The 67,264-nt window shown below is 38.4% G+C and overlaps 2 protein-coding genes across 3 annotated transcripts; both read left to right on the top strand.

The window, feature by feature from the left end:
- Positions 1–6,629: 6,629 nt before the first annotated feature.
- Positions 6,630–34,699, top strand: chp1 (calcineurin-like EF-hand protein 1). The gene is made up of 7 exons (XM_065296131.2): positions 6,630–6,958; positions 10,523–10,595; positions 15,813–15,893; positions 17,463–17,590; positions 19,496–19,557; positions 20,214–20,336; positions 33,036–34,699. Exons 1-7 carry the CDS (start codon positions 6,892–6,894, stop codon positions 33,087–33,089), a joined length of 588 nt encoding a protein of 195 aa, XP_065152203.1. The 5' UTR covers positions 6,630–6,891; the 3' UTR covers positions 33,090–34,699.
- A 3,769-nt stretch (positions 34,700–38,468) lies between these two features.
- On the top strand, positions 38,469–48,461 carry khdrbs1a (KH domain containing, RNA binding, signal transduction associated 1a). 2 transcript variants are annotated; one of them, XR_010546965.1, is made up of 11 exons: positions 38,469–38,719; positions 40,004–40,125; positions 40,306–40,422; positions 40,526–40,672; positions 40,898–41,037; positions 41,208–41,454; positions 41,619–41,692; positions 43,558–43,616; positions 43,880–44,060; positions 47,066–47,120; positions 48,322–48,461. XR_010546965.1 is itself a non-coding variant. In XM_065296130.1 (9 exons), the coding sequence occupies exons 1-9, from the start codon at positions 38,611–38,613 to the stop codon at positions 43,987–43,989; spliced, it is 1,125 nt and encodes a 374-aa protein (XP_065152202.1). In that variant the 5' UTR covers positions 38,469–38,610; the 3' UTR covers positions 43,990–44,816. The 2 variants fall into 2 exon arrangements, 1 of the variants encoding a protein (XP_065152202.1); XM_065296130.1 differs by lacking the exons at positions 47,066–47,120; positions 48,322–48,461 and having other exon boundaries at positions 43,880–44,816.
- Positions 48,462–67,264: the final 18,803 nt, after the last annotated feature.

Genomic DNA, 67,264 nt, shown 5'->3' with positions numbered 1-67,264 from the left:
AGACAGACTGTGTCCAAAATCACGGTTCCCACACAGAGACCGAGAAACTGAGGCCACAGGGACCAAAAACAATGATCATTCTCACATTCCCACTTACTGAGAGATGGAGATAAAGACTGAGAACAGGACAACTATATAAAGACATTTAGTTTTATTTATTTATACTTACTGTATATAAAAATATATTAAGGCTTGTCGATTAAAAACATTATTCAAATGAATTGGGAGAAAATAGGAGATAAAATATTTTATTAAACATATAGCTATAAGTCTCCCGAAGAGTAAACTCTAATAGTATGATTTTCCTCAGGTAGGAACCTGACAAAAATATTTGCTAAAAGATCTTTCATTAAGCTACATTTGGCTAATTATGAAAAGATAACTATTAAACCATTAACGTCCACCTATAAGGCTAGAAGTAAGCCGCCCAGTACCCATAATGCATCATGAGAACTAATGCAACGACTGACTTTTCTCACATAATAAATGACATGTGATCAAATATCATCTAGAATAGATATTGTTTCCTACAAAACCCGGGAAATCAGGAGGAGGTGCACAGAGGCCTTGAGCCAGTATTAGTAAGAGATCTTGGCCCATTAGTTGATTTAGGGACAACAGATATAGGGGGGGCTGAACCCTTTTAGACCCCCCACCCACATGTCCCAGTAGACACAATCCACGGGAACAAACCTCATGAACAGAAAAGCTTGGAAATGGCCTCCTTATGACATTTTCATTTGTTTTCTTCCAAAAGCTGCAAAGTTAGATGAACTTCTGGAGAGATGAATGGATGGATGGATACTTTGGAAAGTCTCCATTTGCTCTCCATTTAATCTCATATTTAAGACGAAGCAATTTAGATGTTTAAAAAGATCCCCATCTTGATTTATCTTACAGGAGTGCACATTCAATTTATAAACAACCAGACGTGGGTGTGTGTGTTTAATGTTCTCCGAAATCCAACACCTTCACATCTTCTCTACTGAATTCAGCCCGAGGCTGGAACATAGAGACATTTCAAAAGCTCCCTGCGTCTGGCAAGATTCACATTTAGACATAATTACAGAGATAAAACACTAGGAATGAGAGGAGAAACAAAGCACACACTCTTAAGGCCTGGCAAGAAAGAGTGATGAAGATGAGGGGGTTTCCTCAAAGATGACAAAATAGAGGTGGATCAGAGGAACTATTTCAAATGTGTTAATACTCCAGATTACCTCATCAAACCCAACATGTTTGTGTATGTGTGTGTGTGTTTGTTTGTGTTTGTGTGTGTCTTCTTTGAATGTCTCTGCTCAAGATCCTCTCCAGACATTTTCTTTTCAGTGCTTTTAGACTCAGTTTGTGCTACAGGAAATCTAGATTCAGTCTGCCTGGCATCTTTTATCATTTGTAAGGATTAGCGTGCCTGTGTGTGAGTTTGTGTGTGTGTGTGTGTGTGTTATTGATAGTTAAAGCAGTCTGTTATGCTGCTTAATGCCACTGACTTGAGATAATGGAGCTATTAGACTTAAACCCCACAGAGAGAGAGAGAGATATGCAGAAATGAATTAGACAAATTGATTCAACTAGTATTGTAGTAGTAGTAGTATACCATTTAATTGATTTATGTTACATTGTGACATTATTTAAATGACGTTTTTATGATAGATGATGTTTCACTTATGACTTTGTCTCATAATTCCTGGCATTCTCAAAGGTGACTGTCATTACTGAGGAAAAATACCATGAATATTACTATAATGTATAAACAATATTTTTTAACTGTTTCCCATTCTTACAGTAACATGAACCAGTGTTGTGATACTCCAAGCCAAATATCAAAATTACCCCATGAATTATTCACCCTCAAGCAATCCAAGATAAATACGTCCATCATCATTCATACGAACACATTTAGAGTTATTTTAATAAATGTCCTTGCTTTTCCAAGCTTATAATGCTAGAAAACAGGGATTGGGGAACAACTTTTGACTCCACATAGCTCCAAGGAGGTAATAAAGGTCTTTTGCGGGTAATCGATGCCATATTGTAAGAAAAATATCCATATTTCAAACTTTATAAACTATAATAACTAGCTTCTAGTAACAACGTCATGGTTATTACTGGAAGCTAGTTATTATAGTTTATCAAGTTTAAAATATGGATATTTTTCTTACAAAATTGCATCGATTAAGACCTTTAATAACCCCTTGGAGCCGTGTGGATTACTTCTGTGAAGGATGAATGCATTTTTTTGATGATCCCTGTTTTTTACCATTATAAGCTTGAAAAGCAAGGACATTTACTAAAATAACTCCAAATGTGTTCGTCTGAAAGATGATTGACATATCTCGGATCGCTTGAGGGTGATTAAATCATGGGTAAATATTGATATTTTGCTGGAGTATCCCTTTAAGTTTCACAAATCAAATGTCACATTATCTGATGTTTGATTCTGGAGTGTGATGCGTCATGTTGTTTTAGTGATGTATAGATTTAATTTGTGACCATTAAATCTATTTTGGATGAGCACTGTTTGTGATAGGACATAACATCACATATTGACATAATTATGATGAGTTGTAAATACGTGTGCGTGTGTTTCGAAGGATTTCAAAGAGAAACTATAAAAAGCATTTTACCACATCAAACAACTATTCTCTTCAAACAATGCCATCAAAGAACCTGCTAGTCCACTCACACACATACAGAGAGAGAGAGAGAGAGAGAGAGAGAGAGAGAGAGAGAGAGAGAGAGAGAGATTCCCACTAAACATAGTAATAATAGTACTTAGTTGTAGTAATGCTACTGTTATGTAGCGCCCTCTAGTGGCCAGCGCGCGCAATTTACAGAGATTAAATATTTTATTACAGAAAGTTTGTATTTATTTGTGTTTTAATGATAATCTGTATTCATAAATAAGCAAGTTTTTACACAGTTTACTGAGAGTTAGTTTAATAGTTTAATATAATAAACAGTTTCATTATTCAGGGATATTATTTTTTTCTTGTAGACTTGTGTTAAATTAAGCCTGAGTCAAGCTTTAAGTCAGTTATTCTAGACTTGGGATGGAGTCTCTGACTCAGATTTCCATCTCCGCTCAATGCGTCTTTAAAGTTGAACAGACAGCATCATTCTTATCCACAATGACTATTTCTTCTCCATCTTCTTTATTGGTGCACCTGCACTTTTTAGACAAGAGTACTTTTCAGAATCCCTAAAAGCGTGTTTTCACTCGTTTGTGATGGGGAGGTATCATTTTGCAAATCTCTCTTCGTCCACAGCAGAAGTCTTGTTCTGTAAAAGTGCCATAAACTGGGATATATTCATAAACTCATACATACTGTAACAGGATCGGGTTATCTGATCCCCAGAGCCTCACGTCACTCCGCACACTTATGGCTGGAATGGAAGATCTCGCACAGATAAAGTCACTGGAACTCATTAGGTGATCTGGGAATTTACATGACTGGAGAAAAGTTCCTGCCCGCACCGCACGTCTTCCAAGAACAACAACCGTGCGGCCTGGCCGCAGCCGTTTACCTGTCCCACATGTAAGTGTCTGCTGGGTGGATGTGGGCCCCAGACGAGGGTGGAAAACGTTGAGCTTTGTATTACAAGTCATAAAACTACTCAGCTCAGAATATTTGTTGGCATGAGCGACGTTTACTCTTAAGTCTGAGATGTGTGCCGTAAACACTTTTATTTATTTTCAAGAGCAGAAACCACTTTACCTGGAATGATTGGATTTAGTGGTCTCCAAACCTTCTGGGGCCTTAATTCGAAAGCAATATGAAACTGGGACCCTATGTTACATGTTAAATAAAACTGTGTGTTTATGTTTTTTTTTTATGTTTTCATATTAATGTGCAATAAGTAGCATATTATTGTCTTTACTCTTAGTTCTGATGCATACTTTACAAAGCAATTAAAATTACATTTTATTGTAAAGAGATGTATATTTAAATTTATTTTAAATTTATTTTATTCACAATGCTGTCTTACAAAATCTGTTGTAATCTGCTCTGTTTCTTAAAGATTTTAGCTCAAAATACCATACAGATCATTTATGTCTGTATGTGTGTGTCCTTCAAAATGCAAATGAGCTGATCTCTTCACTAAATGCCAGTGTCATGGTTGGATGGTGCAGATTAAGGGGCGGTATTATCCCCTTCTGACATCACAAGGGGAGCCAAATTACAATGAGCTTTTTTGTTTTCACATGCTTGCAAAGAAAGGTTTACCAAAACTAATTTACTGGGTTGATCTTTTTCACAATTCCAAGGTTGATACAAGCAATGGGGACCCAATTATAGCACTTAAACATGGAAAAAGTCAGATTTTCATGATATGTCCCCTTTAAGTAAAACCATTTCTCAGCCAATATAGATTTTTCTCATTCATTTCCTCCATAAGAAATTTTAAAATGATTCAAAGCCATGAAATTAACCAGGCAGCTGGTTTTTGCTTATTGCCTTCTTAAAGGGACAGTTCACCCAAAATAGAAAATTCTGTCATCATTTCCTCACTCTCATGTTGTTACAAACCTGTATACATTTCTTTGTTATAATGAACACAAAGGAAGATATTTTAATGTTTGAAACTAAACCGATCATGAGCCCCATTTACTTCCATTATATTATTTTATTCTACTATGGAAATAAATGGGGCACATGATCGGTTTTGTTTCCAAAATGAAAATACATAATTTATTTACCTTCATGTTGTTCCAAATCTGGATATTTTTGTTTAGTTTTGTTAAACACATACGAAGGTATTTGTTATCAGTCATGAAACAGGCGCACCATTGACTTCTATAGTAGGAAAGAAAAATACTATGGAAGTCAATGGTGCTCAAAAACCCGATGGTTACAAAAATACTCAGAATATCTCCCATTTTGTTTAGCATAACGAAGAAATGTATACAGGTTTTTAGCAATTTGAGCAAATATCTTGCTTTGTGTAAATAATGACAGATTTTTTTTTTTTTTTGGGGGGGGGGGGTGAACTATCCCTTTAAGATGAATTGCTTACTGTAACTGTAAGTTGCTTTAGATAAAAGTACACTGTCAGAAATAAAGGTACAAAACTGTACATTTTCTGTCACTGGGGCTGTACCCTAAGTTTCCGTTTGGTTCCTTTACAGGAATACAAAACAGAATACAATTTTGGGTAGATTACCGTACCTTTAGGACCAACATTGTAAGAAAAAAGTCAAAATATGTACCCTAGCTGTCAGTGGGGCATCTCATTTTTTGAGAAAGTCAAATTAAACGTGTTTTTAGAGCTGTGAGTGAGAAATAAAGTTTAAGAGTTAAAGTTATGATGGTGTGCTGGTGTTTGGTACCACACAGATGCTGGACAGACTCCAGGGGTCCCTCAGGTGTATTTGGAAGGGCGTGTGGAGAGCCCCTGTATAAGCAAGAAACCAGCGTCAATATTTACCCAGCTGCATAAAACCATGTAATGAGTGTTTGGGCTACAACTCCATCCTTAGACATATCATCACCCTCCCCAAACCCCTCTCATTTATACGCAAGTGTTTTAGAATAGTAACCTGCAAATTGTAAATGTACTTTCTGTGTCTTTAAATAATATAATATCACATAAATCATAAAATTGTATCTAACTTAGATATTATTTATGATTATATAAATTGTATCTAAATTACATGTGTGCCTAGATATTATTTATATTTAAAAAAAACTCAATAGTTAATAAAATTGATAATATTTATTAAAATGTATTATTACTAAGTATTGATTTGTCATGTTTTAGTCAAAGAACTGTTGTTTACTACTGATGTGTGGCCAAGGTTAAATTGTTATACAACAACGTAAAGTTTCTGCTTTCTTTATCCAACAGATGGCGCTGTTGCGAAACCATTGCATAAAGTTTTTAAACTTTTGATATTTCAAACATTTCACATCGTCGATCCAAAAATGTATTTGGTAGAAAGATTAAAATATTAAAAGTATGATTGACATTGACAAACATTTGAAAAGCTTTGATATAGTTAAAAAAAAAAATCATTCCCTTTAAGCTTATATCTTTGTATTTTAAAAGATTTTCTATAGTCTAATAATATTGATATTGTAAAATGTATTAATGCTAAGTATTAATTTGCTATGTTTAAGTCAAAATAACTTTTCTAGTAATGATTGGCCAAAGTTTGAATTGCTAGACAATAATGTAATGAAAAGCTTCATCTTTCTTTATCCAGTGGATGGCGCTATTGCAAAACTATTGGATATGTCAAACCCGAGAAATCCTGAGTTTATTTTGGTAGAAAGATTTAAAGTATAATTATAGCATTGGCAGACATTTAAAACGAATTTATATCATTGTTTTAAGAAATTTATAATAGTATTTAAGTTAAAGTAGTTTTAAAGTATCTTTGTATTTTGAATTATTTTTATAGACTTCTGAACTTTTGTCCGGTTCTCGTTTAAAAGTTGTATTTTCTGATTTGCACCCTCATTTTTACGGTCTTTTATCAGCTTCTTGTGTTATTGCTTCACAGCCTCACCTGAATCTGTCCACGCATCTGTCCCTTTAAATCCCGCCCGCTTTACGGGCCGCCACACCAGCCAATTACAACGCTTGATTTTTCCAGCAGGCGTGTCCACGGCGCTCGCGAGTACAGACCTGACGTGTGCTGACGTCACATGGACACTCTTCGACCTGCCTTTAGCTTAGCTTGTCTTAACTTTTCCTTTATTCATCCGGATTTGATTTGGATCGCATTTGATCCGGTTGTGATTAGGAGACAGAGTGATAATAAAGCGGGACAGACGCGTGCGAACGCTGACTGTTCACGTGAAAGATTTACTGAGCGGGATTTTTAACGGTTCGCGGTGAATTTCATGCGTTAGCTCGAGCTGATCTTCAGTCAGAAGTGCAATCATGGGATCCAGAGCTTCGTCTTTACTCAGAGAAGAGGACATTGAAGAAATCAAGAAAGAAACGGGATGTAAGTATGGGTTTGCGGTGTATTGATTCTGTGATGAATATGTGGTTGAATGACACATAATGACAGCATTTACTGCCTGGAAGTTAGTAAGTTCTCATCCACATTCATATTTATTTACATACATTTAAATTGGAACTACAATGTATAAAGTTTGCTCACATGTTATGTGTTTTTCAACCTCTTGACTGATGCATGTAAAATGAGCATTACTAGGACAGTGTGCTGCGTTTTTGTGATATGAGTTTTCTGAGGGTAACAGATGCATATCTGGGATTTTCACAAGCTGATGCTGTGTTAGGGTGTGTCAAAGTTTACGTTTTTTTTGTGTCATTTTAAAGGGTTTAAAACGAGCAGAACATATAAAACATATTTACAAGACAAACATTTGACATTGCATTAAACATTAAATGCACTGTCATATGTACGTCACTTTGCAATACAGCTTCTGCTTAAATGTGTTATGTAAATGTCAAAATGCACATTTTTGTGTAAACAACTGGGGATAAGTTTACTTATAGCAAGATGTGCATTTACAGTTTATGCATTTGATAGTTCAGGCAAAAATGAAAGTGACCCCATGATTTACTAACCCTCATGTCATGCTCAATATGTATGATGATCATCATCTTTCTGGTCAGATGCTTTTGCCTCAGCGCTTTGGTCTTCTGTACAGATGAACCACAGGGAGAAACATCCGCCCCCGCTCGATCTAGAAATAGTCTGTGAACATATTTACTCAGTTAGTGAATGACTTGAAGTAATTTATTTTCAGATGAACACCATAAAAGCATTACATTTGTGTTTAATGCATTGTGTTGACTGTTGAGATAAGTTGTTGCGCATCAGTCATATAACACTACTGCTGCATCACAGCGCTTTCATCTTTATTAGATGTGGTTGTGTTTTATCTCTGGATTGAACAGTGCTGTCTGTTCTGTATCTTATGTCCAGTGATGTGATTTATCATGTGAAATAGCTGTGTATTTACACAGACTGTGCTCCTGTGTCATTCAGTGGTAGAGAATTGCATTAGCAGGTCAAAAGGTCATGGGTTTAAAGTAGGGGTGGGTGATAAATTTCCTGCGATTCTCATGCGTATCTCTTTAGTAAAGCCAGTTCTGTGATTAGTAGTAAGTCGCCATCACCTGCTTTCAGATGGAGCGACATTTACTACACAGAGATGCATTTCTGTTTTTTTATTTTTATCATGAAAATACCTGCAAATGTTTGAAGAACAGCGATATAAATATGCTTACACATTTCCTGGAGCTGCATGTGTAAATGGCACTATTTCTGCAGCGCATATTGAGTTTCTGCACAAGAGCATCATCTGGCTTTTGTATGTAGTGGCATTTCACCATAATTCATTGAGAAGCATAGCAAACAGAATCGCACGATGTACTGTTACACCCCTAGGCGATACCGATAGTTTGGTGATTATATTAACTTGCATTAACTAAATTCTGGATGTTTTTCATTCATAAAATGACCAATAATATTGAACTTTACTCTAGTGATGTTTTTGTACATTTTCTATACACAGAACTCAAATTCATTGCATTTTCCTCTCCTCTTTTGATACCTATTATTGGCTTATATATCCGTGCATCTCTAGTTTGAACCCTGAAAAACACAAAGTGATAAAAATGTATACCTTTATAATGGTTTATTACACGGCTCTCTAAAATTCTACATTCTGATTGGCCAGTCTCGACATTCCAAGGTTTGTTCTTTTTTCAGTTAACTACCGCTCAAAACTAATAACACACGGTAACCCAGATGCTGCTAATCATTTTGACAGGTACAGTTTATTATTACACAAAAATGTAATATAAGTATGTATTTTAATAACATATATGACATTATATTAACAAATGATTAAACCAAATAGTGTGTTCGTGATATTTGAAGGTCTTGTCTTATCTTAAAGGGCACCTATTTCATTGCTAAAAAAAACATTATTTTTTGTACTTGTAATACAATGTGTTCGTATGGTTAATGGTTAAAAAAAAATGATTGTTTCCCACATACCGTACATTTTTGTAGCTCCAGATATACTGCTTTCCTCAAACGCATTGATTTTGTACAAAACTCATCGATCTGAAAAGGTCTGTGTCCCTGATTGGCCAGCTAATCTGTACGTTTTGATTGGTCTGAATACCTAAACTGTTGCCTACAATCCGTGTATTTGTTGTAGTCCAAGAAAAGAGATTTACGTTGGAAATGATAATCCGTGCCATCGTTTACCTTGGGGTTTGTACCTTTTGCATATTGTTAACGTACTAATACACACTTACACACCAAAGGAAATGTAAAATCGTGAATCGGACCAAAGGTGCTCTTTAAAACCGAAAGTTAATGTGTTTTCCTTGTTGAAGGTCTGTATTTGTTAAAAATAAATTAAAGCGCAAATAAAATTTTTCAAATCAATATTTAATGTTCCTTAGCTTACTTATGAAGTAAATAGTCATGTAATAAGTGGGATATTGTACAGGTTGGGTTTGTAAAATAAGCCCCTTCAGAGTGATACAAAATCAATTTCCTTAGCTTCACGTCTAGTCCTGATGACACTGTCTGGGCTTATTTTTTTAGTTAAAGACCTGTTACCCATACATATCCTGTTACCTGTTACATGTAAAAGTGTTTGCCACATGCATAAATGATGGCTACTTGAAGCCATGTTGGTCAAAGTCTGGATTGTAGTATTACATTGCTTTTACTATGGTAAATGTGAAATATCCAAAACAGCAGACTTATTTTTTATTCTCAATATAATTCAGTTTATTAAGTAGCACTTTTAACAAAATTGTATTGGTCAAATCCACTCTAAAGTCTCATTACCTAATTTTAAGATGAAGAGTTTGATTTCAATCTTTGACGTGACCTTACTCTGTCATTATTAAAGAAGAAACAGCGGGGAAAATAAGTATTTGACGCATCAATGATCTGGCTTTCTATGCCATTTTTCATCTTGTTCTCTTCATGTGTTCAATACTTATTCCCTGTGTCATTTAACTTTATTTATTATGACTCAACTTGTATACTTAAATGTTCTGATTTCTTTTAAATGAATTCAATTGGCTTGATGGCTACATCTGGTGGAAATTTTGTGTCAATAGCCCACTTAGAAATCCCCTTACTGATAAAAATGCTGATATGTCAAAAAAAGTTGTCACCTTTTTTCCCTTGCATTCACATAAGAAAAACTTAACTCTAATGTGTACCTACGTCAGAATAAATGACCAAAATACTCTTTGCAATCTCATCTGGACTTTCTAAAATGAATGTTTGATATTAGCACATCATTGGGCGTGTATAATTGATCTCGGTCAAGGTTTAAAAAAATTGAGGATTACAGATTCAGGTATCCAGTAATCCAAGTATCAGCTGACGAGAAATAAAAAAGGTTCCTGAAACATAATAATACTCATTATGTGTTGTCCTAGTTATTTGTGTACTTTGTGTGAGGTAATTCAGATAAGATTCAAATCACTGCTTTCTGGTGACATAAACCTCTTTGTCTGGCTTATAATGATTATTTACTCATTGTTTTGTGCATTACAGTTTCTCACAGTCAAATCACTCGACTCTACAGTCGCTTTCACAGTCTGGATAAAGGAGAGAATGGAGCGCTCAGGTACCACAAGCACATTACATGAGCACAGAGGAAACAGATATTACACAAGTAAAGCACTTTGGCTGTGTATGCGTGCTCTCATTTACATAAAATCTTTCCGATTGTTTAAGTTTAAACAGATTAAAGCATGCTGGTTAACCTATTACATGCGCCTCGGGCTTTAAACACGTTAACTAACTGTTTTGCTGTTTGAACTTTGATCACTTATGCTGCTTAAAATTTTCATTGTGATCAAACCCTTGACCTTTGCTTTGTTAACACAACTGTCTCCCTATTAAGCTACAGAAATGCTATAGAGAAATATAACTTTATTTTGAGTAAACCTTTTAAGAGAAACATCACACTTATACATTTCATTTAGTGACATTGCCAAAGTGCGTTCATGTCGAGAGTGCTTGCGTAAGTGTGTGTCTTCATAACCACCGGGGTGACCTCTGTACACATCCATTGTATCTTTCTGTCTCTTTGTTATCAAATGGGTTCTGTGATGTGTGTTATTACTTCTGTTTACCACATACACCGATACCACTGTTATAATTGCCTGTTTTTAATGACAACATCATCTGTGGTGTAAAACACGGTAAGGTGACGGTCAGCTAAACAAACATTACAAGTAAGCTTGAACTCGACAGGTTGTGTTTGTTGTCATTCATAACATCTTTCAGACTGATCACTGATCTCTGCTGTGTTTAAATAATAAATAGATTTAAAAATCAGGGCAGTGAGGTGTGTGTCCTCCGGCTGAGCGTGAAGGTTATACATTAAATCGGATACTCTTAGTTTTTTAAAGAGTTACAGCCTCTTATTTAATAATCTGTTACGTCGTTGCTTTTTCCGAGTTGTTATGGGATTTACTCAGAACAATTCAGACACATTTATCTGAACATGAATCACATTTCTCAGTAAAGGATTGGCTGTGGTGTAAATCAAAGTTGTATTAAAGGACAAGTTCGGTATTTTAGACTTAAAGCCCTGTTTTCAGATTGTTTATGGTCAAATAGAATGGTTTTGACTGAAATTTCGACATTTTCGGCTGCCCTGAGAATTTTCGCTTGTTTGTGTTTCAGCTCAGACCTCTACAATGGCTTTATAGGTGCACTGGAACAATCCTTCCTAAAATGCATTAAACTTTCGTTTACAAAGACGAGAAACTCACCGAGTGGTCAGGGGTGTTCACTGATATGCTCACACAAAAATCGCGTTAAAAGATGCTTTCCAACAGCTGTTTTAGCATTCGTTGTTAACTTGTGGACCTATTTCCCCAAACGCCTCACACCCGTACATTCTTCCGCTTAGAGCTTGAATAATAAACACTCCAGCCCAGGAGGTGGCGCTAATCCGCCTTTGCCAATTGCAAGAATAGAAACAAAGTTCCCGGCGCGGAGTAATACCGTACCTCACAGGACGTCTAATACAGTCAATGGAGTTGGTAAAAACTACGATAAAACCTGTTGGAATGCGTCTTTTGGAGCGATTTTTGTGTGAGCATACCAGTGAACACCCCTGACCACTCGGTGAGTTTCACGTCTTTGTAAACGAAAGTTTAATGCATTTTAGGAAGGATTGTTCCAGTGCACCTATAAAGCCATTGTAGAGGTCTGAGCTGAAACACAAACAAGCGAAAATTCTCAGGGCAGCCGAAAATGTCGAAATTTCAGTCAAAACCATTCTATTTCACCATAAACAATCTGAAAACAGGGCTTTAAGTCTAAAATACCGAACTTGTCCTTTAAGCATGGCATGACCCAATGTCAACTCAAGAACAGACGAAGTAACTCATAAAACAAATCAAACATGTCAAATGCTTCTGCAAATTGTTTGATCTGGTCACTGACATTTACTTTTCTTATTATTGTTCAAGGTTGCCAGATATGCGCAACAAGTCCTGCCCAATGGCTGATTTGAACTAGCTCAGTGACCTGATCCCAAATACCAAAAATCATATTAAATATAAAATAAAATGGGCAGTTGTGGTCCTTCATTCTGATTTGTGGAAACGGGTTCTAAGCTGTGATAAAATACCCCGGTACCCCATGGTTCAGACCACATTACATAGCTCAAGTATCACTGCGCAACTGTAGCTGCGTACTGATTTATGAAAAAAACACCAGTCTTTAATCATATTTTTTTTACAATTGCACAATTAATGGCGATATCCAGATAAATGTCAATAACCATTGATGAGTTATCTCGTGGCTGCGTTCAGACCAGCCACGGTAGAGGCATCAAGCGTGAGTGATTTCAATGTTAAGTCTATGCGTCTTGAGGTCTCGCGGCGCGAATGAGGCGTTTAGCGTTGCGTGGTAGACACGATTTCCCCCCTCATTCGCGCGTCTAGTTTGCACGAATTGTGCAAATTGAGTGTTGTCACGGGAAACGTGTGAGTTGAAAAGTGTGAACTTTGGTGAAAAACGTGACGCGTTAACCAATCAGGAGCTTGCACTAGTAGTGACGTGATTACAGGAAGCGAGGGGAGCAGCAGAAGCCCCTCCCATGATGCAAATTTCCACGTGAATGTCTCGATGACTAGAATTTCACGCGCGGCAAACTAGACTGAGTAGACGCTAATGTGAGCCTCAAACGTGGCTGGTGTGAACCCACGGTTATTAAGAGAAAATTCTTTTCCCCCAATTCATATTTCCGCTATTATGCACTAGGTGGCGATCTTACGCAACTTAAACACTGAGGCATTTAAACACCACTCAAAACTCTGTGTAATTTCTGAATGTGATCTCTTAAAATAAGTCCTTCACAAAAATTGAATTATCTCAGCTTTTGCTAAAAATTTTGAGGTGATAAGAGAACAAATGTGAAGATGGGATGAAACGTTTTTTTTTTTTTTTTGAGCGCAGGATCTGTTCTTTCATTTGACGTATTGTATGTTTATTTAACATTAGGCATTAAACTAAAACTGGGTGGGAAAGAGTTAAGCATGCTTCCAAGCATATTTGATCCACATTTCAACAGCTGCAAGATATAAATGTTAATATATAAATAAGATGAATGTTGATTTATGAAAATGTATACTCCTATTTTCATTGTGTCTTTGCTGCGTCTGTGTTGGTTGTGAACTGCGCTCTGTTGCAAACACACTTGATCCTGAGGAACTACTTTGTTTGGCGGAAGAGTAATATTTGTACTAATATAATTCAATTTATTTGCTGTGTTTTATTTGAAGAAATCCTGCTATGCATATGAAGTAACCGTTTTATAAAATAATGGTTACGCTTCATGTCGTGCCTAACAACGCCCCTTAGCTGTTATAAAATGCACTGTTAACCCACTTGCTTCTTGGGGCTATTGCTTTAATATGCCACTTCCATTCCACTGAAATACATATTTAAAGGACAAGTTCGGTATTTTACACTTAAAGCCCTGTTTTCAGATTGTTTATGGTGAAATAGAATGGTTTTGACTGAAATTTCGACATTTTCGGCTGCCCTGAGAATTTTCGCGTGTTTGTGTTCCAGCTCAGACCTCTACAATGGGTTTAATGGTGCACTGGAACAATCCTTCCTAAAATCCATTAAACTTTCGTTTACAAAGACGTGAAACTCACCAAGTGGTCAGGGGTGTTCACTGGTATGCTCACACAAAAATCGCTCCAAAAGACGCATTCCAACAGGTTTTATCGTAGTTTTTACCAACTCCATTGACTTGTATTAGATGTGCTGTGAGGTACGGTATTACTCCGCGCCGGGAACTTTGTTTCTATTCTTGCAATTGGCAAAGGCAGATTAGCGCCACCACCTGGGCTGGAGTGTCTATTATTCAAGCTCTAAGCGGAAGAATGTACGAGTGTGAGGCGTTTGGGGAAATAGGTCCACAAGTTAACAACGAATGCTAAAACAGCTGTTGGAAAGCATCTTTTGCAGCGATTTTTGTGTGAGCATACCAGTGAACACCCCTGACCACTCGGTGAGTTTCACGTCTTTGTAAACGAAAGTTTAATGCATTTTAGGAAGGATTGTTCCAGTGCACCTATACACCCATTGTAGAGGTCTGAGCTGAAACACAAACACGCGAAAATTCTCAGGACAGCCGCAAATGTCGAAATTTCAGTCAAAACCATTCTATTTGACCATAAACAATCTGAAAACAGGGCTTTAAGTCTAAAATACCGAACTTGTCCTTTAACATTTTAGGGATTCACCAAATGTTCTGCAACCAAAGCTATTCAGACGGAAAAAAACATCTTTCTTGGACACCTTAAAATGCGTCCACTCTTGCGCAGACTTGTTTTCTGCATTTTTAAAAGCATGCGTGCCTTTCACTCTACGCTGGTTGCTATTAGATTGCATTTAATTTGCCAAACCCCGAAAATGCCTTTTTGTTATTTTCAGCCAAATAGTTTCAGTTTCTGAACATCCTGTGCATTCCTGTTTACCATCACTGTAACACATTACACACAGTTACTTGAAAAATCACTGTATAGTAGTTATCATAAACAAAGAGTCTGTTTTCAAAAATCATGCCTTAAAAAGGGATAGTTCAGCCAAAAATGAAAATGACCCTATGATTTACTCATCCTCAAGCCATCCTAAATATATATATATATATATATATATATATATATATATATATATATATATATATATATATATATATATATATATATATATATATATATATATATATATATATATATGATTATCTTTTTCAGATGAACACAATCTGAGTTAAAAAAAATGTCCTGGCTGTTCCAAGCTTTATAATGGGAGTAAATGGTGCTTCTGATTTGAAGCCCAAACAAATCCATCCATCCTTCCAAAGGGTTAATAAAGGCCTTTTATATATATCTATATATATATGTTATATATATATATATTTCTACGTCATGAGCTGGAAACAAACTTATGGAAGCTAGTCATTTAGTTAAAAAGTTAAAACATTTAAAAGCTTCAGATTGCATGTGTATTAAGCGTCATAATCTTTTATTATGTAAAAGATATATGTAATGTAGGTAATGTTATTACAAGGACAATCGTTATAAAACTATATAGTAGTATGTCTCACTTGAATTAAATGCATGAAAAAAATCTATAATGTATAATAATAATGATAAGTTCTCTCTCTCTCTCTCTCTCTCTCTCTCTCTCTCTCTCTCTCTCTCTCTCTCTCTCTCTCTCTCTCTCTCTCTCTCTCTCTCTCTCTCTCTCTCTCTCTATCTCTATCTCTATCTCTATCTCTATCTCTATCTATCTCTATCTCCTTTAGCCGAGAAGACTTTCAGAGGATTCCCGAGTTGGCCATAAATCCTCTGGGTGATCGGATAATTAATGCCTTCTTCCCAGAAGGGTGAGAAACATTTAAATACAAAACACTTTTGAAACCTCTTCTTGTAATAGTTTGGTCATGTATGTGGTTTGTGTAGACTTGTTTAGTTTGTGTGTAATTTTTGTTTGGGTAAAGTTCATGAAGACTTCCAGATTACTTATTTTTAGTTGCCTTTTTGTTTGCCCATCACAGGACAGTTTTTAATGTTAGTTTAATTGTTAGTTTCTGGAAGTGACTGGTTTGTGGTTATGTTTTGTAAGAGTTTCATTAGACGGCAGAAGCGCATGACAAAGATGCTTGAGGTTTGTTCATGACACTGGGTGTTTCTGTAGTGTCAAGTAATGTTTATGTGGGTATATCTGACAAAAACATTTAAGTCTAAAGCACGCAAACCATTTTCAGGGAACTTTTTGTTTTCACAAGAACTTCTTTGCTGTAGTAATCTCTGTTGTTGTTTTTTAGGGTTTTCCTATCCATTCAGCTGCTTTAGTTTTATCAATGATAGCCACGGCCGTGTTAAACATTGTGGGTTATTGTGTTATAATTCACTTTACTATTGTATATGGTACGATGCGGCTCAGCTAGCTTTACTTTGGCTCGGTTTGCTTTTTTCTCATTGGAGTTTAGTCCCGCTTCACTAACGCTTAAAGGGTTTGTTCACCCAAAAATGAAAATAATGTCATTAATGACTCACCCTCATGTCATTTCAAACTCATAAGACCTCCGTTCATCTTCTGAATACAGTTTAAGATTTAATTTATTTTTTTTATATTTAGTCCGAGAGCTTCTTAATCCTTCATTGAAAATCTACATACGGTATACGGTCCATGTCCAGAAAGGTAATAAAAACATCATCAAAGTAGTCCATGTGACATTAGTGGGTCAGTTAGAATGCGTTGAAACATCAAAAATAAATTTTGGTCCCAAAATAACAAAAAATTCGACTTTATTCAGCATTGTCTTCTCTTCTGCATCTGTTGTGAAGCGAATGTGCGAGACTAAAGTCACTTGACTGCAGTGACGCGGCTGACGTGTTATCTGGTGCGCCCGGGTTTCGTTTACAGTCTGAGGGAGACGCACGCTGTACGTTTGAGGATAACACGTCATCAGCGTCACTGCAGTCACACGACTTTAGTCTCGCGCTTGCACTTCACAACAGACGCAGAAGAGAAGACAATGCTGAATAAAGTCGTAATTTTTCACCGCTTGAAGGGAGTTTGGGAAGTTGTACAACAAAGTACAGATAACGACATTACTTAGTTTGTGCATGAGGGTTATCTTGTATTTAGCAGTGACGCTGCTGGTGATGATTCCCTCTGACCAGTCAGTGGTGTGCAGTGTTAGACGTCCCACTTTAGTATCGGTACGACTCGCTTGGAAACTCAACCATGGTGGTACTCAAAAAAAGTATTAGGTACTAAGTACTATACACAGTGGAAAACCCCTCAAACGTGTGCAGTACCGAGCCATACCATGCCATACTATCAGATGGAAAAGCGGCATTAGATTCATATATATTCTCCAATCTATTGTGTTTCCCTTTTATCTTTGCAAGTATTGTTTCTCATTGCTGTTTCTCGTGCTTCTCAGTGAGGATCAGGTAAATTTCCGGGGTTTCATGCGAACTCTGGCACATTTCCGTCCCGTAGAGGACAACGAGAAGAACAAAGACCCGACTACAAGCGAGCCACTCAACAGCAGGATGAACAAACTACTCTGTGAGTTCAGCCCAAACATTTCACGTTAACATCAAGTGCTCCAGGTCTTGCAACCGTTTTAGTTTTTACAGTGTACAGTAGCGCGGCTCCAAGTGCCATACTGCGTTCATATAACAGGTAATACAAATACATTGTATCAATTAAAGATAAAAAAATTAATAAAATGACCTAGTCTACTGCACATTGATATATCTCATATGTGTCGTATCATAACTGATGCTATATAACTATTTATTTCTAAGCTACAGTATCTTCATAGAAGGCAAAATGTAGTTTTCCAAAAGGTACAAAGGGCTTAAAATGATCATATCCCTTATCTAAATAACCTTGTTTATATTAAACTTCTATTAGTCCACAAGCTGCTTGAATCAACAGCAACTTTTAATCTTTATTTACTCTATGAGCCTTTGACTGTAGGTTCTTGTGAACATTTACATCCACGAAATAAGCGGTTATCTATCAAAAGCGTATTATGGAAACCTGTTTTTAAGCCTATGCATGGTAATGAATAAACCACTAGCGCAGAAAACTGCATTTACGCAGGATTTAGAGATTTGTCAGATTCTCACAGACAGTGACATCATGGCCTAGTCATTTAAAAGTTAGTGAAAATCTGTCAAAAGCTGCATCTACTGTATCTCTTCTTATGTCTGCAGAACCTAACACACGTTTTCTCTATCAACTGCACGAGTCTAATGCAGACTTACTAATGCAGCGTGCATTACTTTAGAAGATAAATTGCGAGAATGTCGGTTAAGGCATTTTCATTTAGCACAAAGTCTGGGTAATTTCAGAAAACTACCAAATTTCGCTTTAGCAGTTTATGATCTTTCTGCGATTTAAAGGGACACTCCACTTTTTAACATAGGATAAAAAGGCACATTGATAATATCATTGATGTTAAAAATAGGCTCCTTGGTAACTTTCAATAGCAGAGAACTGTTCTCGGGCTCTGCGTAATTTCATTGCGCTTTCGGCAGCCATGTTACAGCAGCAAAGTCCTTGATTATTACATCAGAATGAGAGTATAGTTCCTAGCCATATCTGCCTAGAAAATCACATCTTATATTTTTCCATCGGTCTTAGTACACGATGTAACTACAGAAGAGTCAAGTTTTAAATAGGAAAAATATTGAAACTCTTTGGTTATTTTTGAGCGCGATGCTAATGGACTAATCAGATTCAATGGATTATGCTAAAAGTGGTACCGCCAGACCCGGAGATCTATTTTCAAAAAAAGTTGGAGTTTTTTTTTTAAGAAAACTTTTTATGCATTTACACGACCTTACACCTTATTGGTTTATTAACTCTTTCCTCGCCAGCATTTAAAAAAAAGTTGTCAGCCAGCGCCAGCATTTTTGTATGATTTTCACAGAAATGCCTTTCAGAAAATGAAAGAACCCTTCTCTTAGCATCAATTAACATTGGCCAAATTTGACCCGTGGGTTCTCCAGGGTTAAATATATAAACAAACAATATATCAAATGAAAAAACAGACCCACTGCTTTCAAAAGCAGTGTTTCATCCTACGTTAATTTCTTCTCTTTTATCACCTCTCAAATATGGGTTAGGTTTCTTCAAAAAGACAAAATTTTGAGCAAAATGTTGAGATAATTGCATTTTTGTAAATGATTTTGTTAGATATTAGATTCAGAGCAATGATCAAAACATACCCAGAGTTTTTACTGCTGTTGGATCAGTGGATGCCTTAATGTTTCATAAGTTGGGTAAGATTACCACCTATTTGATAATATGGATTTCCTTAAAAATTGTCATTGGCAGGGAAACATTTTCTCTTACTTGACAACATAACTTGTCAATGGCATGGAAAGAGTTAAGCATAACACTGTGCATGTACAGTAAATGTTTTCCTTAATGTTTCGGTTTGTTCCTATTTCCTTCCAGTTGCTTTCCGTTTATATGACCTGGACAGAGACGATAAGATCTCCAGAGATGAACTGCTACAGGTGAGATTCATGTTTAAGGATACACAACAGAGCTTTTCTGTGTAAGAGACAGAGAACGCTCTGTACAACCCTGTGACTCACCTGCTTTTGTCACCTGAATACAAACTTTGTCACCTGAAACTATTCACAGTCTTGCATTAGACAGAAGATCTATTGTTAGAAATTGCTGAGTCATTTCAGTAACACAAGATTTTCTCGATGAGGGTAAATAGTGAATGGTCCTCACTGAGGAATATTTAAGTGCTGAAAGTTGTTTATTGACTCTAGTGAGTCTAGTAATAATAAACTAAATGACTTGGTTTATATTTTTCCTGCTTATTTCAAGCAGTAGTTATAAGTATTTAATCTTGTTGCTTATTTAATAGACTGACGTTAATCAGGACATTGCTGAGACATTTCTGGATGAGTGGTCAGTTGTTTGGTTGTGTTATGGATTACTAGTATCCATAGAATGTTTGGTTAAAGATATACGGATTCTGAACTCTAGTCTAGTAATAATAAACTATATATTTTTCATGCATTAGTTAGTTATTCTGTTGACCAAATAAACTGAAATGATCTAAATATCAGATCACAGAGATTTGACCAAAACAAATCCACTAGAGGGCAGCAGTTAGCAACATAATGATGTTACCTTGAACTTGATCTGTTTATAGGTGCTGAGAATGATGGTAGGAGTAAATATTTCTGATGAGCAGCTGGGCAGCATCGCAGACAGGACTATCCAGGAAGCTGATACTAATGGAGACATGAATATTTCCTTTAGTGAATTCACAAAGGTAATGCCTTAAGAACAACATGATTTAAAATGAAACTTCTGTTGTAGACTCACATGCATTTTGTTTCAACCACATGAAATGTCTAAAGTTTTGTTTTCCATGCAAAGAATGTGGATAGAGTATTTTTGTAGGTGCACTTACGTAAAAAGTTACATAAGTGCATCACAACGAATACATTATTAATCATTATACAACAGTTCTTTCTGGTTCTCGAATCTGATTGGCTAAGAGCTTTGCAATATTCTACTGATAACGGCACAGTAACCGCTTCACCTTTCGTATCATTCCGCCACCTAGTGAATGGAGGTCCTTTAAACAGGCTCATCTCTGAATGGAAAAACTGCACGCACACACGGACAAACACAGACGCGCTATTTTTAAACACTCTCCGTGTGTCTCATTAGTTCACTAGCTCGTAAATCAGTCTGGGAATCCCAATCGGAAGCGACTATTCCGTCAAAGATCAACGCTCTTGGATGTTACGTTAAACTTAATGGGAGTAATGTCTTGTCACATCGTGTGGACGATTAACACTTGGAAAGAGGAATGTAAACACTCAGTTTTTCTGGAGCGATATCTCTTCTCAGAACGCGAAAACACCGTGGAACTGCAGGTAAGCACTGCAGCTTTTAAATGTGGACATTGATCATTTATTTTATCGTGACGTGACAATTAAAACATGTTGCCACTGATATATTTATAAGCAGCATGCAACAACATCTCTCTGACACTTATAAAAAACTGACCTTATATAGTACTGACAAGAACAAAGTTTAATAATAATAATCGAGTGCTCGTATCGCGTTAAGAATAATTGGGAAAGCAATAGTAACATTATATAAGTAAAGTTTCATAACTTTTACCTCGCGCCAAAACAATAACAACACAAAAGACACTAAATATGAATAAAAAAAAACAAGTAATAGTTTGATCATGACACCAAATACTGCTGATTTGATCTCATTTTTGACCATCAAACACAGACAGGGCCAACATCAGACCCAGGGAATCCGTGTCAGAGATGTAGCCCAGAGAGGGCGGTGGTCAGCGGGGCGAGTGAACACTGACGTCCGCTCATGCTCTGGTTCTCGTACCGAATCTCACTAAGCAAACGTTCAAGGAGGCGCTATCTTTACTAATCGACTGCAGATTTAAATATAATACATATTCATTCTCGACTGAACTAATCTTAAAACTACACTTTGTGACCAAGAAACGGTAATATAAAGAAACGGCTAATTCGTCCATTGAGTTATTATGAGATTCAAAGCAGCCGAAAGTGTTACCTGTCATTCTGGCCGCCCTCAAATCAGTGGCGGAAGAAGTAGTTCCCAAACAAAGAGGCTTTTAAAATAATTGTAAAAAAAATTGTTTTCTAGTTTTCTTTTTTCAAACGTGTGCCGTCGAACTGTTGTATAAAAGCAATATCGCTCTCGGAGTCGTGTGGTATAGCTCTGACTATATCACACTCCTACTCGAGCAATATTGCTTAAGTATGCATGTTCACTGGGCTTGAACCCATGCCCTTTTGCCTTGCTAACATGTTGCATTGTTGCACCCTTTGTATATTTTTATGCATGATGACTTTTAAAGTTCCTTGCAATGTCTGTAGTCTTATGTAGCAACTTGTTAGCATTACCAACCACCCTTTTTAAAGACTTGTTAAAACTTTAAGAAGTTAGCAGTGAGGGTATTACTGATGTGTTTTATGTGGTAGATTAAAACATGAAAATATCTTAAGTTCCCTTTCAGTCGGTCACTACGACGTCACGTCGTGACCGACGAATTGGGAACTCGCTTAGAGAGACCAATCTGCTTCGAATACTACTAAAACGCCAATGAACTTGGCATTGAGATATTTGCATAATGCTGGCGCCGCCCCGCCAGGTGCGTATATAAGCAGCAGGTGCAAATGAGGAAATTAGCTTTTTATCGCTTCGAAAGCCGGCAGTATCTGCTACTGAGAAGCTACTCTACTCTGGTGGGATTCGATTGCTGAAGTTGGTTGGACTAGCAGTACCACAGCGGACGCTTCGCTTAATTCCACGACTCTACATCTTTATTTTGTTTTGAGTTTTGTGTGTGCGTTGCCTTCCTGTGCGCTCATCAACTAAGCATCTGAGTGAATTTCCCTAAAAGAGTGATACGAGAGAGCTTTGTGCCTTGTTAAAGGCAGCCACTCTCTCGTATATCCGGACATCAGCGTCCTTTTCAGGATGGCTTTTCGTCCGTGCGATCTTGGGTGCGGCAAATACATGGGTCCGAAGGACGGTCACGAGCGTTGTCTTTCGTGTTTGGGCATCGAGCACGCAGAGGCAGCGTTCGCTGGGGGTAAGTGTTCTCACTGCGAGAACATGTCCCTTGTGGATTTGCGCAGACGGTTGTCTTTCCTCCGGGAAAAACGCAACCCTCGTCATGCGAGTGCTGAACGCCGCCACGGTGCGGCTGTGAAGCTCTCAAAAGACGACCTGCGCATCACTGTGCTGAGCCGAGCGGGGGATTCGTCCTCAGGCTCTCAGCCTCCTCATCCACAGCCGGTTGATGTGCCGATGGAGACTTCAGCGTCGTGTTCTACGATGTCTCTAGAATCCATCGTGCCGCCCTCCGGGTCCACCGACGCCGCAGCATCCGAGGGTGGGCCTCCTCCCCCTGACGTGGACCCCGACGCCCTTCCTCCCTCTGGTCGGGTTGGGACGCCGGAGTTCGATCCAGAGATGGTGGCCGTGCTCGCTCGAGCGGCGGAGACCGTAGGGTTAGAGTGGGTTCCCCCCCCTCAGCCCGAACCGTCCCGCCTGGATGATTGGTTCTTTGGAGCTGCCCGGGTTTCACAACCCTCTCCACCGGTGCCTTTCTTCCCCGAGGTGCACGAGGAGCTGACTAGAACCTGGAAGTCGCCGTTTTCCATGAGATTACGGCCGTTTCAGCCCTCCCCCCTCACCTCCCTCACCAGCGGAGCCGCTAAGGGTTACACGGGGATCCCTCCCGTGGAGCGTGCGGTCGCGATGCAACTGTGTCCGGCCCACGCTCCCTCTTGGAAGGACCGCCCAACCCTCCCCTCTCGTGCCTGCAGACAGTCCTCCGGTTTAACGGGCGCTGCCCACCAGGCATGTGGAGAGGCGGCCTCAGCCCTGCACGCAATGGCGTTGCTGCAGGTTCACCAAGCCAAAGCCTTGAGGGATCTGCACGAGGGAGGACACGACTCGCCTGTCCTTTCGGAGCTCCGGGCTGCCACTGACCTGGCTCTTCGCGCTACGAAGGTGACAGCGCAGGCGATTGGTCGTGCCATGTCCACGATGGTGGTCCAGGAACGCCACTTATGGCTATGTCTGGCTGACATGTCGGAAGCGGACAAGAACAAGTTTTTGGACGCTCCAGTGTCACAGGCTGGCCTCTTCGGTGAGTCGGTGGAGTCTTTTGCCCAGCAGTTCTCCGCCGCCCAGAAGCAGACAGAGGCGATCGCACAGATCATGCCCCGGCGCAAGCGACCTGCATCTCGCCCTCCAGCGCCGGCGGGCCCGTCTGCTCCTCGCCGAGGGCGCCCTGCGGCGGCTGCCTCCGCCCCCCCCACTAGAACATCTTCCAGGCCACGGAGGGGGAACAGCCGTCGACAGCCCGCCCCGCCCGCCCCACCCGCTTCCCGTGGTAAACGGAAGACGAAGCGGCCCTGAGACGGGCGACCTGGATTGGGATGGGATCACTCTACGGGAGACGGTGATGGCATCGCTCCCTCCACCGGTAGAGGGCCGGGTGGAGAATCTTTGGTTTCCTTTTGTTTCTGTTCCGCCGGCTTCTCAGCCGGCACCCACAAAACCACAAAAAGAGTGCATTCCTATTCCTTCTCCAGGTCTTCAGAGGATCGAGAGAGATGTGAGCGGGCATTCATATGCTCTTCCTCCCTCTCCTCTATCGCCAGCGGGTGTTCTGAGGAGTTCCAGCTCTCCGCTGAGGAGACGGGACCACCAGCACCCTCCTCGGAGTCTGTGCTCTCCGCTGAGGAGACCAGACGACCGTCACCCTCAGCGGGCTCAGGTCAGTGTCACACACACACATACTGTAGATACTTATGCTGTCCCAGCAGACGTACCGGCAGTACCACCTGTCCCGCTCAGCCGCCCCACCGCGGGTACCCCGACAGTGCCGTTAATTCCCCTCGTACGGTCCCTGGGGGCGTGGCTTCAGCTTCCCAGCCCGTCTCGTTGGGTTTTACGCACTGTTCGCCTCGGTTACGAAATTCAATTCATCCGGCACACACCCAAATTCTCGGGCATTCGTTTCACCACGGTGAAAGCGTCCGATGCACACGTACTGCGTGCAGAGGTCGAAGTCCTGTTGGCGAAGGACGCGATCGAGCCGGTCCCTCCAACCGAGATGAGATCGGGCTTCTACAGCCCGTATTTTATAGTACCCAAAAAAGGCGGTGGGTTGCGACCGATCTTGGATTTGCGCGTTCTGAACAAATCTCTGCAGAAGAGGTCCTTCAGGATGATAACACCGAAGCAAATATTCAATTCAATTCGCCCCCAAGATTGGTTTGCGGCAATAGACCTGAAAGACGCGTACTTTCATGTGTCCATAATCCCTCGTCACAGACCGTTTCTCCGGTTTGCGTTCGAGGGACGGGCATACCAGTACAAAGTTTTACCGTTCGGGCTATCCCTCTCTCCCCGTGTGTTCACAAAAGTAGTCGAGGCGGCGTTAAAACCCCTCAGAGAGAGCGGCGTTCGCATATTGGCTTACCTCGACGATTGGCTTATAATAGCGCATTCTCGACGGACGCTGTGCGAGCACAGAGATTTAACGCTTCGGCATCTCGCCCGTTTGGGTCTTCGGGTCAACTGGGAAAAGAGCAAACTCTGCCCCACGCAGAGGATCTCTTTTCTCGGGATGGAACTGGACTCGATCGATTTATCGGCGCGTTTGACAGAAGAGCGCGTCCAGTCAATTCTGACTTGCCTCGGTTCATTCCGAGGGAAGAATGCGGTCCCGCTGAAACAATTTCAAAAGCTCCTGGGGCATATGGCTGCAGCAGCGGCCGTGACACCGCTCGGACTGCTCCATATGAGACCGCTTCAGCGTTGGCTTCACGATCGAGTCCCGAGGAGAGCGTGGCGCGCCGGCATCCATCGTGTAACCATTACACCTGCGTGTCGCCTAACATTCCCCCCGTGGTCGGACCCCGCGTTTCTCAGGTCCGGTGTGTCCATGAGACAGATCGCTCAGCATGCTGTTGTACACACAGATGCGTCCGACACGGGCTGGGGTGCCACGTACGACGAGCTTACAGCTTCAGGGGTGTGGACAGCACCCCAGTTGCACTGGCATATCAATTGCCGAGAGTTGTGGGCAGTATATCTGGGACTCGTACGCTTCGCTACGGAGCTGCGAGGGAAGGATGTACTAGTACGCACCGACAACACTGCGACCGTTGCGTATATCAACCGTCAAGGCGGTTTGCGCTCCCGTCACCTGTCGCATCTCGCTCGTCATCTCCTCCTTTGGAGTCAGAAGCATCTGAGGTCCCTTCGTGCCATTCACATTCCGGGCTCGCTCAATACAGCAGCGGACGCGCTTTCTCGAGCTGCGCGCCCCGGCGAATGGCGACTCCACCCCCAGACGGTCCAGCTAATTTGGAAGAAGTTCGGTCGTGCGCAGATAGATCTGTTTGCGTCGCCGGACGATACCCACTGTCGCCTGTTTTATTCACTAACCGAGGGCAGCCTCGGCGTGGACGCATTGGCACACAGCTGGCCTCAGGGGATGCGCAAATACGCATTCCCCCCAGTGAGCTTAATCGCACAGACACTGTGCAAGGTCAGGCAGGACGAGGAGAGCCTTTTACTGATCGCCCCATATTGGACGAGCAAGAATTGGTTTCCAGAGCTAATGCTCCTCGCGACAGCCCCTCCCTGGCGGATTCCCCTGAGGAAGGACCTTCTTTCTCAAGGAGGGGGCACATTATGGCACCCGCGCCCCGACCTGTGGGATCTCCATGTATGGTCGTTGAGCGCGCGCAAGGTTTAGGTGATTTACCACAAACGGTATCTAACACAATCAACGCGGCACGAGCTCCGTCTACGAGACGGGCTTACGCGTTTAAATGGAACCTTTTCGTCACCTGGTGCTCTTCGCAACGCGAGGACCCCAGAGAATGCCCTATTAACACCGTGCTTTTATATCTTCAACATAGGTTAGACGGTAGGCTGTCACCCTCCACCATTAAAGTTGATATCGCCGCTATTTCTGCTCATCACTCACTTATTAACGGCAGAACAGTTGGCCAGCATGATTTGGTTGTTAGATTTCTAAGAGGCGCTCGCAGGCTAAACCCCTCGCGCCCTCCTTCTATTCCTCCCTGGGACCTGTCCATGGTGCTGAAAGCCCTTCAGGCCCCCCCGTTCGAGCCTTTGCAGTCTGCGAGTCTGAAGCTTTTATCAATGAAAGCTCTGACCCTGCTAGCATTGGCCTCAGTGAAGAGAGTAGGGGATTTACATGCATTCTCTGTTGACGACTCGTGCCTTCAGTTTGGTCCTGCTGCCTCGAGTGTAACATTGAGGCCCAGACCAGGCTACGTGCCCAAAGTTCCCACCACTCCTTTCAGAGACCAGGTGGTGAGCTTGCAAGCGCTGCCCCCGGAGGACGCAGACCCAACCATGGCTTTGTTGTGCCCCGTACGCGCACTGCGCCTCTACGTGGATCGCACGCAAAGCCTCAGGACCTCAGACCAGCTCTTTGTTTGTTATGGTGGCCAGCAGAAAGGGAAAGCTGTCACTAAGCAGAGGATGTCTCATTGGATAGTTGATACTATCGCCCTGGCTTATAATCTTCAGGGTATTCCTTGCCCCTTTAATTTGAGAGCGCACTCCACACGGAGCGTTGCCTCATCTTGGGCTCTAGCTCGTGGTTCCTCGCTAACAGACATCTGTAGAGCTGCTGGTTGGGCGACACCTAATACGTTCATTAGATTTTACAGTGTTCGTATTGAGCCTGTATCCTCTCGTGTTCTTTCCTCACCAGGGGGAGCACGGAGAACAGTCTCACAGGTCGGCTTGCAGCCTCCAACTGATGATTCATAAATTGTGTCAGTATGGAAGGCCTTCAGAACAAAAATGCGTAATGGTTTGAATTGTTCTTCCTCCGCTGCCTTGGCAGCCTTTGTTGCGGAGCATTGGCTGTCAGCCTTCACTAGCTGCATCCTCGCGAACCTACGTGTTGGCTCGGGCTCCACATTGTGTCCCACCGGGTTCCATTGTGAGTATTTTTCCGTGGGGTTAATCCTACTAGCCCACGTTTCCCTTAGCAGAGCACTGCTTTGCTTACACAGCCACGGCTGTCATTTATACCTCAACTACGGTTGACTTTCGCCCACCAATAGCCCTTAACGGGGCGGTGGCTTCCGCAGCGTCCCTATACCGCTCAGATAGGGCGCTTCCCAGTCGCTGGCACTACTGTGGGGTTAAAGGAACATCTAGTGCCCGGCCTTCTGCCTTAAAACCTAATTCTCCTTATCCTTAAGTGGAACCGGAGGGCTTTACGCAGACACTGGAAGAGGTCAGCCCCTAGTGGCGTTTTGGTAGGGATTCCCAATTCGTCGGTCACGACGTGACGTCGTAGTGACCGACTGAAAGGGAACGTCTCGGTTACGTATGTAACCCTCGTTCCCTGAAGGAGGGAACGGAGACGTCACGTCCCGTCGCCACAGGTGCTGCCACCTGCTGTTACGGCCGGTCACACTTTCCGGCTTTCTCAGCGAAAAAGAAGCTAATTTCCTCATTTGCACCTGCTGCTTATATACGCACCTGGCGGGGCGGCGCCAGCATTATGCAAATATCTCAATGCCAAGTTCATTGGCGTTTTAGTAGTATTCGAAGCAGATTGGTCTCTCTAAGCGAGTTCCCAATTCGTCGGTCACGACGTGACGTCTCCGTTCCCTCCTTCAGGGAACGAGGGTTACATACGTAACCGAGACGATCGTGTTAAAGCAAGATAAGGGATGTGCAATAATTTGCATGCAATATCATGCGCATTTTGTCAGTAAAGCTGGTTGCAATATACATGCCTTGATATGGCCCAGCTTGTCAGTGAACTACGGCTTTTGTGTAGTAAATGCCGCTCCATCTGAATAGCAGCTGATGGCGATTTACTACTTATCGAGGAACTGGCTTTACTGACGAGATGCGCATGATATCGCATGCAAATTATCGCGCATCCCTAAGCAAGATCTTATTTAAAACCACTCGTTAATTCTGCTAATTCATTTAATACCTCCTTTTGTGTTTAAATGATAAAATAATAGCATACCTGTAGCTCAGTGGTAGAGTATTGCATTGCATTTGCGCAAAAGGTTGTAAGTTCGATCTCAGGGAACACAAATAATAATAAAATATATACCTTATAATCATGGCTTGACTTTAACTTTTTTGCTCACCAGCCACAGTGGCCAGTGGTTTTCCAAATTTAGCCACAACTTTGTTATTGGAAAAATACATGACTTTGGCATGCTAAAATTACTTTTTAAAGATTGACACCCAAAATGAGACTCACACTTTAAAAATCGTAGTATTTTTGTCTTGTTTTCAGTAAAAATATCTAAAAATTCTTAAATTAAGATGCTTTTTCTTGATGAGCAAAACGACCCAAGAAAATAAGTCTAGTTTTTAGACCAAAAATATCAAATTTAAGTGCATAAAACAAGCGAAAAAATCTACCAATAGGGTAAGCTAATTTTTCTTTTGAATTTTTCTTGAATTGTTCTTGAATTTAGTGTTTAAGAAAATTTTTCAAGATTTTTTGGCTTACCCCATTGGCAGATTTTTTTGCTTGTTTGATGCACAAAATCACTTAAATTTTACATTTTTGGTCTAAAAACTTGATTTATTCTCTTAGGTCATTTTGCTCATCAAGAAAAAGCATCTTAAAGGGATACTTCGGCCAAAAACGATATTAAACCCATGATTTACTCACCCCCAAGCTGTCCGAGTTGCATATGTCCATCGTTTTTCAGACAAACACATTTTCGGATATTTTAGAAAATGTTTTAGATCTTTCAGTTGATTAAATGTAATGTTACGGGGTCCACCCATAGTCCACGACCTTCAAGTCCAAAAAAAGTGCATCCATCCTTCACAAATTAAATCCAAACGGCTCCAGGATGATAAACAAATGTCTTCTGAGGGTAATCCGTGCGGTGGTGTTGTAGAAATATCCATATTAAAAATTGTATTAACGTAATCAACTACCTTCCGGTAGCGCCGCCATCTAAGTCTCATCCGCATTTAGGATGAGAGCTTACGCAGCGTACTGCTGCTGCTCTGTCCCCCCGCCCTCCGAAGTTGTCATACGTCACTAAGAAAAGTGCGTACACTACGCTAATACTCTCTCCTGAATACAGAGGAGACTAAAGATGGCGACGCTACCGGAAGGTAGTCAATTACATTAATAAAATTTTAAATATGGATATTTCTACAACAACACCGCACGGATTACCCTCAGAAGACCTTTGTTTATCATCCTGAAGCCGTTTGGATTTATTTTGTGAAGGATGGACGCACTTTTTTTTGGACTTGAAGGTCGTTGACTATGGCTGGACCCCGTAACATTACATTTAATCAACTGAAAGATCTAAAATATTTTCTAAAATATCCGAAAATGTGTTTGTCTGAAAAACGATGGACATATGCAACTTGGACAGCTTGGGGGTGAGTAAATCATGGGTTTAATATCATTTTTGGCCGAACTATCCCTTTAATTTAAGAATTTTTAGATATTTTTACTGAAAACAAGACAAAAATACTAAGAAAACTTTTTCTTTAAAAACTTTTTTTGCAGTGTGAAAAACAGTCTGTCCGTCAAGAAAATACAGCTTGATTTAAGAATTTTTTTCATATTTATACTGAAAGCCAGACAAAAATACTAAGTAAGAAAGTCATTTTTTGCAGTGAAGTTAAGGGCGTTTTATAGTCGTGCGTAGGTCCTACGCGGCTATCCGTAGCTCTGCGTAGCCTGATGCGCACCTCACAAAAATTTTAACAGCGCGTCAGATCTACGTGGACCGCAAGCGCTGTGATTGGTCCACCAGAACCCCTCCCGTCAGGTAAAAAAAACTGCATCATAGGTATTTCCGTTTGTGATGGTGAAAACAAAGATGAGACAAGTTGAGGAGTGATTTAACTCAAACTGCATCAAAAGTCGCTGTTTATTTACTTCCATCATTGCTGGTCTTTTAAAATTATACACAACAAGTTGCTGTTTCTTCTTCGTTTGTGGGTTAACTTGCTTAGCTTTTTCTTCTGTGACTTCTGCTGCTGCTACTGTGGTTACACGCGTGATTACCGCCTCCCAGCGGTCTGCGGGTGTGCTTGCACGTCGACGTGGACGGCGATGCAAAAGTATAAATGAAAACCGACGTGGAACCTACGCCGTCGCGGCTACGCCGTAGGACCTACGCACGACTATAAATCGCCCTTAAGGCATATAGCTTCTAGTGAATGTAATAAAAGCGGTTGCAGGGGTGTGAAGGATTAACTGGAAAGATAAACACATTCACACAAAACTAGACAAACAATTTAATTGTATTAGCTACAGCAGTAAACACTGCTCAGTCAGAACATGAATGTTATTGTCAACTTGTTTATGCAGTTTGTATTTCATAAGCTTGATTATGGTTTCTGTTAAAAGTGATTTAAGACTTCATTTAAGGCGCTAATTTACTGACACATGTCAAGGGGGCATGTTGGGTAAGAGTACAGAAGCACAGTATGATGTGTGTATCCCTCTCTTTAAAGTTTAATTTGCTCTTATCTGCTTAGATCTCCATGAATTTCTCTCGCTCAAAGCACACACTTTAAATGCCTTTAATGCCATCGCATATCTTTCCACTTGCGCAAAGTGTGCGTGTGTGCACTCAGACTGCGTCCTGTGCTTTCACAAATCCATCAGCGCTGGAGCTCTCCATGGTAAAAAAAAAAACCTTCAACTTGGTGCAGGGAGTGCTCATGGGAGTTGTGGTTTCGTAGCGTCGCACCGCACAGTGTTAATTATTTTACATGGCTTTAAAGAAAACTACAATTTCAAAATTATATTCAACCCAAAGTGGCTAGTTACCCGCCACAACTGAACTCTACCCATATTTGGCGGGTTGGTGGGTGTTAATGTCAAGCCCTGCTTGTAATGCACTGTAAGTCACTTTGGATAAAAACATCTGCCAAATGCAAATATTATTGTAATACAAGATTAAAAGATTATTCAACTTTCATAAAAAATTCAGATCATTTCTTTTCCCCCATGTCATCAAAGATGTTTATGTCATTCTTGTTTGGTCTAGATGAAATTAAGTTTTTTGAGAAAAACTGGATTTTTCTCCATATAGTGGACTTTGGGGACCTCAACAGTTTCAATTCAACATCAAAGGGCTCTAAATGAGGCATAAGGGTCTTATCTAGCAAAACAAATGTAATTTTCACCCAAAACCACAACTTTGTAATGCGCCAGGATCTCACCCTGTCAATCTTATGTATATTTTTTTTTGGGCAACAATTACGATCGTTTCCCTAAATAAAAACGTTATGCCTTGTTTGGGATCGTTTAGAGCCCGTTTAAGCTGCATCGAAACTGCAAACCATTCACTGAAAAAAATGTTATGTTGAATTTACTTAATTTTATTATGACAAGAAGATGCACACAATTAATTTATCTAACTCCAGATATATTTTTTAAGTTGAGTGTACTTATAATTTATCAATTGAGTGTACTTATATTTTACATGTAATTTCAGATTAATTTTATTCATAATTATTTTGTGTAGAATTTGCTAAATTTTTTTAAGTTCAGTACACTAAAATTAATCATGTGCAAACAAATCAATTTAATGGTTTAATTTCTACATACTAAAATTAAGATAATCCAATTGTTTTTTTAATCTCTTATTCTATTTAACTTTTCACATTTAACTGCCACATTATGTTGAGCAAGTAAGAAGAGACTCAATAGATCTCAGTACTGGCATAAGCACAGTTATTGCTTACATCATGATTTTCATCGTGTCGCCTATTGTCTATACACAAGCACCACTCTTCTGAATGATGGTAACCACAAAACTCAAAACAGAAACAGAAACTCTTCTAAATCTCAAAGATAATTTAACCTGAAACACTAACAAGTCTTTCTTTTTTGTTAAAAACACAAAAAATAGCGTTTAATTTCAAATTTTACTCTCCAAATGCAGTCCCATGCAAAGCATGCTGGGAAGTACAAGCCCACTGCCTAGTTGGTTATATTTACTTAAATGATTCGAGTAGTTTCAACACAAAATTTCCTTCTTACAAATTTGGGTGGATTTTACATAATAAAATTAAGTGAAATTTACTCAATAATTTGTTAATTTAGAATTAACTTAAATTTTTTGTGTTATTTTTACTTTTTATATTTTTTAATAGAATTTAATAATTTATTTTAAGTTAAATTTACTAAGGCACAGAATCATTTTTTTCAGTGTTGAGGTCCATTATATGGAGAATGTTTTCCTCAAAAAAAATTTATTTATTTGAACAAAAAAAAACATAAACATCTTGGATTGCATAGGGGTGAGTAAATTATTGTAATTTTTTTATGAAAGTGGAGTTATCCAAATTAACATGAGATGAATAACAGATTTTTATTTCTGACTGGACTTTACCATTAATACACTCGGTTTCCTCTCCTCAGGTGTTGGAAAAAGTGGATGTCGAACAGAAGATGAGTATCCGCTTCCTGCATTAAAGGTCAAACGTGTTCTACTCTCTGATTGGACAATATCTGTGTCTATATAAATAAGACACACCCCCTGACTCTGCTCTCTGTGGACTGATTTGTCCTCTTTGCTCTCAGTCAATGTTAATCATAGTGTTAAACTTGATCACTGTTATGGTTATGTTTTATTCTCTCTCGCACATTGATTTGCTATAAGGGAACATCCTGGTCCCCTCACTTTTAAAAAAAGTCAACATGCATACGTTTCTCTTGTATATTACATTTTATTTATTCCATATTTAATGCCCCCTTTGCTTTCAAGAGGGGCGTAAATGTCCTTGATATAGGCTCACCCTTGTGACTTTTGATGTCATGATTTGTTCACCTTAATCAGCATCTTAAAGCCAAATTTGATGCTTATGTAATAAAGAAATGTGTTTCCGAAAATGTTCATGAGGAATGGATCTATGAAACTCCAGGCCGGCATACCTCACACTTCATTCTTCTTCTGTAGCAGGGATAGGTATTGTTTTCTTCTTGTTATAGATATTTAGTCAATGAAATGGCTAAACTGCTTTTATTTTAAAGAAAAATTATCAATCTTAGCGTCGTTTGTCTTTAAACACCTTACTAATAGATAACAAGCTCATATCTGTTTAGTATTCAAGAAAAGAGCGATCATGTGCCCTTATTTTATTTTAAATATCCATTTTAAAATGACATTTTAAAAATGAATTTCTGTGCCGTTAGCATCATTTAAAGGAATTACAGGAGGCTCAGTGTGGTTGACCATAAAAACATTGACTGTACTGCTGCAATACATTTAGGCGGAGTCACATTTGGGAGGAAAATTGTATGAAAACTGTAATTTGCTTGGTTTATTTTAATGTTTACCTTAGTATTAAGTCTTTGGAATGTACCTCCTCCTGTGTTTTTTTTTGTGTGTGCTAAAGACAAGAATAATACCTTGATTTGAGAAGTCTGGACAAAAATAATAATAGACCTACATTTACGGGAAAGACCCAAGTCAAATCTAGGGACCAAAACATTTTGGGTGGGACTTTTGTGCTGGGTCAGGAACAAACTATTTACATCTGCCTGGCATCGTTTTGCAGACCACAAGCACCCACAGAAGATTTATTTTTAGTAAAAAAAAATGCATTCTTAAATTTGGCCAATTTAGTTTGATTCCGCTGTTGGCGCAGAAATAAAAATGTTCTGCTTGAACTGGTCAGTTTCCTGAAACAAAGCTGTTCTGTGTAATATCTCCTGTTTGGTTTATATTATTTGAGTTTTTATGCACCCTTGAGAGAGCCGAAACTGTGCTCCCATGTCAGTGCCCCACGCTATTGTGTTTGCACACAGCCTGTGATTATTTTAACTGTTGACTGAATGTTTTAGCAGCGTGACAAGGACAGCTTTTATTGCTTTTTGTGTTTGCTTTATATGGGCAAAATCAAAATAGTTTCTGTGCCCTCCGTAGATGTAAGCACTGGAAATTATCTGATAACATGACGATAAAATCTACCTATCATTTACAGGTACTTGAAATAAATGCATTGCAGATTCTTTATGTACAGATTTATTAAATCATTTCTTATAGAGTTTGATTTGTTGTGCGACAGCATCATGGACAAACTTCATAAAACATTTTAATGTAACTTAATAAGCTTATTATACAATTGAGATGTGAAGTCTGTGACCTGATTCAAATAAAAACAAGTGCCATAAAATCCAGTGGTTTTCTTTCAGCCCACATTTAATAAGGTTTAAAAGCAGAGATATGAAGCTTACCCTGGTTGTTTAATATTCAAGGGATTATTTAATGAAATATTTTTATTATTTAAGCTGTTTGATGTCTTTTTACATTATGATAGATCATACTTTAAAGGGTCAGTTCAACCGAAAATTTTTACTTTATAATTAATTACTCATCCTCATGTCATTTAAACCCACGGGGCTGATTTTCCAGACAGGGATTTGACTAGTCATTGACTAAAATAAATGTAAGCTGTCCAAACTGAAAACCACTTGCACTGACATATATTTCATTATTTAAAGGATTAGTCCATTTTCTTAAAAAAATCCAGATAATTTACTCACCACCATGTCATACAAAATGTTGATGTCTTTCTTTGTTCAGTCGAGCAGAAATTATGTTTTTTGAGGAAAACATTCCAGGATTTTTCTCATTTTAATGGACTTTAATGGACCCAACATTTTGGATGACATGGTGATGAGTAAATTGTGGATTTTTTTTTTTTTTTAAAGAAAATTGACTAATCCTTTAACTAAGGCCTAGTCCTGGTTTAAGATAATCCTTGTCTGGGAAATCACCCCACAATGTTTTGTATTGTTTTTCAAAACCTAAATGTGTTTTTTTGGGAGATTTTGGATTCTGGTGACCTTAATAGTAACCCAGAAATTCTTCAATTTTCAAAATGCCTCAAAAGTGTTAAATACTAACTCCACTTATTTTAAGTTTTCTGAAGACATGTACTCCTCTACTTTCTTGTTGTGTATATCACTGCTGTTTTAGCTGTTTAAAATTATTTAAAAGCGAACATCCTAAAACTGCCTAAACAACAACTCTGATAAAGAGAAGTGAAAGAGAGGCACAGGTCAAAACTTTCATCAAATAATTAATTATATTTCAGTTTATTTTTACCAAACCCTTTTCTATGCCTTTTGGACACTTAAAATATGACACGGGTCAAGTGGAGTTTAGCACATTGGGTCCTTTTGAAGCTTGAAAAGTCGGTCACCATCCACTTCCATTGTAACCAGAAACCCCAAAACAAATCTGCAATTGGGTTCTGAAGAACAAAGAAAAACACTGGGAGTTCAAACAACATTTATTTTAGGATGTACTATCACTTTACATGTGCCAGCAGAAAAGATGTGAAATATGACAAAACATGACATTATTCTAAAAACACAAAGTAGTCTGAAGCTGTAGAAATCTGATGGTGGGGAACGAAACTGTAAAGCAGACTCGAATGTGATGTCTAATGACCGAGATATTTACATTCAGCACCCATTCATCCATTGTCCTACCTCAGACATGCTGTAAACTGCCCCATTTATGCTTCCTTGTCTGCCCACATTCACACTTCTGTCCTGTGAGATTCAGGATTGCCCTCAAACATTATTCTTTTGTCTCTGTTCTACACACATTTACACGTTTACCTCTATATGAAGCAACACGCCCGCAATTTAAATCCACTCATCCTTGGCCTTTGTATAAAATGCCTCTGGAAACTTTAAAACATCACTAAATGTATAAAAACTTTATTTTACTGATCTTTGGTTATTGCATGTTTAGCGTTCTCCACTACTACAAATAAACGTTCATGCATTTAAACATTTTTTTTCAAAGAAATCATTTACACTTAATATTAACAACATAACCACAAGACAACAAAAATTAGTCTGCTATATCAATTTTTTATGTTTGTATTGTATGGTACTACAGCATTAACTGCACTTACTCTACATGTCACTTATCTTATCTGTATGTTTTGCATGCTGTTTAGTGTGATGTTTTGCATGGTATTTGTGTCATTGTGACATTGTTAAGCTTTGTGTTTTAATGTACATTAGTGTTATAGTCAAGACCAGTCAAGATAAGACCAAGGTAGGCGGAGAACAAGTCTGGAATAAGATTAGACCAGAACTCCTCAAATTCATTTAAAAGATCCATGACCCTAATCCTAAAAAATAATAATAATAATAAAAAATTCAGAGGGAAATTTTAGGAACTGTCCTTGGTTTCTTTGAGCAAACAAATAGTAAGGAGCTGATATGTTGATATATTGATGTGTTTTAACCAAGCACAAAGTTCTTTGATTGCATTAAAAGCAGCAAGTTTCATATTCAATCAAATTAATGATTTTACCCATATGGGTTACCCATAATTTTAATATATTTCAAATGTACAAAAATGGCCAAAAATATATGTGCTGAAATGTTTTGTATATTTTAAAATATATTTTAAAGCATTTCAATTTATGTTGCATTGGAAGAAAAACTTTATGTTACAAACCTGTAAACATAGCAGGTTTGAAAAGGTTACAATTAATATATTTCAACTGGAAAAAATAATATTATATTTTATACTTACTTATACATGTTATATTTATACTTTATAGATTATTATTTATAAAAAAAAAAATATTTTGGCCAATAAAAATATATTTTTTGCTGTATGGGTTATAAAATTTGAAATTTATTTGTAGCCCCTGAAATACATTTTTAAATATTTGTTAATATATGAAGGTTAAAACTAAATATATTTAATTAGGCTTTACTTTCTACAAAAGGTATTTAGCATATATTTAAATCATATTTTTGGCCAGAGAAATTTATTTTTTACTGTATGGGTAACAAATAAAGCAGACAATACATCGGCAATTTATTTATCAATGCAGCTGAGGTCTTAACCGTTGTGTAAAAGAGACATTAAAGACTTTTTAAGATGTAAAATAAATATTTGGTGTCCCCAGAGTATGTAGGTAAAGTTTGAGCTCAAAATACCCCATAGATAATTTATCTCTGCACTATGGCAGTGCCGTGGTTGGATAGTGCAGATTAAGGGCAGTATTATCCCCTTCTGACATCACAAGAGGAGCCAAATTTCATTTACCTGTTTTTTCACAAGCTTGCAGAGAATGGTTTACCAAAACTAAGTTACTGTATTGTTCTTTTTCACATTTTCTAGGTTGATAGAAGCACTGGGGACCCAATTATAATACTTATAACACAAGTTAGATTTTCATAATATGTCCCCTTTAAATAAAATTCTAGTCTTTTTCGTGTCAGACCAAGACAAGACAAAGACTGGTCTTAGTAATTCCAACACTATTGTACACAATTTGTTTTTGTCCTGTATTGTTTGCACACTGTACATGTGTGTCTGGTCTGCACTAAATGGTCTATGTGTATGTTTCTAGAGTCATGCTGGGTATCTGTTATTATGTTTGTATTATGTGTACAGCTTTGCTGTAAAGTGTCTTTGTGTAAATGTGAACTATAGAAACGCCCTTTAGTTTACTTGGCCAATAAAGTTCTAAATTTCGTCCTAAATGGATGGGTGGGGCATTCCGGATGTTTCTGCAATTGGCCAGAGGCTGTTGAAGTGGTAGATAAATAGCGTGGTCACCTGGTCCTTGTTACTTTTCGCTTCGCTGTAGAATGGACCAATCATTGTGCGCGATTACCGAATAAGAATTTTTTTTACTTTTTCCAAATCACATAATTATCCTAAAAAGTACACTGAGGTGTTTTTTTATTTCAAGATAGTATTTTTTGCAATTAATTTATTTAAACTGCTACTACTGTAAAGCTTTGTTTGTTTTTTTTTTTTACTTCTGTAAAGCTTCTTTAACCGAGAGTCGCGCCCCGTGACGCCACTTCCGTCTCTGCGTACATCCGCTAGGCCGCTATTCTCTTTGTGGGGAGAAGCAGAAACGCTCGAGCACGCTTGTCCTCCTTCATTTTCCCTCTAAATCTGCTTGGATTCTTTTCGAAAGCTCTGTAAACGCGAACAACAATGGAGGATAAGAGAAAGAACGGTGATAGCAAATATCTGCCCGAATTGCTGGCGGAGAAAGACAGCTTGGACTCTTCATTTACGCACTCCATGAAATTGTTAACCGCAGGTAAGTGCGTCTTTAACAAATATTTCTATATATCTATAAAATCACTGAGAAAAACAGATTACAAGTCGCTGTTGCTTATTTCATTGTTTTAGTCATTATTTTTTTTTCATTTATGCTTATAATAATGGAAGTGCACGTGCGTTTGATGTGCGTTTGTTGTAGGCCGAATTTTTTCCTTTGTGTCCTATGCGGCCTAACGTATGCAATGTTACGCAATGTTGTTTTGTGCGTTGTATTTATTGCATAACTCCATTATTTTATATCGCGTATTAATTGTGGTTATAGTTAGCTGTTTTATGTATCGCACCGAGGATCTGGTTATTTGGCGGTTAGTTCATATTTCTCGGCCAATGTCTGCAGGCCGCGCTCATAGGACGCCTGGTTTCGGACTCTTATTACGTTTCTTGGTTACGATAACGGAATCGTATTAAACTAATCATCTTTATTCACGTGCAAGCTCATTTTATTTTTGAAAACGGTTTAAATATACATGTACACGGAAATCTTTTGTTTGGGCTCAGGAACGAGTGCACATGTGTCTCGTGGTTGTTGGGGGAGGGGCGTGTCTACGGTTTAAAAACCTTATAGCGTCAGTGTGGTTTGTTATAAATTTAATACAAAATGTTTTAACTTTAAATATTTTATTGGATTGTGTATTATGGACGACGTATTTTAAACATTAATATTATTACAGCAAAATGCACGTAGTTGATTTTATAGACGTGTGCGGTAAAATACAAAGGGTTGAGAAGAACTGGACCTTGCTGTTTTTCATAGACCTCTTTGTTCACCACCTTAAGATAAGCGTAACACAGTTAAGTCATCCGGTGTTTTTTGTCACACATTTTGCTAGAACAATGTGAAGAGAATCTTATTGTAAATCATTCGCAAGATTGTAGGTTTAATTCCTCAATGGGAACACACATTGATGAAATATGCTGCATAAAGTCCCCGTGAACCGGAAATTGTGATCGACTTTACCTCCTTGTGATGTATTTCCGAGTGAAATGGAATATCTAGTAGGCGTGGCTTCTGTTTTCCACTGAATGAATTGGGTAAAGAAAAGTGTGCGTTTCATTAAGAAAAATGAAAGTTGGAGGGGGCGGGGTTAACAAATGCTCCCACCCATACAATCTAGCTGACGTCATCAGAGAATGATTGCTACAATATGCATTTTCAGATTTTGATTAAAGTTTCTGAGGGCACATTTTTATTATATTTTTTAAATAATGGCCTGCATGGGAAAATTTTCAGGTTTTATAAATGTAAATATTTTTCTTGCAGAGATCGAGAGGGTTCAGAAAGGTGAAACCAAAAAAGAGGCGGAGACATATCTGGATCTGTTTACTGCAAAGAATGTGCGTGTGAAGGAACGAGTGCTGATCCCTGTGAAGCAGTACCCTCGGGTAAGTTTTAATTAGGCAGATTACAATGTTTAGACCCCTGTGGTCATTTAAAGTTATTGGTGGAGTCTAATTTTGGGGCTCCTGTAACATCTAAAACTAATACTGAAGTAGGCATGATCACAAGCTAACGCAAGTAAAGTTTTTTTTGCCTAAACGCATAATTTTGTATTTTCCCCCCAGTTTAATTTTGTAGGAAAAATTCTGGGGCCACAGGGCAGCACTATTAAACGCCTTCAAGAAGACACAGGAGCAAAGATTTCAGTTCTGGGCAAAGGATCCATGAGAGACAAGAACAAGGTAATCAACTAATCTTGATTATCAAATGCGCATGCAAATAACACAAATGAAATGTCCTGATTATTAAAGATCTAATTATGTGTTCATGTGAATGCGCCTGTAGGAAGAGGAGCTGCGGAAAGGTGGAGATCCCAAGTATGCTCATCTGGGAATGGAGCTGCATGTGTACATTGAGGTCTTTGCTCCCATTCCTGATTGCTACCTGAGGATGGCTCATGCGATGGATGAGGTCAAGAAGTTCCTCATGCCTGTAAGTATGAACAAACACGCATGTTTCTGATGATTTTGACATTAGTATCTTCCCATGTGTCAGTGAATATTAGATAACTGGTGGTTTTTGAGCTGGGTTGACTGGATCCAACTGTGGAGTATTTTGCAAAACATGATCTTTTTTTGATTGTTCATTTGTTTTAAGCTTAATATAAATATTTAATAATTTAGTTGATTGCATCTTCTTATTTCTGTTGAATGTCAGGTGGATAATGTTGACGAGATGCATCAGGATCCTTACATGGATCCAGGTTATCTAAATGGCTCCCAGGATATGGCTGCACATGGAAGAGGTGCCCCACCAGGCAGGGGACGAGGTGGCCCACCACCCCCAATGGGACCTAGGTGAGAAAACCAAATGTGACCCATTAAAGTGTATTTTATTTGTTTACTCTCTATCATTACCTTCTATTCTATAGCAGTATAGTTTTATTTGAATATAAACCGCAGTCTTACCCATTCAAGTAAAAATTTAGTCAATTACTCAATGCTAACCCATTTGTGTTGGCCTTTAGGGGTCGTGGTATGCCTCCTCGTGGTGGCGGAGCTCCTGGACGAGGAGGTCCTGGGCGAGGAGCTGCATCAAGGGGGTCGTCCTCTGTGGGACGAGGTGGACCTCCACCCTCCGGACCAACCAGAGGAGGTGGATCCACTCGGTCGAGACCACCAGCACCTGCTCAGCGTATGGCACCTGCACCCTCTCTCTCTCACCAACAGCAGCACCACCAGCACCCACCGAAAACTGAAGGCTATGGAGAATATGTAAGTGTACGGTTAAAGAATTTCTATGCAAATCCAATTGTCAATGTTTTTATAAAACTGCTTTGGCTCTAAAATGTAATTGGTTTTGATATTTTTAAGCATAAAATTTGTCACACTGTATGCCTTTAGTGTTTGTATTAAACTCAACATGTCTTGTTTCTCAGGCCTATGAAGAACAATATGCAGAGCCATCATACGAGGGATATGAAAACTATTATAGCCAGACCGCTCCTCAACCGTAAGTGTTTGCATCTCGTTGTGTTTTCGACTCCATTTCTCCTGTTTTTGCAAAATATTCTTCATATGCAATGCTTAAATTTGAGTGCTAGGCAATTTGTGGACTGTGAGATATTCAGTGTTTGTCATTTTTGTAATTTTCCCCACAATTGTAAAATAAGCCATTGTAGCAATGCTATTATGATATTTTCACAATGCTTTCCCTTTGACTGTGATCAATTTTAATAGCATCCCTAATTTTTGTAACGGTGTCATACGATTCATCTGTTTTGAAATAAAAAATATTGTACCTGGAAAAAGGTATACACTGTTTAGGCTTGAATGTATTGCACTGTGTGACCAGCTTTGTTAAGACAGCGTTGCCAGGTCCTCTGCCTTTTGGTGGAGTTCTGAATTGGCCTACTTTTAAAGGAATATTCCTCTTTCATAAAAAATCCTTATCACCCCTAAGTAATCAAAGATGTTTGTCTCTTCGTTCAGTTGTGAAGAATTTCCTTTTTTGAGGAACACATTCCAGGATTTTCTCAATTTTGGCGTGATTATGCAATGCATAAGTTCATGCTGGGCCGTCACACAGCTAGTTCAGACGAAAAGTTTTGGTTTAAAAGTGCACATTTTTAAAATTTCTTCCCGAAAACGACTATCGTTTTTCTTGGATAAGGCCATTATGCTTTGGATGGGATCGTTTATTTTTGGAAAATCCTGGAATGTTTATCTAAAACTACTTAATTTCTTCTCGACTGATCAAAGAAAGACAAAAACATCTTGGTTTACTTGGGTGAAAATTCCTTTAAACAGTCTCTGCACATTGATGGTTTCTCTGCGTGGTAGAGATGAAAGTATTTGGTTTAAGTTGTTGGTATTTGGGCTGTGAACAGTCATTGGGATGCACTTGGACTAGTTTTGAATGGCCATTGGGCTGGTTTTGTTACGTGAACCTGGCAACCCTGATAGGACAATGACGAAAGCAGCTTTTTGTTAGTGCTTTTGATTAATAAAGGTTTAATTTTATGCCTTAATATTAGTGAGTTTGCATTTGTTTAGTTAGTTCATAGCATTTTTATGAAAACCTTAAAGTGGGAAATCCAGGTTTTTATTACTGTAACAACGCATGTATATCACTTTCATTTCATAATGGCTTATTCATTATTAATAAAATAATGTTAATTCTCATCAAGGTCTTAAGTTGAAGATTAAAATGAGATTATTAATCATTGGCAAAATTTCCTCACAGCACATCCATGAAGACTCGATTAGTTTTGTTTTTATATTTTGACATTTTAAAGATTTTTATGTGAAAGCTGCGGAAACTATATTTAATGCTTAAAATATCAAAACCAAAAAGATTATTTTATTAAACTTTGAAATACTGTGCAGGGCTCGAAGCAAAATGTTTATACTGGCCCCAATAAAAAAGATTTCAGGTCACATATTTAAAATAATTCAAAGTCAAATATAATTGTATGTATACTTTTTATTTGTCATTTATTAAGACTGAGTTTCTTTAAAATGGAAAATATTCTTAAATTTCACAACTTTTAAACGAAAAAAGAAACATAAAGAAAATGTTTCATTTGTCCTAGTAATTGGAGGGCGCTGCTGCCTTAACAACTTGTTGCTGTACCAACCAACGGATCAGTCTTTTTTTTTCTTCTCTTTTCGATTAAGCAACTAATCGAAATAAACTGACCGATTAATCGTCTATGAAAATAATTGTTAGTCGCAGCCCTAAAACGCACCTTTTTATTGGTGCAAGTTAGAGAAAGTTTTAATGTGTACAAATTAAAAATTTGAAGTAAGATTGTTGTTTTTCTCTATGATGAAATTTCCAGTCCTAAACAAGAATTGACCTTTTCCCCTTTACAGAGACACAGAGTACTATGACTACGGTCACGGAGAAGCGCAAGAGACCTATGAGTCATACGGTAAGTTTGTCATTTATTAGAAAGACTATATTGAATAATAGCCAATTACCAATCATTTTATTCTGGAACTAGTATAAGCTCTGTCCGGGAAACCTTCACTTTGTTTACCAAAAAGTTTGATGATTAGCAGAGATTTTTCCTATGAGCAATAAACCTGGTACCTAATGATAACATCTTGGCTTAGTTAACATTGTATGTGTCTAATTTTATCTGAACTGCACTTGTATGAAGTGATCTTGAAGAATGTGCGTTTGTGTTTGTAGCTGAAGATGATTGGGACAGCAGTGCTTGGAGTAGCGGAGGAGGAAAAACCGCGTCAGCCCGCCAGACCAAATCTTATCGGGACCATCCTTACGGGGGCGGCCGATACTAAACGCTGTCCTGTGTGAAATCACTGCGGTTGCGTGGGCAGCTTCTCCTCTTAACCTCTTGTAACCACCTAAAGTAATTCTAGTTGTTTTTTGTTTGTATTTTATTTTGATTACGCAGCGTTTTAATGTTCTGAATTACTCCTAAATAGGATTCATTTTTAGATTTGCGATTATCCTGTGCTTAACACTTTGCCTTTCAGTTTTTCAAATTGTTGTTTTTCCAAAAGTGGTTAAATGTTTCCGCTACAAAATGGTTATCTGAATGCTAGATAATTAGCTGATTAGCGTATGTAAACTTGATATGCTTAAAAATGAAAACAAAACAAATGCCTGGCAATGTTAGCTCACTTAGCTTTGTTTCAAACGCGATTTGTGTTAGAGCAAAATGATAAACTGCCAGATCAGGGATGCACAAAAACACTAGTTCCTGTACAAACCAACATGCTTACAAATTTAATGAAACAATATCATCTGGTTTGAGACCAAGTTTTCTTTATAAATAGTATCCAAATTTAATTTTCGAAAAAATTCAAAATTCTAGCCATTTTCGAGATGCCATGGGTACTTGTTTTGGCATGAGCAAAATCAATGTTTAAAATTGTTTAAGTTTTGCTTATTAGTAGTTAAGTCAGGTAAAAATACAGACCCTTCAAAGCACTGTACATACATTATTCAAATATCACGAAGTTGTTTTTGTGTTCGTAGCTTTGTAGTTCTCCAAATATTAGCAAACTTGTGTGAATTGGCTAACTAGGGAACTAAACCTGTCAAAAATGTGTCCTAATGAAACTGTCAATAAAGCATAGTTTTTCTTTTACATCCTTAAAAACGTTGTATTTGACTGCTGTTATTATCAAACTGCTTCAAAATTCTGCATGTCGTTTTCAACATAACACATAGGTGGGAAAACTTTACCTAATGCATAACTGTTCATTATGCAAAATATATTGTGTATAAACCGTTGATAAATAGTATACAGTTAGTAGTTATTTGCAATAAGAAGAGCATGCAAATATTATACTACTTCAATAAATGTCTTGTACAGGAACAATTGACATCCAAATAGAGCAAAAAATGTCAATTTATGTTGGTCCCCCAATATGTAATTTTTTATTTGTGCAAATTAAAGGGGTCATATTGTAAATTAATTAAACTTTGCATAAATGAATATTGAACTCCAAACTTCGTTTTTACAACAAAATTTCAAACTAGCTTGTGTACAGTGTTAGCAGCAGTTTGACCTTGATGATTTTGCGAATCTGTCACAATTAAATGCAGGTTTCCAACAAGAATGTTTACAAGTCTTAAACGCACAGCAGGTTAAAATGCTTTTAAATTTATGGGGCATTGGGTAACATTTAAGTGAATTTTATTGGGATAATCTATGATATGACCCCTTTAAAATAGTTTAAACGCTAACAATGATTTATACACAATACAAGTCAAACTTGAAAATGCAATGTGTTTTATATACCTGTTCCCAAAGCGTTAACCCTGTTGCTACCTCGTATCAGTCACTAAAGCCCTCTGATGTTACAGAGATTGAACTCTCCGCATGTCTGTCTTCTAATGAAAAGGATCTTGAGGTAAGACCTGAAGAGTCTCCTCTAAAAGCGCAAATAGTTGTCTTTTAATAAAGGTAATGTATACATACAAATGGTTACAAAAAATGATAGGTTTCTGGTTCTCATATATTTGTCCCGGAGCAAGCAAAAGAAACGACGTGAGATATTCACAGAGACGTGCTTTTGATTTCATGTCAAAAGTTCAGTCTTACTCGACTCTCGCTGGCTTAATAAAAAACAAAACCGGCGAAGAAGGCGTAAAGTGTAACGCAAGCTTCAGAAAGGTAATACCAACCCTAAATTTCTCTCTTAGCACCACTTCATTCACTTACTTGTATACAAATTCAAATTTTGTTAAAAACCACAAATATTCCTAAATATGGCTAATACATATAATAAAACATAACCTTTTAAAACCACGCTTGGTAGATTCAGTAGAATGTGTTTTTTATTATATACAAATCTTGTTTTAAAAATCAAATAGATATTAGTTTTTAGTCAAAATGATACTGTTCTTATAAAAATAAGTTTTACTAAATTTTTTACTAAGTTGTACAAAAGACAAATGTCCTGAAATCTAACAAGCTCATAATTTATTTGGGTCAATGACATGTCATACATATTTTTGGGTCTGGTGGCAATATTTACTTTAATTACTCTATACATTTATGATGTTTTGCTTAAAACCTATTTGGTTTAAAAATATTTTCATATTGGTGGTATAGCATTGGTTAAAGCACAATTTAATTGTATTTAAGTATATTTATGAATTTGATATCACAGGCAAAAGTGCAATTTGTAAATTTATTGCAGAGGTCAGGTGGTGCAACCAAAAAGTCATAGGGTGCAACTGCTACAAATGCACCTAGAAAATAAAAAAACATTAAGCTAAATAATTTAAATAAGCTAATAACTTTGCTTATTAATTAATATCTTATGTAAGGAATAATTGACTATGGGCCGTTGAATTAAGATAATGAGTCACACCCAAGGTGGTTACACCGCGGGTGTGCATCATTTAAAAATAATTCAAAGGTCATTCAAAATTATTGCTCTGATGCCTTTTAAGACATTTTAAAGGTTAGGTGTGCGGTTATTGAGAAATAATCAACACCCATGGAACATTTCTCAACCTATCAGAATAAAGCATTCAACAGCCCAGTGGTATAATAAAAGCAATGCTATGGGTGTCAAGTTGTAATACTTACATTTTTTTATTTCTTAAATTTATAGTTATCAAATGTTCGTTTTACGGTAGACCTCTGCCACATATATTGGTTGTACCACCTGACTTTTTTAAATGGGGATATCAAACATCATAAAATGTACTGAAATGTTGTTAAATAAGCAAAATGTTTTAAACCGATTGTTCCAGACTCAAAAATATGGATTACACCCATTTCCAAAATATTTTTTAAGTTTATACAAGCTTGTCTTGTCATTGACCCATTTAGTCTCTAGTCTAAGATTTTATGGACTGTTTATTAATTTTTGTATTTCTTGTGTTGCTCAGTGACTGACCCGGAGAGATTTGTCTCCAGACTGAGTTCACCAGAAAACTGCAACAGGTGGAGTATATATAAACACATGTTATGCTATGATAAAACACTTTTTTTCTCTCTGTGGGAAAGTCTAGTTGCAAGTCTGACACACATTTACAAAAGTAATTTGCTATGTTTAATAAAATCCCTCTACCTATTTATATCTTTAACAATCCTTTAAAACTGTCATTTACTGAAGTTATTTAAAATATTTGCAGGATTTTAGCCTGGTTACAAATCATAATACATTCTTAGACATCTACAAAAAATAGCAATCTATGTCCTTGGGCGATCTTAACACTGAAATATTGCAGGCGCTTGTGGAGATGTTGGTGCAGGTCTAATAGGTTTAGGCTGTGCCAGTTTTTTTTTCCTGTGCTGTACCTGACACAAACTAATAGTGAGATAAGATCTCTGAATATGGGCTACACTATCAGTTGTGGGACTGTTTGTTCGTATTACTGAATTTATGACTGCATTTTTTACATAAAACTTATAACCAGTGTTGGGTGGGTAACGCATTACAAGTAAAGTACATTACTCGTTATTTCAGAAAAGTAATATTACTTAAAGTAACGTATTACTTTTTAAATGTAGACATTAATATTTGAGTTACTTTGTCAAAAAAGTAATGCAAGTTACTTTTTAGTTTATTTCGCTAAATTGTTTACTAAATTAAACTAAAAGTAGTCACATTATGTGCGCTATGCGTACGTGCCTGGGTGGGAACAGTTTGAGTCAGAAACTGAGATTGCAGGCCGGAGGTCGACATTTTTGTGGTGAAATATGTGATTTCTAAATGGAGAACTTTTTAGTCATAAACACCTGCAAGCCCTGGAAGAGATCAAGCCTCAGTTAAGAAAGTTACTAAAAAGTAACGCAAGCATTACTTTCCATGAAAAGTAAACAAGTAACATAATTAGTTACTCTTTTGGGAGTAACTTATTATTGTAATACATTACTTTTAAAAGTAACTTTCCCCAACACTGCTTATAACCGTATATCTCAAAGTGGTGTTGAACAAGAGCATGATATTGAAAGTTTCCTCAGGCTCTTACAAGTGAAATTTTAACTATAAAATCTGAATATTTCTGCAGATATTTTTTTTCGAAACAAACTTTTAAAACATCCCACTTATGCTTTTGTAATAGAAACTGTCTTTTTTTTTGATGAATTAATGCAATGTTTAATGGCTGTAAATGTTCATAGATTTTTTTTTCTGTTGCAGGCTTTTGTTGCCCTTTTTTTATTTTTTTTACTGAAGAGGACTGGCACGTTAATGAACATGACTTTTTACTGTATTTTATATTTTGCTACTTTTATACGAACACTTTGATATTTCAATAAATGTTCATGTTTTTTAATGTATTCTTTGTTTTATTAAGCTTCACACTTCATCTGAAAATGCCATTTACACAGCACACATTTTTGCAGCAGTCATTTCACAGTGCTATACAGTGTTGGGAAAGTTCACTTTCTACATGAACTAGTTCAAAGTTCAGTTCACATTTTAAAATTAACTAATTCATGATTCAAATTTCAAAATTCACAGTTCCAAAAATGAACTAATTTATAGTTCTTTACCCATATTATTAAAAAAATTATTGGCATTATAGCCCACATAGAACCACAGACAGCAATTATTTAACAGTTTTAACACTGAAGCTAAATGCGTCAGATTTCATCTTCATATCTAACTTTAAATCCTTATCCAACCAGGGTTTACATTAGCATTGGGGCAAAAAAGTATAGTCCGCTACCAACTGTGCAAGTTCTCACACTTAAAAAGATGAGAAAGGCCTGTAATTTGTCATGGTACACTTCATCTATGAGAGACAAAATCTCGATTTTTATAGATTTATTTGTAAATTATTGTGAAAAACGAGTATTTGGTCAATAACCAAAGTTCATGTCAATACTTTTATACACCCTTTGTTGGCAATGACGGAGATCAAACGTTTTCAACGTCTCCAAGGTTTTTACACACTGTTGGTAGTTTGGCCCATTCCTCTATGCAGATCTCCTCTAGAGCAGTGATGTTTTAGGGTTGTCGCTAGGAAACACAGATTTTCAACTTCAAAGATATTCCATGGGGTTGAGATCTGGAGACTGGCTAGGCCACTCCAGGACCTGGAAATGCTTCTTACATAGCCGCTCCTTCATTGCCCGGGCGGTATGTTTGGGATCATTGACCCAGCCACGTTTCATCTTCAATGCCCTTGCTGATGAAAAGTTTCAGTCAAAAATTTCACGATACATGTCCTCATTCTTTCCTTTACGCGGATCAGTTGTCCTGGTCCCTTGGCAGAAAAACAGCCCCAAAGCATGATGTTTCCACCTCCATGCTTCACATGATGTTCTTTGGATGCAACTCTGCATTCCTTCTCCTCCAAACACAAGAAGTTGAGTTTCTACCAAAAAGGTCTATTTTGGTTTCATCTGACCATATGATCTTCTCCCAATCCTCCTCTGGATCATCCAAATGCTCTCAAGCAAACTTCAGACGGGTCAAGACATGTACTGGCTTAAGCAGGGGGCACACGTCTGGGACTGCAGGATTTGAGTCCCTGGCGGCGTAGTGTGTTACTGATGGTAGCCTTTGTTACTTTGGTCCCAGTTCTCTGCAGGTCATTCACTAGCCCCCGCGTGTGGTTCTGGGATTTTTGCTCGCAATTCTTGTGATCGTTTTTACCCCACGGGGTGAGGTCTTGCATGGAGCCCCAGATCGAGGGAGATTATCAGTGGTTTTGTATGTCTTCCATTTTCTAATGATTTCTCCACACCAAGCTTCTTTGCCTATTGAAGATTCAGTCTTCCCAGCCTGGTGCAAGTCTACAATTTTGTTTCTGGTGTCCTTTGACAGCTCTTTGGTCTTGGCCATAGTTGAGTTTGGAGTCTGACTGTTTGAGGTTGTGGACAGGTGTCTTTTATACTGCTAACGAGTTCAAACAGGTGCCATTAACACAGGTAACAAGTGGAGGACAGAGGATCATCTTGAAGTTGTTACAGGTCTGTGAAAGCCAGAAATCTTGCTTTTTGTTATTGACCAAATACTTATTTTCCACCATAAGCAGTAAAATTTAAAAATCAGACAATGGCAATTTTTTTCTCATTTTGTCTCTCATAGTTAAAGTGTACCTATAATGAAAATTACAGGCCTCTCTCATCTTTTTAAGTGGGAGAACTTGCACAATTGGTGGCTGACTAAATACTTTTTTCCCCCACTGTACCTTGAAAGGCTAGCCGGGTGCTTCAAGGGGGTCCTAGTAGGACAACTCACAGGTATCACACACACCGCACGTGCACGTTAAATTGTGTGATCTTGGTCAGAGTCTATTTCAAGATTCAGAATATGCATTAGCACCCTATGTTTATCGTTAACGATTTGGGACAAATATTTTGTTATTTAATGTTAAACTGTGTGAGTGTCGTGGCAGGGATTTCAGCAGTGTCCAGAGTCAGTGTGTCATCTCCATGCTGCTTTGTTTTGATGAGCAATGCAACCGTGAAACACTTGATGGCTGGTGTTGCCAAATTGGGTGTTTTTTCCACTACACAATGAGGCCTGTTTACAGTGTGTTTTAGTCGGGTTTTGGCCTGGAAGACTCTATAGAAATCTGCCACCCTATTGAACGACGTTAAACTGAGAGCGCAAGTTGTTCACAAGCACCAGAATGAATGAGACCAATACAGTACAGTAATACAGTATGTTCAGTTCATGTTCGCCCAAAATATGAACAAGTTCATGAACTTTTGTTCAATCAACTCGTTCAGACACAACACTGGTGCTATATATAAAATTAATGGGATCAAAGTTGGACATTCAGCTGTTTTTAGTTTTCTTGGTTTTTCCACAAATAAATGCGTCTGACTGTAGCACGACCTATTTATCATTTGTACAATGTGATAAAATAATACATAACACATTCTTAGTATATTTCTCACATGTGGTTAAAATCAGTTTGTGAAGTAAACATGACTCATTAATAGTGGGTGTGACTTGTCCCACCCACTTTAAGACCAATAATATTGGACTTACTCACTTTTTCTTTTATTGCATATGTCTGTTTACTTGTCAGAGCACAGTCATTCAAATCCATTTCAAAGAGCAATGCCTTTATAATTATATTGCGTTCTGCATTTCAGCTTAACATTCACTGCTGCTCGTTCCTCAAATCCATTCCACTTGGCTTATTTTTAGAGTCCATTATAAATTAAACTCTATTTTCGCCTGCTGGACTAGAGGTCTGCATGGGACGGTTTTTCACCGCTTTCCTGTAAGGTTCTATTCCGCACCCATCCGCTCCAACCCATTTTTTTCCAACCGTCGAACCTCGTTAAATTTAGGTCTTGTTTATACAATGTCCCATTTAATACTCTACTTGGTATAACTAATATAAAATGGAGCGTATACGAAATTTGATCAGTTTATCTATATTTGTCTTGTCCAAAAATATATTTAAACATTGTACTGTCAGCAGAGTAGAGAAGAAACGTTGCAGAGAAAAAAAGAAATTACGTCAAATTATTACACACATTATTTGCAAACCCAAACTCTTTAACTAATATAAAGAATGTCCTGACGATGACCCTCTTGGCGTCGCTTCTTGAAAAAACGACCATAATATGCTCTCCCTCTTTTAAAGTCAGCATGAAATAAAATGAAAAACTGAAAGTTATGAGATATTGTTGTATTTTTTTTACAAATGACTTATCTAAGCTTCATTTTTTTTTTATTCTTGTGCCCTGATAATCTTTAATCAAAAACGCAAATTTCCCCTTCTGGAAACGATCTCTCTTTACTTCCGGTAATATGGTATGGCAGGTGGGCGGGGTCCGGGAGAAGATCGCTGCGATTAGCTACACGACCCAACTTCAAATTATTCAATCAAATCTCGATAGAAAAATTAAAATCGTGCTATGCCTTATTTCATATCAGAGGCTGGTTTCACTCAGATATACGTCACCATGGGGGAAATGGCAATCGATACTTACGTTTCATGGCAACTTTAAGGCGCACTCGTGGCAATACCGGGATACAAGGAGGTCTTGCTCTCAGGGCAGAATTTTTAAAAACATATTTTAATGTTAATGTTGATGTAACAGAGAAAAATAAATTAAATAGGTCCTATCACTACAGATTTTAACAATATATGACATAAACGAAAATCAAATAGGCCTTGCTATAGACTTGCTATACTACTGACAAATTAAGTAGGCCTTTTTTTAACAAACTACTTAAACATTTGTGCAAGGAAAAAAAGAAAGTTGTCTGATGACGGTTTCAGAACTGAACAACTCCCATCTGTACAGACACATTTGTGTGGTCGGTTAGAATGAGTAAAGTGTGGATGCGCTGCTCTATTAAAGGATGTCGGGAGTGGGCTATTACCAGAATTCTGACCGCTACCGTCTTTATTTCAATAAAAGTAATTGTTTAAAGTTTTTTATTTTAATTATAAATCCGTTTCAGTGAAGCTTTTTGGGGGAAATTGGATGAAAGGACCCACACACATTTTCTCTTCTTACACCCATGCACATTTACTACATGAATAATTTGTGTTGTAATATTGCTAAACTGGGTGGGTATTTCCAGTTTCCAGCATGCTTTGCATGAGACTGAATTATTTTTATAGTTATATTAGGCATTTTTAATTAAGATAAGATTTATTAATGTTTACTATGTTCCATTGTGCAGATGAGTAGTGCATTTGCTTGGGATGAGAACAGTCTCATTGACATGTATCAATTATTAAGTGTTGTTTTGATCATAAATCATGTACACTGGAGATCAGTATCAGCTTTTAAACGAAGATTAACTAATTTTCATTGTGCTAAATTTCTTTATAAATTACAGCATTACTGGCAGCTGTTTGGCAGTAACTTACTGTAGATTTAAATTGATGTTATTTGGTCAACGTTAAATGGTCATTAAATATTAACAAGTCTTCATCTTTACACAATAAAACAACAGCCTCGTGCAAGGCATTCTGGGAAACAGAATCTGAAGGAAAAAACAGAAGAAGGCTGATGAGGATTTCTGGTTCCCAGAATGCTTTAAATGTGGTTAAGACTTAATGCTCATTTAACTTTGAAAAACTGTTACCAGTAAATAACATACATTTAAATCTACAGTAAGTTACGGGCAACCAGCTGCATAAATTACAGCAATTTTTTTACAGCTAAAAACAATAACAAGAGTTAGTTCAACTATATTTATCTAAATTTAGATAATTTAATTGCTTGCTACCACTTACCTTAAAATATTGAGCAAATTCAATTAATATTATTTTTTTCACTGCAACGTACACAAAAAAATTCCTTATTGCAATTTAGGTTTAATCAACTTGATTTTACAGTTAATTTCAACTTTCTTGACTATCAAAAACACTCACAATACATATATACGGGTATTGTTTCTGGACTACAGCTCCGCCTTTAACGCAATCTGGCCAATGAAGCTGACCGACAAACTGATAGAACTGGGAGTACCAACCTGGAGTGTGTCAGCGGCATGAATCCATTTGAGCACATCTGGGACATCATGTCTCACTCCAACCACCAACAGATGGACCACAGACTGTCCAGGAGTTGGCAGATGCTTTGTTTGGGAGGAGATCCATCCGCCACCTCATCAGGAGCATTCCCAGGAATTGTAGGGAGGTCATACTGGCACGTGGAGGCCACACACACACTACTAAGCCTCATTTTGACTTGTTTTAAGGACATTACAAGTTGGATCAGCCTGTAGTGTGGTTGTCCACTTTAATTTTGAGTGTGACTCCAAATCCAGACCTCCATGGGTTGATAAATGTGTTTTTTTATTGATAATTTTTTGTGATTTTGTTGTCACTTTCAACTATGTGAAGAAAAAAGTATTTAATACAATTATATCATTCATTCAGATCTGGGATGTGTTATTTTAATGTTCCCTTTATTTTTTTGAGCAGTATTTTATGTATTTAGACGTTCTGGGGTGCGTTTCCCAAACAACGACGTAACTCCTTGCTGAACGACCATATATATATATAAACTTTATTGCAGACACAGGTCCATATCAACATAATACACAGTATTTAAAAACAACAAACAACACATATTAACCTATAAAATATACAGGCAATTACACCAATGCCTTCTTAACCTTGAAGTAAATCTATAGCAGCTTTTCAAGGGGCTGACTAAAGATACAATTAGTTGGTTCTCCGACTTGTCCAGGCGGCACATAAAACTGAACATCAATTGTCGTAAGAGTGCCTCACAAGTAAGCACCCTATTAGACACAAACAGCTGACTAGCACTATAGAGACAGAGCGCCGCGCGTCATAACCTGAAAACCACGCCCACCGGGGGGGAAAACAATCCAACCGTCTCCATTGACTTTGTATTGCGAGAGGCTGCCTCCTTGTCATTTCTGGCTTATAACAAAAAACAGAATAATGCCTAAAAGCTGCTGTGTGACAATATGTACAGCTAACAAGCCAAAGAACCCAGAAATAAGTTTTTATAAGCTGTCGAGCCGTAAAACCCTGTCTTTAAGGAGAATAAAGTGGATCGCCGACTACGTTTCCCCCTATTGGACGCAGTTCTACTAATAGTATTACTATGAAAAGTTGCCTGTTTCCATTTTTGTGTCTTTAAACGCTCGTTTTTGGGGTCGACAGCTTATAAAAACTTATTTACAGATTAAAATTAAAAACAGAATAATACATAAAAGCTGCTGTGTGACAAAGTGTACTGCTAAAAAGCCAAAAAAACCCAGAAATAAGTTTTTTTTAAGCTGTCGACCTCATAAAACGAGCGTTTAAAGAAACAAAAGTGGAAACAGGCAACTTTTCATAGTACTTCTATTAGTAGAACTGCGTCCACTAGGGGGAAACGTAGTCGGCGATCCACTTTATTCTCCTTAAAAGCTGGGTTTTACGGCTCGACAGCTTATAAAAACTTATTTCTGGGTTCTTTGGCTTGTTAGCTGTACATATTGTCACACAGCAGCTTTTAGGCATTATTCTGTTTTTTGTTATAAGCCAGAAATGACAAGGAGGCAGCCTCTCGCAATACAAAGTCAATAGAGACGGTTGGATTGTTTTCCCCCCCGGTGGGCGTGGTTTTCAAATTTGCATATCGGCGCTCTGTCTCTATGCCACCTAGGGACACGAAGGGACACGAAGCAGTATAGTACGATGCATCGTTGGAGAAACGAACTACCTTGTTTCCGAAAGCCTAGTAACTTCGCACATTCGTTGTTTGAACCATGTTGGTTTAACAACATAGTTGATGATGTTACGTGGGAGGTGAAGTACTAATTAATCTGTGCAAATCGATTTAATGTCAGATTATTGCTGTAAATAACATATATTGCATCGGAAGACTGATTTTGTTATCGTGATTTAGTTATCTGATATTTAATTCACGCTCAAGTTCCCTCATATGTCACTCCTCCCAGGGATTCCCCGGGGTCTTAAAGCTCATAGGTCTGCGCACTTGCGCAGTTTTCAAATGCAGCGCTTTCATTCTGTTTACAAATTTAAAGACGTTAAATAAAATTTGTATATATTTAGAATGATGAATATAGACTGTACTACATGTTTTTTGCTTATGTTGTTCAAAAGCATGATCAACGTATGTCTACATATGATGATAACAAGGAACGATGCTTTTAACGACAGGGATGGAGTTTGTAAATGTTCGTTTGAACAATGGTTTCGGGAAACACCAAATCATTGAACGATGTTAGTAACGATGGAACTTACGATGTTCCTTGGCTAACGATGCTTTTGGGAAACGCACCCCTGTATATCAAATTAAAAGAGTTTGGTTGTTGTATGGTACATAGTAGATATAAGAGGGTTATACAGTGGTTGTTCGTTATTCCATCGGCGCACCAGTTTAAAAATCAAATTTTGGTGGTTCTGTGACATCATCAGCTCATTCAGGTCATGTTTGCGTAAAACTCACGTGCAAAAATCTACTTGAGAGGAAAGATTAAAGTTTTTATGACATTTAACTCCTGCAACCTGCCGTGATTAGGTAAGTACACTTTTATATGCTACAGATCATGTTTGTTGAATTGCTACTTGGAATGTATTGTTACGGTATTATTATTATTAGTATTATTGCATTGTTGATGGAACTAAAGACTCTTATCGTGTATATCATGCGTTAGGAAATGTATGTGTTTTGTTGTCATTGTAAACTGGACATATTGTACTATTTTAAATGAGTTTGTTTTCCTAATGAAAAGATTTTGACAGATTTTGAACATTGAAAAATCTATATACAGTTCGATGCCATGGTGTATCAATGAATTTAGACTAAAGTAATTAATGTACAGTATGGCTTTAACTTAGGATTTCATACATAATTTTGACTTTTTATGTCAAAAATATAAATTAGTTATATTAAATATTGTTATTATACACTTGCACTCTTTAAGTGATTCCTGTTTTTATTTAATATGGTCTGAGCTAATCTCCGGATGTCCTTCAATGCTGGAAACGCCTCTGGTCTCAGCTGAGCTGACAGTGAGGACAGGAACCCCACAGGGCTCCTGTCTCAGCCCATACTTTTTTCCACTATATACATATGACTGTCTCACCAACTCGGACAATAACAACATCGTCATTAAATATGCAGATGATACAACTATCCTTGGCCTCATCAGAGGCGGTAATGGGTCACCATACAAGGATATGGTTCACAAGGTCACTGTCTAGGGGAGGACAATGATCTTGTTAATAACATTGATACAACAAATGAACTCATTCTGGACTTTAGGAGGAAACCTCTCCCCCCCTAAAGCCCCTAACTATCAAGGAGATTGAGGTGGAGCGGACTGACAGACATAAATTCCTGGGACTTCATATCTCTGAAAATCTCTAAAAACAAAGAGCTCAGCCGAGGCTGCATTTTGTCAAGGTATTGAAGAAGGCCGGACTTAAAGGTCAACCCCTAACCCATGTCTATGGACTTGTTGAGAGTATCAGTGTGGTATGGCAACACCACCCAGGTTTAGAGGAAATCATTGCAATGGGTCATTAAAACTGCTGAGAGAGTTATCGACTCTAACCTTCCCTCCATGGACACTATATACACCCAGTGCTGTAAAACAAAAACACAGGACACTCTTAAGGACAAACACCACCCAGCCTATGCTTTGTTTAAATGGGTGGACACAGGCTATAACCCGAGACATAGTAGGCCTGTGAGTATTAGCACCCACAAGGCCTGGCTGTTTACCAGTTTCTTTCCAGCAACTGTTAGGCTAGTGGCACACGACATTAAGGGGGGAAAAGTATCCTACTCAGTGTTTTTAATCATTGTAATGATAAGTGTAATAGTAATTTATTCTATTTAGAGTTTTTATACTTACAATATTACTATTATTTATGTGTATTTATCTAAATTAGAAAGGCCATTTATACACCGTTTCTGCATTTCTTTTTCTTCTATTTCTTTTAGAAATGAGTAGTTGCTCCTTGTTCTATACTTAAGTATGTATGTATGTATGTATGTATTTTTTTGTAATTTAATGTATTGCATAGATGGGCTGAACGCGCTGAAAGTCACAAAGGGGAAAGATCTGAAGGCTGCCCTGCTGCCGTTTCAAATGAAATTTAAAGGAGACCTAACATAACAAAATTTTTAGGGGGGCTGTGAAGAATTTTGGGGGGGCTGAATAAAGTCAGTGAATAAAGTCAAAGTTTGATGCTCAGAATCTCATCATTGGATTATGAGATTTTATCCTGGATTTCAGTCACTTAAAAAAAAAACATTTGATCTTTTATGACACTCCGGGGGAGTGCTGCATGAAATAGGGGAAAAGTCAGTGTGCTGGAGTCAGTACACCTGCACTTTTTAATATTACTGGCCCTTGCACTTGTTTGTTCAGGTGGAAGAAGAATTTGTCGGGTATAAGAACATCCTGCACTGTAAAAAATGAAAGGTTTTGTTGAATCAACTCGGATTTACAAGTCATTTCAACTTACTATTATTTATCTTGACTTGAGATGAGTTATAACTACAGGTGAGTTGTTAAAACTTATAAAATTAAATAGACTTTTCTCAACTATATTTTATAAGTTGTGACAACTCTCTGTTGACATGACTTGTAAATCTGAGTTGATTTAACAAAAAATTTGAAGGCAGCAAAGTATTTTTTACAGTGTGCTGCTATTGCACAAGTAGACAATTGTGAATGGAGGCAGCTAATATCACATTTAGTGAACTTAAATAATAAGGTAAAAAACACTGAATACTTATTAATGCAGCATTTTTACATGACAACCAGATTTTTTAAATAATTGTAATAACCAAAGTATTAAGGAATCAATACATCTACTACATCAGGGATGGGTAACTTCGGTCCTGGAGAGCCGGTGTCCTGCAGAGTTTAGCTCCAGCCATATTAAACTCACCTGAAGCAGCCAATTAAAGGGCGTGTTGCAGGTTAACCACCACTGTCGATTAATGGGTACATAAATCACTCAAGATATGTGTATAATTTTTAAAATGTCTCAAAAATGGTCTTAAAGAACACTTTTTTTACGTTTTTGGTATTAACGGTTTTTTTTACGCAATTCTGCGATGACGTCACGTTGGGGAGAAGTGGAGAAAGCCTCACCCAGAGCCATAGAAGTAGATGAGACATTTATTGCTGTTTAATACTTACGTATACAATTTGGAAATCATATATACATCGTAGGAAATATATAATGTGTTATACTGCAAAGTTACCATGCTAATTATTATTTATGATATCTGTGGAGATAAATAAAACTTCGCAAATCTGCTGATTTGATCCATTCATGTCCTGACCACCAGGCTAGAGATTTTTAATAATAATAATAATAATAATAATACATTTTATTTAAAGCGCCTTTCAAGTCACCCAAGGACACTGTACAGTAGGATAAAATTAAGACATAAAACAACATGAGAAAAGTATAAAAGCAGAGTAAATGACAATAACATAGGTGATAGATTCAACAAAGAAAGCAGAATACAGAGGTAGTACATGTACACTATACACTTAATAACATAAGTCATACATACAAAAAAGATAACCTTGATAATGAAATAAAAATAGAGACATACAGATGTGAATTAGAGGAACAAGAAAGAAGGTAGTGGTGCCACTATGAGTATGTAGAAAAAGCAAGAGTGAAAAGATGAGTTTTTAGCATGGATTTAAATGTGGACAATGAAGTGCTTTGCCGTAATGCAAGTGGGAGGGAATTCCAGAGTTTGGGACCAGCCACACTAAAAGCCCTGTCACCCACGGAGGTGGGAAGTAGGAGTGGATAGGAGATGGGCATCAGCAGAGCGTAGGTTACGTGTTGGTTGGTAAGGGGTCAAGAGGTTTGAAAGATAACAGGGTGCAAGACTGTGTTGGGCTTTAAAAACAAGAAGGATGATTTTGAATTGAATACGGTAGTTTACAGGGAGCCAATGTAATTGATGGAGGACGGGAGTGATATGTTGCCAGGGCCTGGTATGGGTAAAAACTCTTGCAGCGTAATTTTGTATGTATTGTAACCGGTCTAATCTCTTAGCTGAGACACCAAAAAGCAGGGCATTACAATAGTCAAGTCTGGTGGTTATGAAGGCATGTATGAGAGTTTCAGCAGTGGAATGATTTAGGGATGGGCGAAGTTTCAAAATGTTTTTGAGGTGGAAGAAAGCCGTTTTTGTGATGTATTTGACATGGGATTCAAAGGAAAGGGTAGAGTCAATTATCACACCTAGGTTTTTGACTTCAGAGGTTGTGGTGGTGAAATAGCCAGGGATGGATAACTGAGATTGTTTTAACTTTTTCAGAACAGATGGGATGGCGATAAGTATGGCTTCGGTTTTGTCATGATTTAATCTGAGAAAGTTCCGTGTCATCCAATTACTTATGGCATCAAGACAAGCGACCAAATTGGAGGGGGGGAGTGTATGGGAGGGCTTAGTGTGAATATAGATTTGTGTGTCGTCAGCATAGCAGTGAAAATTTAAACCATACTGACGTAGAATATGACCAAGGGGTAGGATGTAGATGACAAAGAGCAGGGGACCTAGGACAGAACCCTGGGGAACACCATGTAATAGGGGTGAACTGGGGGACCTAAAATTACCTATGGAGACAAACTGTTCCCTGGCTGTGAGATATGACTTAAACCAGGAGAGTGGAATGCCAGTGATACCCAAAAGTGTTTCCAGCCGGGTGAGCAGTGTGTTGTGACAACCGTGTCGAAACCAGCTGTGAGGTCCAGTAGTAATAAAATGCTAACATGGCCTGCATCAGCTGCAATGAATAGGTCATTTACAACCTTGACTAGGGCAGTCTCTGTGCTGTGCTGAGCCCTAAATCCAGACTGGAAGACTTCCCATAAGCCATAAACAGTCAAGTGCTCTTGAAGTTGTGTGGCTACAGTACGCTCAAGGAGCCTAGAAATAAATGGCAGATTTGAGATGGGACGATAATTATGAAGTTCATCAGTAGCTGTTCCAGACTTTTTGAGTACAGGAGTAATAGCTGCAGTTTTGAGAGAGTGAGGGACAGAACCAGTGAGAAGGGAAGAATTTATAATGTGAACAATGAGGGGACACAGCACCGGTAGGCAGGCCTTGACCAATGGGGTAGGCATAGGGTCCAGGAGGCATGTAGAGGACTTAGCCTTAGTGGCAAGCTCAAGGACATAGTGCTCATCCACAGGTGTAAAAGCAGAGAAGGACTGGATTGGTAATACAGGGGTGATGGAGGTATCACTGAGTACATCAGCAGTGGGGTGCAATTGAAGTTGCCTATAGATGGTGTTAATTTTCTCTTCAAAATTTTTTTAGAAATTTACAGCAAAGATCAGTAGACAGAGTAAGTGGAAAGGATTTGTTTGACTGGAGTAAGTTGTTTATAGTTGTAAAGAGAGCTCTAGGATTATTCTGGCCTCTGGCAATGATGGTGGAGTAATGTAGAGATTTCGCCTCATTTAGAGCCTCCTTGTAGGCCAGAACATGGTCTTTATATGCCTGAGCATGGACCGTTAGGCCAGTCTTTCTGCTTAGTCTCTCCAGTTGGCGGCCAGCAGCCTTCATTTTGCGCAGCTCCGGTGTGAACCATGGGGCAGAGCGTAAAAAAGAAACAGTGTGTGTTTTTAATGGGGCAAGATTATTTAAGGTATCATATAGATAAGAGTTATATAGTGAGACAAGATCGTCTGGGCACATGCTAAGTGACTTTTCAGTGAGTTGTGATTGTAGTGTGTCAGATAGCTCCACTGTGTTAATGTTCTTTGTGTTCCTGTATGTGATGGAGCGTAAAGCACGGGGGCGACGATGAGACTCAGGAACACCAATGTTAAACAGTACAGCTTTATGGTCAGTGACACAAAGATCCTTAGGACAGAGACCAGATGGAGTGACGCCTGTAGTGCAAACAAGGTCAAGAGTGTGGCCTTTTGAGTGGGTGGGAAAATTTACATGCTGAACAAAATCAAAGGAGCTTAACATGTTGAGAAAATTATTTGCAAAGTTACAACAGTTTGAATCAACATGTATATTAAAATCACCCAGAGCAAGAATAGATGGATACAGAGGGCATACGAAAGATAGTAGGTCAGCAAATTCATTTAAAAATGTGGGTGATGATTTAGGGGGTCTATAAATAAGCAAGATAAGTAATGGTAAACTACCAGTAAATTTCAGAGCGAGACATTCAAATGAGGAGAAATCCTGCAGAGGCACACGCACAATCTTATAACAGGAGCGATAGACCATAGCAAGACCTCCCCCCCGCCCAGACGAGCGGGGCTTATCAATAAATTCAAACCCCGGTGGAGTGGCTTCATTTAATGTAATAAACTCATCTGGGACTTGCCAGGTTTCAGTTAAACACATAAAATCAATGCCCATATCAGTGATCACATCATTAATGAAAGGTGCTTTGTTATTGAGTGAGCGCACATTTAGCATAAAAAAGATGCATTCTTTAATATAAAACCATTTTGGAGTGTATTCACCAACGTTATGGGGCACAAATTGTCAAAGTCAGCAGTGCGCTCTGAGGCGTTCGATTTTGTGGTCCGAGTCAAGCTCCAGAAAGAGGAAATATTGTTTGAGTGAAGATAACCAGTAAACTTCCTTCGGGAGCCCCTGTGGCTGTATTTGATATGATGACGCAGAATGCCGAGGTGTCGGTGTGCCATAAGGCCATGAGAACGTTTATACCAGTTTTTTCGTAGGCTATGGAGACAGGCTGACGAGTATTTAAAGCAACACTATGTAGTTTCCATGTAAAAATGACTTACAGCTCCCCCATGTGGTTGAAAAGCGCAACAGTGCCTGGTAACAGACACTCTTCTGCAGGCAGGGGGAGGGGCGGGGCTGTGTTTCCTACCCTCCACCGCCACTTTCAGAGTGTGCTTGTAGGAGCTAGGAGGCTGCTCAGGTTGCAGCAACAGTACAATTTGTCCAGTTAAAAGTTGTTCTATCCCTGAAATAATTTTAGAGACATTATTTAAAGGTACAAAAACTACATAGTGTTGCTTTAAGAGTCATGGTTGCGGAGCACGGTAGTTGACACAGCTCGCAGGGAGAACAGTGTAACAGGCAAAGCGCATGGACTAAAATCCAAAGCAGCGACAGCGTTGTAGATTGCATAAGTGAAGACGGTCAAGAATAGACACGGCCAGAAAAACGGTTCGAGCCGGTAGATGTGGGTATACCAGAAAACACACCAGTAACCTAGTAATCTAGCACGTTAGCCAACAAATTCAACCACAACACTCCCGGGGTAAGGCAACAAATGTAACCAAATCCCCGCAAGTGTAACAGCACAGGCAAGAGACTCACAATTAAGCAAGAGACTTACCAAGCGGTCACAGTGGAATATCTATGAGAGGGCTCGCACATCGACACACAGGCAGGCAGGGGTAGCGAACCAACAGATCATCATATAGGATGGCAGGCAGTTCAGTTTCAAGTTCTAATCCACACGAAAATCCACACTTTCCGGATTTTAATCCACTCAACAATAGGAGGAAAAATGCAACAGTTCCACAGTAAATATCAATATCCAGATCGTAGTTAAGTAGGTCCATTGTGAGTTGTCCAAGTTAGCTCTGCACTACGGTGGATCGGTCTTAAAACCAATATAAACACAAGGATAAACAAAAATAAAAGTTATAAAAGTTATAAAACTACACGGTGTAAATGGTGTAAATGGTTAGACACGATGGCACTTAAAGCGCATAAATCACTTAAAAAGTCAAATAAAAACAAACAAACAAACAGATACAAACGACACCGGAGAGCAGCGGCAGCCAAGCGCGCCAGCGTTCACTCAACGATCACCTTTTAAACATCCTTAATCCACACTTACTAGTCTATCAAATAATATCTCAAATATATTGTTTTGTGAAATAAAAGGATGCTTTGTTATATTGTTTATGCGATTATAACGAATCACACGATCATTTTATACGCAGCAGTCAGCAGCTGCAGCACACTCGGATCCGACCGCATACATATTGTAATAAACAGGCGTTCGGCGGCGTTTTACATCACGACAGACTATGCCATTTGAGGAGGAACCGCTCATTGATCACCGTATTTTTATAAATCCTGTACATGTTTGGACCTGCCGAACAGGTTGAGCACTTTCATATACTTTGTTGAGCAGAGAGGCTGCACATTTTAACCAGCGGGCTGCGTGAACAGGCGCACATCGCGCCGCCAGACGGTGTTAACTCGAAATGTATAACTATTATCAGATCGACCCACCGGGAAAGTCCAGACTCTCCCGATTGCCATTCCGCTACTGGCTGTAAGAAAGTGAGTGCGTTTGGGTCGCTGGTCTCCGCGAACAGATGTGACGTGCCTCACTCACCTTCCAGGATTAGAGACATGCTGCCAAAACCGTTTGTGCTGAAGATCGCATAAAGTTACACCCATTTCAGGCAGGATCATGGACCCCCTCAAGCCAGCATGCACGAGTATGTTAATTGTTTGTTTACTTTCTACACGAAGATATGCTAACGTTATGCTATCTGGCTGTCTGCCTATCTCTCTATACTAGCCTATCCATCTGTCTGTCTGTCTGTCTGTCTGTCTGTCTGTCTGTCTGTCTATCTATCTATCTATCTATTTATCTATAATCTGCGCTATCAGAACTGTACTTTACTCGTCTTTCTATAGTCATTCTCAATGCTCTCAATGCGGCTTTGGTAAATTATCTCCCCAGCGTGACGTCATACAGTGCGTTGTGCGGGAAAGGAGAATCATTGCAAACCGCTGTACTTTTTCATACTTTTTCGGGTTTTGTGATACCCAACAACATAAAATACAATGGATAACAGTTTAAATGTTTATTATCAACAAGCAAATTGCACAAATTTGTTGAAAAATTTTACCTGCAAATCGCCCTTTAAGGTCTTGCATAATAGAAACTTTTAGGCAGGTGTGCTGAAGCAAGTTGGATCTAAACTCTGCAGGACACTGCAGGAAGTTGAAAATCCCTGTACTAGATTATAACCATTTATGTGTACTAATTATTTTACCATTACAGATTTGTATATGGATTTCCATATTGGGCGGTTTAGTTCCAGACTAAATTGCATGTTTCAGGCCTTAATTTGAAAATGTCTTGCACTTACATATCTTAACATATATCGGTGACATTATTTTATCTCAAGATGCACACCCGTATTGTTTTTTGTAAAGTATGTTTGTACAAACTACTTAAATATACTAAAGGCCTAGTCCTGGATTAATCTAAACCCTGTCTGGGAAACTGCACCTATTATGTTCGGTATTGTAAGATATATTATTTAGGTGATGTCTGAGTGAGGCATGCTTTAAAAAAATTTTTCAAAATTAAATAAGCAATGTGAAGTCAATGATGTCACCTGTCGATGTATTAGACTTGTATCTTAGCTACGAGTTTGCATTAACATGTAATAAAATATGATACTAAACCATACACAGGTGCATCTCAAAAAATTAGAATAACATGAAAAAGTTCTAAAATTCTAGATTCATTACAAAAAACAAAAATGTTTCAAGCATTTATTTATTGTAATGTTGGTTATTATGGCCTTCAGCTAAAAAAAAAAACTTGTCTTAAAATGAAGTTTATTTAACTAAGACTAGACTAGACTTGGCTCAAACAAATGTAAGAGCTGTACTGAAAACAACTTGCACTGACATATCTTAAAATACATTAGTGCCCCAGGCCCGGCTCCAGATATGAGATGAAAGGTAGGCCAAGGGATATTCCAGGTGGGCTGGTCGGATTGGGGGGGGTCTTTAATGCTTTAATCTCACATATCTATCATATATTTAAGACAATTGTAAGGGTTTTATTGTTATTATTGTGTTCTTTTCATTTAAAATTTATTTTGTACATATTTAGGAACTATTTAGTAACTTTATATATAAAAATGATTACAGATTTTTGGCCAAAAGATTGGATGTTATGTGATGTGGGCCAGGTCCACTTTGGCAAAGCAAAAAATCTGGCAAAACATCTAGTAAAAGAGTGAGGAACACTATCGGGTGGTTTCCCAGACAGGGATTATCTTAAACCAGGACTAGGCCTTAGTTTAATTAGGAAATATAACTAGTTTTAACAAAAATGCCTTACTAAACACATTACTTGTGTGCTTTTTAAGGCAAAACAAAAGATATGTCAGTGCAAGTTGTGTGCAAGTGTTCAATTTGGACAGCTATTACATTTATTTTAGTAGTCTAATCCCTGTCCAAGAAACCGCACCATTATGTGTCATTTTGTCAGTAAATAACATACATTTAAATCTAAAGTTACTGGCAACCAACTGGTAATTTTGTCATTTCTATGGAATTTTTTTTACAGTGTAATTTAAAATATCATGAACATTTTTAAGTGAAATTGACTGTGTAGTCGAGAAGCCAGCCAAAGTTCTTAAAGTTGTGGCCCCTTCCATATGTACTCAAACCTAAAGGCAAGCTTGGCTGAAGGTGAAGAATGGTGTGCTGGAACCAGTCAGTGTGTGTCAATGGAACTATTGTTCTACCAGAAAGACTCGAAGATAGGTTAAGACTTGACATATGAGTTTATTTAACAGTAGTTAGCAACCAAGGTTAGAATGTAACACAGTATAGTTCTTTGGCGTAGGCCCCGACCATAGTTCAAATCCGGGGGTCACGGATTCTTGCGGTTCCTGTCTGAAGATGAAGACAGGCCAGAATCTAATCCCCCTTGAGTATGGACGGAACCGACCTGGTGATGGTGGTAGGGAGGGTGGGTTCTTAATGCTGGCATCAGTATCTGCGAACGCAAAGACAGGTGAGTACGAGGCTTATATACTCTCAGTATCAGGGGTGATTGATTGCGCCTTGTGACATGAATGACGTAACATTCGAGTTTCCTGGTAGAACTTACGCTACGCTACGCTAAAGCTAACATTTCCAGTTATAAGAAAGGATGGAGCAAAAGGGTATTTGGGGATTTTAAAGTCACTGTAAATCCAGTGTTGTTAGCAGAACAATGCCCCTTGCCCCACATTAATAAAATTTTTCCTTGCCTGACAGGAGGACAAAAATTCAGCAAAATCGAACGATGCATGTTGAGGAACAGTCCAGAGAACTTCTCACTATTAATAATATTAAAGGGCTATTTCAGTACAAATGCCTACCATTCGGAATTTCATCTGCTCCATTTATTTTGGTGATGATCAGATTCTGGCGAGGCTTCCAGGAGTTGTGTGTTATGGATGAAAAGAAGCACTACACTACAACACTAGGATATGGTACCCTTAAAGAATATCCACGTAAAGAATATGGATTGAGAGGGCAGAAGGATAAATGCGATATGTTCAGGTCCTAGGCCATGTCTTGATGCCTATGGTCTGCATATGTCTCCATCCAAAGATAAGGCCATTGTGGATGCTCCATTACCCAAAAATGTCAGCCAGTTGCAGTTTCATTCCAAATATCGCTACGCTGCTGAAACCTCTGCATAAATTGTTATCTGTGTAAGTCGGTTTTTATAAAAGCATCTGCTAAATGTAAATGTTATGTAATGAAAATAATTTGAAGTGGATCTCTGAATGCCAAGAGTCATTCATAAGAGCAAAGGAGACACTTTTAAGGTGAAATCCCCTTACTCATTTTGATCCTGCTCTACACCTATGACATTAAGTACTGGGAGTAGT

Source organism: Paramisgurnus dabryanus, chromosome 20 (assembly GCF_030506205.2).
Source record: "Paramisgurnus dabryanus chromosome 20, PD_genome_1.1, whole genome shotgun sequence".
NCBI classification, from domain to species: Eukaryota; Metazoa; Chordata; class Actinopteri; order Cypriniformes; family Cobitidae; genus Paramisgurnus; species Paramisgurnus dabryanus.
This window is presented reverse-complemented; position numbering and strand designations above follow the sequence as displayed.

Bases quoted from the DNA above. Each gene is read 5' to 3' on its own strand.
- khdrbs1a (XM_065296130.1), top strand. From the start codon at position 38,611: ATGGAGGATAAGAGAAAGAACGGTGATAGCAAATATCTGCCCGAATTG. The intron at 40,673-40,897 runs GTAAGTATGAAC...GTTGAATGTCAG, and splicing joins TCAAGAAGTTCCTCATGCCT to GTGGATAATGTTGACGAGAT. The intron at 43,617-43,879 runs GTAAGTTTGTCA...TTGTGTTTGTAG, and splicing joins AGAGACCTATGAGTCATACG to CTGAAGATGATTGGGACAGC.
- chp1 (XM_065296131.2), top strand. From the start codon at position 6,892: ATGGGATCCAGAGCTTCGTCTTTACTCAGAGAAGAGGACATTGAAGAA. The intron at 15,894-17,462 runs GTGAGAAACATT...CGTGCTTCTCAG, and splicing joins AATGCCTTCTTCCCAGAAGG to TGAGGATCAGGTAAATTTCC. The intron at 20,337-33,035 runs GTAATGCCTTAA...TCCTCTCCTCAG, and splicing joins CCTTTAGTGAATTCACAAAG to GTGTTGGAAAAAGTGGATGT.